Source organism: Primulina tabacum, chromosome 1, assembly GCF_025594145.1.
Source record: "Primulina tabacum isolate GXHZ01 chromosome 1, ASM2559414v2, whole genome shotgun sequence".
Taxonomy (NCBI): Eukaryota; Viridiplantae; Streptophyta; class Magnoliopsida; order Lamiales; family Gesneriaceae; genus Primulina; species Primulina tabacum.
The window spans coordinates 46,396,903-46,468,396 of NC_134550.1; the positions used below are offsets into that span (position 1 = coordinate 46,396,903).

The 71,494-nt window shown below is 35.7% G+C and overlaps 4 protein-coding genes across 5 annotated transcripts; 2 read left to right on the forward strand and 2 right to left on the reverse strand.

Annotated features, from left to right (window-relative positions):
• Positions 1 to 3,414: 3,414 nt before the first annotated feature.
• On the reverse strand, positions 3,415 to 6,791 carry LOC142510439 (uncharacterized). The gene is made up of 5 exons (XM_075619613.1): positions 6,734 to 6,791; positions 6,108 to 6,300; positions 4,959 to 5,253; positions 4,657 to 4,854; positions 3,415 to 4,164 (listed from the first exon to the last, which is right to left on the reverse strand). Exons 1-5 carry the CDS (start codon positions 6,789 to 6,791, stop codon positions 3,415 to 3,417), a joined length of 1,494 nt encoding a protein of 497 aa, XP_075475728.1.
• Positions 6,792 to 26,316: 19,525 nt separating this feature from the next.
• Positions 26,317 to 28,335, reverse strand: LOC142544889 (patellin-4-like). Its single transcript, XM_075651917.1, has 4 exons — positions 27,378 to 28,335; positions 27,150 to 27,274; positions 26,906 to 27,047; positions 26,317 to 26,705 (listed from the first exon to the last, which is right to left on the reverse strand). The coding sequence occupies exons 1-4, from the start codon at positions 28,110 to 28,112 to the stop codon at positions 26,442 to 26,444; spliced, it is 1,266 nt and encodes a 421-aa protein (XP_075508032.1). The 5' UTR covers positions 28,113 to 28,335; the 3' UTR covers positions 26,317 to 26,441.
• Positions 28,336 to 37,808: 9,473 nt separating this feature from the next.
• Positions 37,809 to 41,060, forward strand: LOC142544900 (mitochondrial ATP-independent inner membrane protease subunit 2-like). Its single transcript, XM_075651926.1, has 5 exons — positions 37,809 to 38,017; positions 39,370 to 39,542; positions 39,975 to 40,158; positions 40,516 to 40,622; positions 40,712 to 41,060. The coding sequence occupies exons 1-5, from the start codon at positions 37,946 to 37,948 to the stop codon at positions 40,791 to 40,793; spliced, it is 618 nt and encodes a 205-aa protein (XP_075508041.1). The 5' UTR covers positions 37,809 to 37,945; the 3' UTR covers positions 40,794 to 41,060.
• A 7,882-nt stretch (positions 41,061 to 48,942) lies between these two features.
• LOC142544911 (rho-N domain-containing protein 1, chloroplastic-like) lies at positions 48,943 to 51,683 on the forward strand. 2 transcript variants are annotated; one of them, XM_075651940.1, is made up of 2 exons: positions 48,943 to 49,102; positions 50,313 to 51,683. In XM_075651940.1, the coding sequence occupies exons 1-2, from the start codon at positions 49,060 to 49,062 to the stop codon at positions 51,407 to 51,409; spliced, it is 1,140 nt and encodes a 379-aa protein (XP_075508055.1). In that variant the 5' UTR covers positions 48,943 to 49,059; the 3' UTR covers positions 51,410 to 51,683. The 2 variants fall into 2 exon arrangements, with proteins under 2 accessions (XP_075508055.1, XP_075508051.1); XM_075651936.1 differs by having other exon boundaries at positions 48,946 to 49,102; positions 50,289 to 51,683.
• The last annotated feature ends 19,811 nt before the right edge of the window (positions 51,684 to 71,494 follow it).

The window sequence follows — 71,494 nt, forward strand, 5'->3', positions numbered from 1 at the left end:
AGATTCTTCCGGATCTTGTGGCTAGTCAGAAGAAAAATCAGTATGAGCTTTTTCCTCTCAAATTTCTAAATTATTCTCTTACCGGATGTTGTGGCTAGTTGAAGCAAAGTCGGTAGGAGTTTTTTCATCTCAAATTTCTAAATTATTCTCTTACATCAAGGTGGTTGATGCCAAAAATGAGGAAGAAAGAAATGATAGTTCAAGTGCTTCCGCAGAGATATTCATCCCACTCCAGAGCCTATGCACTATTTTTTTATATTTTTTAGTTCATTATGCACTTATATAGTTTCTACTTTATGCAATTGAATATACGAAGTAATTAAAATCAGAAGCACTAAAATTTAGCGCACATAGAAAATTCAATAGCCACTAAGTCCAGAAGACCACTTGTTATACGAAGACTATCTAAGATCTACTGAACTAAATGTACAATCCTTCACTAAATGATGACTTTAAAAAATTGTGTCAACGATCAAATATGAGCATAGACTTATTTCATTAACAGATGAATAATGAATTCAGAAAATCAAACATTCAAAGAATGTTCAGTACACTGTTTAAGGATGATATATTCTAACCGATTGTCTGTCCGACTCATATGCATTAAGTTTCGCCTACTACTTCTAGAACAAGACAAGTGACACATGGCATCTTGATGATTTCAATTATGGACATAGTACAATTGATTTATATCCATTAAATTTTGAATGTTTGATATCATCAATAAAAAGCCATCTCAGAATTAATCAAACTTACTTTACACAATTGCTTGATTATTTATCTGTTATTTACCAAAAGATTTGTTGAGTATATTCGAAGAATACACTTAAAGTTTGATCAGATATTTTCAGAGATCGTTCTTTGTTTATTCATACTCACGGCCACCTAAGTATTCATTTTATCATTTGAGTGAGTCATTGTAACTATCAGAAAATAGTCTCATTGTAACTATCAGAAAATAGTCTTTCTGTTCGGAAGACTAGCATAAAGTTTTTTATTAGTTGGTAATACGAGTTTCAACATGAAGTGTTTAAGTCATACTAAAAAAAAGTGTGCATTTACAAAAACTGTAAATATCAAAGTCTTTGGTAAATATCTTTTGGAAAACAGTAAAGGAGACGTATAAAGATTTTAGCATTCGAACTTCCAGAAACAACTCTCGTGCATTTGATCATCTGCTTCACTAATTTTCATTTTTTCATAAATTTTTGGTGGGCTTATTCTGCATTGATTATATCACTTGTTTGCTGAACTCTGAAGGTCACGAAACTATTTATGTTATTCAAAATCAGTAGAGGTCATTAACATTAATTTTAGAAAAAAAATTTGTGGGGTGTTTATTCACACCCATCTAAATTCCTCCATAGATCTTAACACGTAGTTAAGGTCGCGAGTCTTGTGGCAGTCTTAAGTGGTCGCTATTACATGCTAGAACTTAAATACATATTCTTCGAGGCTTAAATTTAGACCATGAGAAAACATGAAAGTGATATAGGCCATTTTTTTATATGTTCGAGCCTTTCAATCTTACCATGTAAATACAATTATCCCTAGTATCTCTTTTTAGCCTAATTGAAAAAATATGGTGTATGAATTACATACTTTTATTCCCTTGACATTCTTTGGCTAGCCATCAACCTCATGAGCTTAAGTATGATATTTTAATCTATACCTTTGAAGGTATCATGACGTGTTTCATTTTATCCATTTATGATGATAACAATTTATATATTTGAGCTTATTGTCAAAACATGAAATGCATGGAAGAAAATATGAAGAAATAAGCCTCGTGAAAATAAGACATCAATGTCAAGGTGTTAAAATATATGGAGAGACGCTATTTATTCTATATTGAAGGTTCTGAATCTCTCAAATAAGAGTACCATCACAAAGCATATTTATACTAGAGAAGTCAACAATAAAGAAAAGCGTGGGAAAGGGAGAAATACGTATTTCCAAAAACCAGCACTCAACACTCCCCCTCAAGCCTTGTGTAGATTTCAAACACTAAGATTGGAAATGAGATACACATGCTGGTCTCTGTTCAAACCTTTGGTAAAGACATCTGCCAACTGCTGGTTCATTGGAACATAGTTACTTGAAATAACTATGTTCTTGATCTTCTCACGAAGCAAGTGACAATCGATCTCTATGTGTTTGGTTCGTTCATGATACATGGGATTTGCATCTATATGCATCGCTGCCTTATTGTCACAGTGCAATACTACTGGGGTTGGTATGTTTGCTCCCATGTCTTTGTAAATACAAAGAATCTAAACAATCTCACAGGTAGTGTTTGTCATGGCTCTATACTCAGATTCTGCAAAGATCTTGAGATTGTGCTCTGTTTCTTTGTCCGCCATGATATCAAGGAGTTTCCGACTTTGATACAGTAACCAGTGAGTGATCGCCTAGTAATCGGACAACTAGCCCAAACTGAATCACAATATGCTGAGATCTTTAAATCATTTGCTGCTGGAAATATAATACCAAGACCCGGAGACCCCTTAAGATATCTCATCACTCGAATGGCAGCATCCATATTAGATTTCTTTGTAGCATGCATAAATTGACTCAGATTTTGCACCGCATAACATATATCTGGTCGTGTAATAGTTAGATATATCAATATTCCAACCAAACACTTATATGAGCTCGCGTCTTCCAACAAAGCATCCTTACATGTAGCAGATTTGTTCTTACATCTTGTTGCATCAAATTCATGGATGGTGAGTTTAAGGTTCTGCTATATCGGAGTCTCACAAGGATTAGCTCTTGCTATTTCAAAATCTGCTATGAGTTCCAATGCATATTTCCTTTGGCACAAGTAAATTCCCTCCATTGACGTAGCCACTTCAATCCCATGGAAGTACTTCAATAAACCAAGAACTTTCAACTGAATATTAGAATGTAAAAATGCCTTTAAAGAATTAATATCTTCATCATTTTTTCCCGTGATTACAATATCATCTACATACACAATCAACAAGGTAATAGAGGCTCTGTGGCGCCGAACAAACAACGAATGGTCATGCTCAGATTGAGTGTAACCAACAATAACCATTATACTAGCAAACTTGTTTTTCCATTGTCTAGAGTCTTGTTTAAGCCCATATAGAGACTTGCGGAGTTTACACACCTTACGCGCCGCCCGCCCCCTCGATGCAATATCCCTGGGGAAGGGATCTATATATTTCCTCATCCAAATCTCCTTGAAGAAAGGCATTGGTAACATCCATTTGGTACAATTGCCAATCATGAGCTACAGCCAAGCTTAACAAGCATCGAATGGTAACGACTTTGGCGGTGGGTGAAAAAGTATCATGGAAATCAATACCGGGTTGTTGCGTATATCTTTTAGCAACTAACCGGGATTTATATCTATCTACTGAGCCATCAGAATGATACTTCACCTTAAAAAAATCCATCGACAACCAATCGAGACAGCCCCTTTGGGGAGATCAACACATCCCAAGTATGGTTGGATTCAAGGGCTGCAATTTCCAAGGCCATTGCATCTTTCCATCTAGAATCATCTATTGCCTCATGATAGTGTTGTGGTTCCTTAACAGAAGAAATTGATGCAAGAAAACTTTGATAGGAAGGAGAACAATGGGAATAATTGAGAAAATCAGAAATTGGATACAAACGGTGATTAGACAAGGTGGGACAAGCATAATCCTTTATCCAAATAGGTGGGATGATGGAGCGAGAAGAGCGCTGAGGAATATGATCAGTTGCATTAGGAGCTAGTTGAGAATGAATGGAAGAGGTATCAAAAACTTCATCAACTAAAGATGAATGAGTAGGAAATTTTGGTGGGCTAGAACAAGTATTGGCAAAAAGAAAGGTATCTTCATTGAATACCACGTCTCTAGAAGCAAATAATTTTTTGGTATGGAGATTTAAAACCTTGTATCCTTTTTGTGTAGTGGAATATCCAAGCAATACACAAGGAGTGGCTCGGGAAGAGAATTTATGTCCCAGTGGCAACGAAGCAGCGTAGCACAAACAACCAAAAGCACGCAAATGAGTATATGACGGTATAGTACCCATGAGTAATTCATAAGGAGTTTTATTATGCAAAATAGAACTAGGAGATCTGTTAATAAAGGATGTGGCAGTCAACACACATTCTCCCCAATAATGTAGAGGAACAGAAGACTGAAAACGCAATGCACGAGCAATATCAAGAATATGCCTATGTTTGCGTTCCACAATCTCATTTTGTTGCGGGGTATAAGGACAAGAACTTTGATGAACAATGCCAAGGGAAGAAACAAATCTTGACACTTGATTTTGAAGAAATCTAAGGCATTATCTGGCCTAATAATCTAGACCTTGCTAGAAAATTGAGTTTGAACAAGAGCAAAGAAAGCCTGTAGAATGCGAAGCACATCTAATTTAGAGTGCATACGATACACCCATGTGCCACGAGTAAAATCATCTATAGTTGACATAAAATATATCTCCCCGTTCAAAGTTGGGGTATTGAATGGCCCCCAAATATCCATATGAAGTAAATGAAAAGCGTGTAAAGTTTTAGTGTCACTGTGCAAAGGAAACTTCAATCTCTCCTACTTAGACTGCAGACAGACTGCAGACAAACAGGGGAATGTAAGAGAGACAATTTATTGGGCAAAAAAGATAGCAAACACATTCTTGATTCAGACATATGGCCTGCTCGCTTGTGCCACAATGATGCATTTGTAACCGTAAAGTATTACACTGAGGAAAAAGTGAACATAAGCTATTTACTGGCTGGCACAGGGTCTTCATGGGCTGAGGAGCTTCAACGTAATAGAGTCCATTTTTTTCTTTACCAATCCTCACAATCTTCCCACTTTTGAGGTCCTAAAAGATGCAAAAATGAGGGTAGAATGTGACAAAGCAATTATGGGATTGGTGAATTTAGATATGGACAATAGATTGAATTGAAAATCTGGAATGTGGAGAACATTGTGAAAAGTGATTGAGGAAGATAATGTCACTGAACCTAGCTGACTAATGAGGGTAGTATTACCATTAGGCAACTTAACTGAACTATTGGAATCCAGCATGGACTTAGGATTTTCCAGCAAACTCAAATCTCCAACCTGTTCATTAGCACCAGTATCAAGTGGCTTGGAAACATGAAATGTATGCAAATTACATGCCATATTCACCACAGGTTCAACACTTGTTTGAAGGTTGCTATTGTCCAAAAGCTTCGGGATTTCTGTATACTGTGTAGAAGTAAACACAGGAGCGGTACTGTGCAGAAGTAAATACAGAAGTAAACACAAAACCTTCAGGATTTCTGCCATATATGTACCAACTAGTTGTTACAGATTCCGTATCTTGCTTTGGATTTTCAGACTTTCTATTTTGGTATACTGAAAACAATGACTTTTATCAATTTTGTGTTAATTAAACTTAAAGTTGCATTAATTTTTTTGTAAAATTTTGATTTATCATTTTTGTTCATTCGATTGATTTTTTTTAACGAATTGATTTTATCGGCTTGCAAACGAACGATGTAGAATTTGTTTGCATGTTGCGGATATGAATATTAATGGTGTACATTGCACGCTGCAGATTATATTACCTGCAACGTGCGTGTGCGCGCTATCGATAATAGTATCCGCGGCGTGCATGTACGCGCAGCATAACGCATGCCGCGGATAATAGTATTAACGGCGTGCGCATGTATGCCATGGATAACAGTATCCGCGGTGCGTATGCATACACCGCGGATAATGTTGAACTTTCAACAGCTTGCAGTTGTGCAGCATGCAATGTGCCCCGCAGAAAGGGAATTTGTGTGCTGCGAAAAGCCAATTTTATTGTAGTGAGATGTGTTGGGAATAGGACCAGAAGTATGCAAAGGTGGAGTTTTAACATTCTCAACCAAATGCACATCAGCAACATTCTTATGTCATCTACCATAACCTCGCCCGAGGCGTTTATTAACACCACCTCTATTTTGTCCTCGAAAGAGACGATGCCATGGCGGATAACCAACAACCTTATATCAATTCTCTTTTGAGTGTCCATTCCAATTACAATATTCACAATTCATGATATCCTTTTGTTGGTCATTTGCCCTATTCTGATTTGAATAGAACATCATTGGTAGATGCTCAGTAGCAGACAATGAACAATGAGATTTCTCTTGAGAAACAATTGATAACGCTTGCCCTACTGTAGGTAAAGGCGACATCATCAGAATCTGACTTCGTATAGCACTATAACTTTCGTTCAACCCCATCAAAATTTGGATCAATCGATGTTGTTGATCATGCTCGACATATCTTTTAGCTGCAGCACACTCACAGGAGGGCAAAATCACCAAGGAGACAAACTCATCCCAAAGTTGTTTAAGCTTGCAATAATATGCAGAAATAGTGCTTTGTCCTTGGGTATCTTCCTATATCCCGATGCAAGGCAAAAATGCGAGAACCATTGATCTTATCAAATTGTTCCTTCAGATCTGACCAGACAACTGAAGCTTCGGTTGCATAAACAATTCAGCCGAAAATTTCTCTAGAAACAATATTCAATTATATCCATGACAAGACAAGAGCATTGCATCTCTCCCATTGCAGTGTTGTTGCACTACCAGCTTCAGGTATCTTACAAGTACCGTCGGTAAATCCAATTTTATTCTTAGCTTGCAACGCTATCAACATAGCTCTGATCCAAATGCCATAATTTTCAGTTCCTACTAACTGATCACTAACGAGATTCATACCTGGAGTATCTGAAGGATGGATGAACATAGGATCATTAAAATTAGGTCCATTCGCCATCATTGAGCTTCAAATTTGCAGAGAATCTGGAATCGAAGTTGCTAGCTAAGAAATCCTCGAAGATAAAATTGATCGATCTAGTGTGATACAAAAAGAAATTTCACAATTCAGCAGATCGAGAACTTGGATCTAAATCTCCTTGCTCTGATACCATGTCAAAATATATAGAGAAAATCTATTTATTATATATTGAAGGTTCTGAATCTCTCAAATAAGAGTAAAGTCACAAAGCCTATTTATATTAGAGAAGTTAACAATAAAGAAAAGCATGGGAAAGGGAGAAAAACGTATTTCCAAAAACCAGCACTCAACACAAGGCTTGAAAAGAAAGTAAGAAGAAAAAAGATCATGAGAAAATAGAGAAAAACTTGTATTGTGCATATTATTATTTCTATTATTTGTTATATCATTTTCTTTTCTTTCATACATCAATACCTAATCCACATTACAAGCTATTGAAGTCCTGCTTGATTTTTGTTTGCAAGTGACTAAGATAGCGGAGAAGCGTGTGCAAGTGGGCTTATACGTGTATCGTTGTGAAACTTGAGTTATCATAGGGTTTTACATTGATTGGATCTGAGAAGATGTGAATGGCCATACTCATATCTTCTGTTAGCATTTTAACGTCCTTTCTTAATTTGTATATATTTAATTGTTGAGATACAGATGTCAATGTCAAAGTTAGTTTCATCACAAAAATATGAGCTCGAACTTATTTTACTTTTGTTGTCTTGCCCGAGGACGAGCATGGTTTTAAGTGCTGGGATTTTGATGTGTTCATATTTTCTTATATTCTTAATCATGGTTTTTGATTGCACAGAGTCAAAATGGCGGACAAAGAGAGAAATTCTGATGAGTTCGGCTTATCATCGTCACGCCGCGAAGGAAATGAGAAGAAACACAAGTCCATGATAGATTCAGTGACGAGGGGATCGTATGCTGCCCTTGCTTGGGTCGTGCATTACTGTATGGCAACCAAGGAACAAGATTTATTGTGGCACGGCTTCGTGTAATGCACGAACGAGAGGAAATTAAGAACAATGCACGACTGTCGTGTGTTTGTCTTGTTTAAATTCATTATTCTTTTTAGTTTTAATATTATCATTGAATTAATTTTTAATCTATTGCACGAGATTGTTTAATTGATAAGGGTTGAATTTAGAGATGTAATTGCTATTTAACTAATAATGAGGCATAATATGAAATAAATTTTCAATGGTGAATATTAAAATATAAATTTCTATTTATTATATCGATGATCGAGTTATAAATTCAAATGGTTGAGTCGACCGAAATCAAGTTAATTTTTGCATGATAATTAGTTTTTGGTAGAATTTAATTTTATTTGTTTGTCATGATTTAATTTGAAAAAAAACATATGTTTTTATTTTTTTTATTGTTTTTATTTTAGGACAATTAAAATTATATCTACTCGTGAGAATGATCCTACTGTCATTACTACATTTTAGTTAAAAATTTATTGATTCAAGAGGTGGGATACAGATCACTCGTTTGGAGGAGGATCTGGGCCTCGTGAACAATTCCTGATAGGGGGAATTAAAAATCAATTTATTAGTTATATTTTGATTGATTCAAGATCAAGACTAGATTAGAGACATGATTCAAATGTGGAGGTTAAAATTCATAAAAGGATTTACAATCAGTCTCTAAAATTGGAAACGGTTTTTTTTTTTTTTTTTTTTGTCTCAATATTAGAAACAAGATTTCTCGAACATATTGTGATACATGTGATTGAATTGCGACCGAAATTTCGATTTATCAAATAAAATATATTTATGAAAATATTTTACATATTAGAAAATTGAAACTTTTGATTTCATAGTTGGTCGAAATTTAAGATTTTTACAATATATTCAATAAAGTAAATTATTTTGCTAGTATAATTTTCAAATCAATGATTTTTATTTTATATTCACTGTGAAATTATTAGTATTTAAAAGTTGTAACTCATTTTAATAAAGTAGGTGTAAGAACTATAGAGCGCCTAAGCGAAACCAAAGTGATCTTCCATGTAGGAATTATATTCTGGATGGACTGAACAGTGCACTCTACAATGTGTACTTTCAAGTCAAAACTGCAAAGGAACTATGGGAGATACTTGAAAAGAGGTACAAGATGAAAGATAATGGCCTCAAGAAATTCATAATTGGAGAGTTTCTGGATTTCAAAATGATAAATTCATAATCTGTTGTGAGTCAAGTGCAAGAACTTCAAGTAATCTTACCATGCGAAACGAATGAGTCTCAACGAGCCTTTTCAGGTTGTCGCTCTGGTTGAGCAACTCTCTCCTCCGTAGAAGGAGTTCAAAAACTATTTTCAATAAAAGAGAAAGGAGATCAGACTCGAAGGCTTGATAGTGAGATTGAAGATCAAGGAAAACAACAGCAATACAGAAGCCAAGACAAGTAAGATGGTTGCGAAAGGTAATATTGTGGGATCTAGCAACCAAAGAAAGAAAAGAAAGCTTGATGGGAAACAAAACAATAAATTAAAGTGTCAAAAGAAATTCAAAGAAAATTGTTACAACTGCGAAAAACCAAACCACGTGGCTATGGAATGTGGGAAGCCAAAGAAAGGAAAAAGAAAACAGTAAAGAATAGTGTTCGACAGACATGAATAAATATAACAGTAGCAGTGTTAAATTATAAATTTGTATTTTATCAGAATTAAGTGTTGTGTCAAATGTTACAACATTTAAGACAACATGCAGTGGAATGTTAAAGATTGTAGCACAAATTTACTATAAATAAAGGGATGGACAAATTAAATTTGCACAAGTATAAATATTTGTGCAGTGCCTCAGGGAAAAATAAATCACTAGAAAACCAAAACGTTTACACAAAAACCATTCACTAGTAATTAAGACTAAAATCAATTTTCTCAACACATTGAGAAAATAAAAGCTTTTTAAAACCAAATAACAAGAATAAAACTTATTCAAGAAAGCAAAAAAACGTGATGTCCAAAATTTGGAGCAACAAAAAAGATCTTCAGCCAACTTCGTCACGGATGTTGTCTGCAGATGTCTTCAATATTCAAGGCAACACGTAGTATCTGCACTCTTCAAAACAGCACGTCCCTTGAAGAAATATTTCTCTGAAATTCCACAGCGTGCACAAGTGCGTGTATGTATATTCGAGAAGAGAGAATATGATTGATCTTTCGTTGGTCCTTCGTGACTATCCTCTCATTCTCTTATTTATCAAATTCCTCACTATCAAATCTATAAGATAAGGAAAGTTAAATTTGATTAGTAAATAAACTCCTCTTTTTAAACATTATACCATATCATGATAATACTATCATATTTATCTCATTATCTCGAAATGCAAAATCTTATTAAATATTCTACACAATCAAATCAACAAGGAAAGATAATATTAGGGAAATTATTTAAGATAAGAAATTATATCAATTAAATAAAGAAAATAATATTTCCCTACAATCTCTCCTTTTTGCATTTCTGGACAAAAAAGAGATCAAACTCAATTCTTTAATTTCCAGCTAACTCCCCCTGAGTTAGAGAATTTTTCTCCCCCCTGAATATGAACAAGTTAGCATGGGTGTTGTTAGGCGTGTTGACAACACTTGAGACAACACGTGCACCAGTTCATTATCATAACAATTTAAGCACATATATCAGAGATCAATGATAGCATAAACAGAGACAGCAAAAAAAAATCAAGTAAACCAAGAAAATTCTTAGATCCCATCCCCTTTATTTGTCTCCTCTTCCTCGTCGGTTTCTTTGCTTCCAGATGGACCAGCTTCTGTTTGTGTTTGATCATCACCATCTCCCTTTTTTTGTCCAGAATGGACTCCCACTGCCAGAAGTAACCGGTAGTTTGCAGCCAAATCTTCATAATATGCAATATCAGCCTTGGCTTGCTCAATCTTGGCCAGAGCATGATCAAGTTGTGCTTGCACTTCTGGGAACAGTGAGCAGGATGAAGTCAGTGGTCAGTGGAGTAGCAGAGGTGCTTGGGGGAATATCAGATACTGTAGGAGTATCACCAGATGCAGACCAAGGAACGTCGATCTTCCTATTTCCTTTAAAGAAAGCAGGGCAATTTAAATGTATCACTGTTGTTGGATAGTTGCTCATCAATGGCTCTAACAAATCCTTGAGAGACAAGCATTCCATAGATCAATGATGGGAATGGAAGCTTCGAAGCTTTGAGTCCTCCTTCAGCATATTGAAGGACAGGTCTCGAATACTAGCTTCCCAAAATTGAACACTCCATTTGTCCCAATGGAGTATAGCACGAAAGCTTGGTGTCTGGTCACAATGGTGGTATTTGTAGAGGGTGTCCAGTTTCCAATGGCCAGCTTGTGTAACACCGAGTAAAAAGAGGTCAGATTTGCAGCTGACAGTCGTTGTGGATGTGCTGGGAGATGAGTAATAAGAACCAGTGAGGGTGGAGGTGACCTCATTGATATCAGGAGGGAGTCCATCTTCGACATCAGTTGGTGTATTGTAATGCAGATTGAACACAGCAGGATTAAAATCAAAAATTCGGTTACGAACAAACACCTTCCCATATTTGTCTGACCTTTCATCACCGACTTCCCGGTGATAGATTTGCGTAGAATTCTAGAACTGGTTTCCGGCATAAAGGTGTGACAGTAGAGACTGTGGAGTAGAGACGGCAGTGCTTGAGAAATACGATCAGATTGTCTCTTGCAAAGGCATCAGCATCGACGTTCCTCTCTTCAATGAAGTCGCAATGCGTATAAAGATGCCACTGAGCAACTGCATGCTCAGTGTAGAATTTGGTAGAGAAAGCAGTGTCCAAGTCATAGTCACTGAGGTCCGTGTTGTCCCCAGTGTGGGTAACATCTTCAACAACATCATGTTCAACAAACTCATTTTCTTCATAAATGTCATCATCTTCAGCAAGCTTGTCAGTAGAACTGCCAGATTCTTGGGGAGCAACGGGACCAGATGGAACTTCAGCTTGTTGACTCTTTAAGTTGGCCATAAATTGGGCCAACGTGATTTCCTCTTCACGGGATGGTGAGGGCTTTGGCGGAGGAACAGGAGGTGCGTTCTTATCAGATTTAGTGGCCTCGCTAGAGGAGATACTATTGTCCTTAGGCAGAGAGTTAGTCTTCTTGTGGGCCACAAACTCATAGTCACCATCAGCTGAGTCGTCGCCAGAGGTGTTATCATGGTCAGCAAGGGATGGTCTACTTGGCCCTTTCTCCTTTATGTTGGAATCGCTTAGAAGTAGTTAAATCAGGGTTGTACCCTGCTTGTCTTTTCTATCGGCGAACAGGTGGCCGTGGTGGATTTGAAACCCGTATGATGGGTGGATTTTCAACATCGAATGCATTTCCTAGCTCCCCCGGTGCAATACCTCCAATGGTATGGGCTGATCAGCAACAGGAACTAGTTCCATAGAGGGCACTTCAGGAGATGTTGTTGAGGATGTTGTTGAGCTAGGGGCAACATCCTCTCAGTGTCCCATCTCGCTTCGAATGTCGTGAGGATTGAAACCCTTTCCTGCCATTGAAGTGAATATCGACTGAAGAAAGTTAATGGAAAAAATGAGGAATGCAAAAACAAACGATAGAGAAATTGCATGAGGAAGACACTGAAAATTCGAAAAACTATTATGTAGATAATGATGAATTAGGCATTGTAAATCATGGAGACAAACATGAAAGCACAGTGCAACGGTAACAAAAATTTGTAACTGACTTAGTCTAACAGGTAAAAAATTGAAACAAAAAATAGCCGTGATCGCCTTTCTGCACATACTGAGATAGTTCGTGCAATGATTGTTCAAGGTAATTTCCAGAAATAAAACACACATCGAATTTAACTCCACTAAACATCAAGAACACATTAATTCAATTTTTTGCAAAATCTGGATTTTCATCGAATTTTTCTTTGTTGAAATACTCATGTCCTTATGACACAACAATATTCACAGTGTTATGTTTATGCATGACCTATTTATGTCTAACAACAGGATGTACCATAAATAGAAGCATTAAAACTTAAAAAAATGAGAGATGTTTAAAAATGAAGTGTTATCACAAATGTTGGCAACATCTTCGGATAACACGCACAATTCCAAAAAAAAAAAAACAATTTGAAATTCTCTTCACACTCAATGACTTAACAACTTTCTAAACATAGAAGTGGTAGCTCCCACACTAGAAGAACAGTCTTCATTGGACTCTCCTAGGTAGCTTTTTCCATTTTCTTCTATTTCTGTGTTAATTGTAGAAGGGGTATTTCCCACATTGAAAGGACAGGCCTTCATTGGGCTCCTTTAGATAGCTTTTTTCATCTTTCCTTCTAACACAGACCTAAAAGTTTTTATTCTTATGTTTCAATGTTTCTTGATGACAAGTGATTAATTTCAAATCTTTTGTAACTGATTTCACAAGAATGGGTGTGAGGAATTAAACATGAAATTGTATGTGCATCAGAACATGAAGCAACACAGTTCACCACAACATGTCACAGTATGAATGTAATGCAGAATGCCTGTCCTAAAAATGCATATGCATGTTAGGTGTTGTCCGAGATGTTGTAACATCTGGGACAACATTGATGAATGTTTAAGCAGAACACATGCTGAGAGATTTCCTAAGGTTGGAGAATCTCTCAAAGTCTAATGCTTTTGTGAATATGTCAGCCAATTGGTTATTTGTACCAACAAATTCAATTCGAATTAATCATTTTTTTCTACTAAATCTCGAATGAAGTGATGTCTAATGTCAATATGTTTAGTTCGAGAGTGTTATACTGGATTTTTTGAAAAGTTGATTGCACTAGAATTATCACAGTACACAACTAAAGTTTTACTCTTAAGTCCATAATCTTCTATCATTTGGTTCTTCCATAAGAGTTGAGCGCAACAACTTCCAGCTGCCACATATTCAGATTTCAGCAGTTGAAAGTGAGACACAGTTTTGTTTCCTAATATGCCACGAGATCAAATTATTTCCAAGATAAAAACAACCTCCAGATGTACTTTTTCTATCATCTAAGTCACCAGCCCAATCAGCATCAGAAAAAAATCCTACCAAATTCGAATTGGTTTCATGTGTGTACCATAATCCTAAGTCAATGGTTCCGAATATGTATCGTAGGATACGTTTTATGGCTTTTAAATGAGTAATCTTAGGATTGGCTTGATATCTAGCACACAGGCATACACTAAACATTATGTCAAGGCGGCTAGCAGTCAAGTACAAGAGGCTTCCTATGATGCTGCGATATAAGGTGTTGTCAACATTTTCGGCAGCATCATCTTTGGATAATTTTTCACTCGATCCCATAGGTGTCTTCATGTACTTGGTGTTCTCATTAGCAAATTTCTTTACCAAATTTTTAGCATACTTACTTTGACACAAAAAGATGTCATCATGCATTTGATTGATTTGCAAGCCAAGAAAAAAACGTAGCTCACCAACCATGCTCATTTCAAACGCGGATGACATGCACTCAACAAAATTATCAGCATACTTTTGAGAATGAGGAACCAAATATTATATCATCAACATAGACTTGACAAATAAGGATCTCACCTTTGGATTTCTGAATAAAAAGAGTTTTGTCTACCTCACCTCATTTGAAGCCAATTTCAAGAAGATATTCTGTCAGCCTGTCATACCACGCACGTGGTGCTTGCTTCAAACCATAAAGTGTCTTCTTCAATTTTTAGACATCATCCAAATGGTTTGGATCCTCAAAACCCTTAGGCTATCTAACATACACTTCTTCACACAAGATTCCATTTAAGAATGCACTTTTTTAACATCCATTTGAAAAAGTTTGATTTTTATATAGCATGCAATGGCTAACAATAGTCTGACTGACTCAATGCGGGCAACAGGAGCAAAAGTCTCATCAAAATCAACCCCCTCAACATGTGTGTACCCTTGAGCAACCAATTTTGCTTTGTTTCGAATGATGTTTCCCGACTCATCAGTTTTATTTTTGAAAATCCATTTTGTACCAATATTATTACCATGGTCAGGAGGTGGAACCAAGAGCCACACATCATTTCGAACAAATTGCCTCAAGCTCTTCATGCTTGGCATTTACCCAAAATTCATCTTTTAACGCCTCATCAACATTCTTGGGTTTGAAATTGGATAGAAAACATGAAAATCTAACCTATGAGTATGCAGAGCTCATGCATATAAGTCCAGCCATCTTGCGATAATCTACTTTTTCTTTCTTTCAAGTTAAGATATCTTCGCGCATATTTTCAATTATTTGAGATGATGATGGTCTTTTTGAATTTTACTTGGAATATTCTGTCCTATCATCTATTGAGTCATCATAGTTGTTCATTTCGTCCTTAGAATTCAGTGACTTCAGTGTCACGTGTTGTGCTAGGTGTTGCAACATCTGGGGCAACACCTGCATTTTCCAGTACGATTGGAATTTCCAGTAGGTCTTCCACATCATCTTCAGCTGTTTTCTTTTTCAGGTCTGCACAGTCATCGAAAACAACATTAATGGATTCCATAATAGTTCTAGTTCGTAAACTAAACATGCGGTAAGCTCGACTATTAGTGGCATATCCCAAGAACAGACACTTATAACTCTTTGAATCAAATTTTGCAAGTTGATCCCTGTCATTCAAGGTGTAACAAACACAACCAAAAATATGAAAATATTTAAGATTAGGCTTATTTCTCATTATTATTTCATAAGAAGTCATGGTTGAACCACTTCTCAAATACACCCTATTTGAAATATGACAAGTCATATTTAGGGTCTCTGCATAAAAACGCTTTGAAATATTCTTTGAAGTCAGCATCACCCTTGCCATTTCTTGAAGAATTCTATTCTTGCGTTCGGACAATGCCATTCTGCTATGGAGTTTTTGGTGCCGAAAATTCATGTGAAATTCATTTCCTGTCACAAAGTGATGAGAATGAAGAATTTTCAAATTCCTTACCATGATCAGTCCTGATCCTTCTCACCTTCAAATTATGGAATTTGTGATCCTTTTGACCAATTTTTTAAACATATCAAAAGAGTCTGATTTCTCCTTAATGAAACTTACCCATGAAAATCGTGAGAAATCATCAACACACATAAAAGAATACTTCTTACCTCCATAGATTTCCACTTCCATAGGACCCATAAGATCCATGTGTAGTAAACCAGGCAGCGTGTTGTCCCAGATGTTGGCAACACTGGGTGTGACACGCGAGTCTGTTTTCTTTTTTGACAATCTCCGCATACATATGGTATACCAGATGAAATATTAGGCATACCTTGTACTGCATCGTACTTACACAAGTTCTTCAAGGTTTTGAAATTTACATGACCAAGTTTTTGATGCCAAAGGTCGAGTTCACTGATTTGAGCATGATTGCATGTTCTTCGCCTATTTGATAACAATTGTCTGAAGACCTTGTACCTGTCGTAATCCACATATTAGTTTCATCGAAAACTTCACAGGTATGTTTATTAAACTTGACATGCAAATTATTCTCACACAATTGACTTATGCTTATCAAATTCGAATTTAATCATTCAACATGGAGCACATTTTGGAGTTTTGGTAGTCCTTCAACATTCAATGTTCACTTTTCCACAATCTTTCCTTTAGCTCCCCCTCCATAGGTTACTCTCCCACCCTTTTGATCAACATAATCAGTTAGATATTCTCGTGGTCTTGTCATATGTCGAGAGCTTCCACTATCAAAGGACCAATGACCTGCAGTGTTAGTTTTTAAGGAAGTATAGACAGCATTACAGAGATTTTTTACCTTTGGTACCCAAACTTGTCTTACTGTAGGTCGATTGTTGGAGGTGTTGTGGGAAATGTTGGACAACATTCGGGGCAACATCTGCCTCGGTTTTTTATTCATGCGGTCATCCTTGAGTTTATAACAGTAGGGCCTGATATGTCCAGGTTTAAAACAGTAGTGACATACATACATGCGTCTTCTTTTCTTGGGAATGGGTGCAGCAGGTTGTCTTCTTGGTAGAGAACTTTTGATTGAGGGTATAGGATTGTGGCTTTGTGGATGCATCGGCCTTCTCTTTCACAAAGACTGTCGATTTTGAACATTCACCAATTTCAAACACACTATCTTTGAAGCCTAAGCCTTTCTTGTCATCTCTTCCAATCAAAAGTATGGAATCAAGCTTGGATGTACTCGAACTAAACTTGGACAGTGTCTTAGTTGCCTTTTGAAGCTCATCCTTGGTCTTGCCTAGTTCCAAATCTTTTTTGCTCAAAATTACTTCAAGTTTGGCAACCACGGCTTTTAGATCGATGTTCTCCTTCATAAGTTTTTGGTCCAATCCTCAAACAGCTCTTCATAGAGTTTATGTACGCTTTCAAGAGTAATTTCTTCATTTTCAGCTTCCACATCATCTTCACTGAAATTTCCAAAAGACGTAGATTTTAAGCATACTGGTTTTGATTATGTGTTGCGTCCAGGAGTGGCAACACCTAAAGGGTTCACCTGCAGCCAGCGATTTTATGTCAATAATGCAGTCAAGGAGGTATGATTATCTTCATCAGTAGACTTCTCCTCAACATCAGATTTTCATCGCTTAGAGAAACATTGTAGCTTGTATTCTTTCATAGTCTGTTAGCACATAGTGACCAAAGCCATTGCATTCTCAACACTGCACCGAATCATACTTCTTTGAATTAGATTGTCCTTTGCCTTCATTCCTTGGTTGAAACTGTTGCTTGGCAGGAAAATTTTGTGGCCTTTCAGGTGCTGGAATACTCGGAAACCTTGATGGTTGCTCTGACTTATTTTTGTCCCTGATTCTTTTCAAATAATCTCCAAATTTCTTTGTGATATAAGCGATGGAATCCTCACAAAAGTCTGATTCATTAACCTCTTGGGATATTTGAAAAAGATCATTATAAGAGTCATTTGAGACTTGGAATGCAATCGTCTTCTCCCTTATCCTTCTTCTGCATGTCCATGTTCATTTCGAAGGTATTAAGTGAACTGATAAGATCTTCCAGAGCCATCTAAGATGTGTCATTAGCCTCATCGATTGCACAGATTTTTACGTTGAATCTTTCGGGCAAAGAACGGAGAACCTTGCTAACTAATCATTCATTAGAGATAGGGTCTCCAAGACTGAACGCCTCATTAGCAATTTTCCATAGGCGAAGATCATAATCCAGTATGTTCTCATATTCTTCCATCCTCATCATCTCGAATTTGGAAGTAAGCATCCTTAGTCTAGTTCGTCGCACATTCTCAGAACCTTCACAGTGTCTTTGGAGGATCTCCCATGCATCCTTAGCCAAAATACAATTAGTAATTAAACCGAACATATTCATATCAACTCAGGAAAAAATAGCATTCAATGCCTTTGAGTTGTAATTTGAAATTTGTACTTCATCAGTAGTCCAGTCACTTCCCTGTTTTATCAGACTATCACCATCTTTGTCCAGTCCCCTTGGTGGAGTCCAACCGCCTATAACTCGTTGCCATGTCCTCTCATCTATGGATTTTATATAGAACCCGATTTTGACCTTCCATGGACTGTAATTGGTTCCATCTAGGACTGGTGGTCGAAGTGCTGTGTTTGCAAGTGATGAATCCATTTAAATAATTCTGTCAAACAAATCAAAAAAAAAAAGAATCAGCACTTAGTACATCAAGAGTAGGCTCTGATACCACTTGTAAGGAATAGTGCTCGACATATATGAATAAATATAACAATAGCAGTGTAAAATTATAAATTTGTGTTTTATCAGAATTAAGTGTTGTGTCAAATGTTACAACATTAAGATAATATGCAGCGGAATGTTAAAGATTGTAGCACAAATTTACTTTAAATAAACAGATGGACAAGATTAAATTTGCATATGTATAAATACTTGCGCGGTGCCTCAAGAAAAAAATAAATCACTAGAAAACCAAAACGTTTACACAAAAAACAATCACTAGTGATTAAGATTTAAATCAATTTCCTCAACACTTGAGAAAATAAAAGCCTTCTAAAACCAAATAATCAGAATAAAACTTATTCAAGAAAGCAAAAAAATGTGATGCCAAAACTTGGAGCAACAAAAAAGATCTTCAACCAACTTCGTCACGGATGTTGTCTGCAGATGTCTTCAACATTCAAGGCAACACGCAGTATCTGCACTCTTCAAAACAGCATGTCTCTTGAAGAAATATTTCTCTAAAATTCCACAACGTGCACAAGTTCGTGTATGTATATTCGAGAAGAGAGTATATGATTGATATTTCGTTGGTCCTTCGTGACTATCATCCCCTTCTCTTATTTATCAAATTCCTCACTATCAAATCTATAAGATAAGGAATGTTAAATTTGATTAGTAAATAAACTCCTCTTTTTAAACATTATATCATATCATGATAATACTATCATATTTATCTCATAATCTAGAAAGACAAAATCTCATTAAATATTCTAGACAATCAAATCAACAAGGAAATATTATATTAAGGAAATTATTTAAGATAAGAAATTATATAAATTAAATAAAAAATAATAATATTTCCCTTCAAAAACGAACGTGGTTCAAGAAAAATCGGTACCATTTGATTTTTTTTAATTTGACTTATCTGCAATTTTTTTAAACAAACTTGGTGGACAACCAAACTATTGTGTGTTATACGGGTGTTACCCTTTCACATATGCTCTGATAAAAAGATGTTCTCCACATACACTATTTTTTGGAAGAAAGCTCTACATGGGAAAGTCTGCTACATCAGAGATAGTGAGACTTGGAAATATTGTCTTGAAGATGATATCAGGGATAAAAGTGACTCTTGTTAATGTACTTCATGTTCCAGACATTAGAAAGAACCTTGTGTCGAGTTGTTGTTGGTCATATATGGTTTTGGGCTTGTATTTGAGTCTAATAAACTTGTATTGACCAAGAATGGTTATTTTGTAGGAAATAGGTATCTGGATGAGAACCTCTTCAAAATGAATGTAATAGCGGTTCGTTGCGAGATAGATGTTGGCAATAATATTAAAAGTTATTTATACTTGCTTGAGTGTTCTAATTTATAGAATGTTCGTTTAGGATACATAAATTTTAATACTCTGCGAAATTTAATGAATTTGAAATTGTTGCCTAAATGTAATATTGATCACACGCACAAATGTGAACTATGTGTTGAAACAAAAATGACCAAAGTGCATTTCCATCCGTTGAATATTGTAAAAATTCTCTAGAATTAATTCACTCAGATATTTGTAATTTAAAGTTTGTGCAAATTAGAGGATGAAAAATTATTTCATGACATTTACTGATGATTGTATGAGACACTATTATGTATATCTTTTAAGAAGTAAAGATGAAGCACTTGAGACATTCAAAGCTATATAACCAAAGTTGAGAATCAACTTGGAAAGTGAATTTAAAGTATTTGCAGCGATAGAGGAGCGGAATATGGAGCATCATTTGATGAGTTTTTTCCACCTTGGGCATTATAGATCAAAATACTGCACCATACCTACTTCAATCCAATGGAATCGTCGAAAGGAAAAACTGAACTTTAAAGGAAATGATGAATGTCATGCTGATAAGTTCGGGAGTCTTCCTACAAATACTTGAAAGTGTGAGGGCGCTTGACCAATGTTGAAATATCAAAGTCAAAACAACTCAGAATTGGACCAAAGACGGTTGATTATATATTCATAGGATATGCACACATATAGATTCATAGTACATAAATCTAAAAATTGTGCAATGAGTGAAGACATAACTTTTGAGTCTAAGAATGCTATATTCTTTGAAAATATATTTCCTTGAAAGGTAAGGCAAGAAGAAAATTCTAGCAAAAGAAAAAGAGAAATGATGAATGAAGGTTATGCAAATGTTAATGAACCTACACACAATAAGGATGCTAGAACAGACAATGGTCCTTCAAAAGAAGAGAAACCTTAACAAATTAAAAAAGTTAGAACTTTGAAGTCTCTATATTCATATTTCCACACTTTTATATTGGAAAATAAACCAAAAACCTTACAAGATGCATTATCTAGCCTTGAAGCTCCATACCTGAAAAAAAGCTATCAATACGAAATGGACTTCATTATGCACAAGCATAATTGGGAGCTAGTGGATCTTCTAGCAAGTACTGAGGCATTAAGATGGATCGTGAAAAGAAAGTATAAAACCGATGGTTTGGTAGAAAAATACAAGGCCATATTGGTGAACTTAAAGAATAAATGCATATGGAACAACTCAAAATCTATATAGTTCAAGGTCAAGAAAAGAAAGTTTACTGACTCATGAAGTGCCTACATAGACTTAAACAAACGCCTAAACAGTGGCATCAGAAATTTGACAAATTGATGTTGTCAGATATTTTTAAAATTAATGAGTATGACAAATGTGTTTACATTAAAGACACTTGAGAATATTATGTAATAGAGTGTTTGATATGTAGATCAAATGCATATAATAAGAAAAAATCAAGATATGATCAAGGCAATGAAAAAAATTTGACAAAATATTTTGATATGAAATATATGAGTTTTGCTGATGTTATTATAGGGATTAAAATATCTAAAACTCCAGAAGAAATAGAATTATCCCAATCTCATTATGTTTAAGTGTCTTGAGAAAGTGTAATTCTTATGACTCATCCCCAGTAAAAACGCCCATGGACGTAAAAGTCCATTTAGGTCTAACTGTACTCGACCGGATATCGCTTGTGTGATAAATAAGTTGATTCGATTCACGAGTAATTCTAGTGATGCTCATTGGAAGGCTTTGACAAGGGTGCTTAGATATAAGACACGCCTTGGAATATGGTTTGCATTATATAAAATATCATGCAGTGCTAGAAGGATATAGTGATACTAATTGGATTTCTGACACCAAATATTCGAAATTGACTAGTGTCTATGTATTTAGCATTGGTGGTGGCGTAGTTTCTTGGAAGTCATCCAAACAAACTTGCATCGCGAGATCGACAATGGAATCTGAATTCATAGCACTCGATAAAGCTGAGGAACAAGTAGAGTGGCTTCATAAATTTCTAGAGAATATTCCATGTTGGACGAAACCAGTGCCTGCAATAATGCTACATTGCGACAGTTAATCGGAAATTGAAAGGACGTGAATCAATATGTAAAATGATAAGTCTCGACATATTCGTTGAAGACATAACCAAGTGTGATAATTCATCTCAAATAGAGTTATCTCTATTGATTATGTTAAATCAAAAGATAACTAGACGGATCCACTTACAAAAGCATTAAATAGAGATCAAATGTATAACTTGTCTAGAGAAATGGTTTAAAACATACAAAATAAAGTTTTCATAGTGAAAATCCAACCTTGTTAATTGGAGATCTCAAGATCTTGGTTCAGTGGGAAAAATAAATTATGAAAATTTAAGCTAACACTCGGGAATTCTTCCCTTCTCATTCCTAGGACAACGAGTGTTGATGCCTACCAATGTAGTGAGGTTAAGTATTGGACTTTTAATGATTCCTTAGCTTGCAAATGAATAGTATGGTAGGATACTCTTAAAAGGAGATCACCTATGTAAGTATGAGGACAAGCCACCTCAACGAAACACTTATGAAACCAAGAAGTGTTTCATGACCAAAACAGACACAACCAATAAAGAACTAAATGAAAATGGTTGGAAATTTATCTTGTAGGTACTATGTATGATTTTACATAAACATGCAAGAAGATATCAAGTTGACTTTGTGACCCTGTAAATTCGATAGTATTATAAGGAAGGTTCAATACCAAAAACCACCTATCTTGATGAGATATTTTCTGTGTATTCTCTCTTTCGACATCACGTGCATTCATGCATTAATTTCATTCTTGTGGCATTATAGATCAAAATACTGCACCATACCTACTTCAATCCAATGGAATCGTCGAAAGGAAAAACTGAACTTTAAAGGAAATGATGAATGTCATGCTGATAAGTACGGGAGTCTTCCTACAAATACTTGAAAGTGTGAGGGCGCTTGATCAAAGTTGAAATATCAGAGTCAAAACAACTCAGAATTGGACCAAACACGGTTGATTATATATTCATATGATATGCACACATATAGATTCATAGTACACAAATCTAAAAATTGTGAAATGATTGAAGACACAACAATTGAGTCTTCCTTGCAAGGTAAGGCAAGAAGAAAATTCTAGCAAAAGCAAAAGAAAATGGTGAATGAAAGGTTATGCAAATATTAATGAACCTACACAATAAGGATGCTAGAACAAACAATGGTCCTTCAAAAGAAGAGAAACCTTGACGAAGTAAAAAAGCTAGAACTTTGAAATCTTTAGGTCCAGATTTCCACACTTTTATATTGGAAAATAAACCAAAAACCTTACAAGATGCATTGTCTAGCCTTGAAGCTCCATACTGGAAATAAGCTATCAATACGAAATGGACTTCATTATGCACAACTATACTTGGGAAATAGTAGGATCTTCCAGCAAGTACCGAGGCATTAAGATGGATCGTGAAAAGAAAGTATAAAACCGATGGTTTGGTAGAAAAGTACAAATCGATATTGGTGTACTTTAAGAAGAAATACATATAGAACAACTCGAAATCTATATAGTTCAAGGTCAAGAAAAGAAAGTTTGCTGACTCATGAAGTCCCTATATGAACTTAAACAAGCGCCAAAACTAGTGGCATGAGAAATTTGACAAATTGATATTGTCAAATATTTCTAAAATTAATGAGTGTGACAAATGTGTTTACATTAAAGACACTAGAGAATCTTATGTAATAGAGTGTTTGTATGTAGATCACATGCTTATAATAGGAAGAAATCAATATATGATGAAGGCAATGAAGAAAATTTGACAAAACATTTTGATATGAAATATATGTGTATTGCTAATGTTATTCTAGGGAATAAAATCTTTAGAACTCCTGAAAAAATAGACTTATCCCAATCTCGTTACGTTGAAGTGTCTTGAGAAGTTTAATTCTTATGACTCATCCCCGATGAAAATGCCCATGGACGTAAGAGTCCATTTAGGTCTAATTGTACTCGATCGGATATCACTTGTGTGATAAATAAGTTTAGTCGATTCACGAGCAATCCTAGTGACGCTCATTGAAAGGCTTTGACAAGGGTGCTTAGATATAAGACACGCCTTGGAATATGGTTTGCATTATATAAAATATTATGCGGTGCTAGAAGGATATTGTGATGCTAACTAGATTTCTGACTTGAAATCCACTAGTGTCTGTGTTTAGCATTGGTGGTGGCGTAGTTTCTTGGAGGTCATCCAAACAAACTTGCATCGCGAGATCAACAATGGAATTTGAATTCATAGCACTCGATAAAGCTGAGGAAGTAGCAGATTGGCTTCATAACTTTCTAGAGGATATTCCATGTTGGACGAAACCAGTGCCTGCAATAATGATACATTGTGACAGTTAATCGGAAATTGCAAGGACACGAAACAATATGTGAAATGATAAGTCTCGACATATTCGTTGAAGACATAACCAAGTACGATAATTCATCTCAAATGGAGTTATCTCTATTGATTATGTTAAATCAAAAGATAACTAGACGGATCTGCTTACAAAAGCATTAAATAGATATCAAATGTATAAATTGTCTAGAAAAATGGTTTAAAACATACAAAATAAAGTTTTTATAGTGAAAACTCAACCTTGTTGATTGGAGATCTCAAGATCTTGGTTCAATGGGAAAAATAAATTATGAAAATTTAAGCTAACACTCAGGAATTTTTTCATTCTCATTCCTAGGACAACGAGTGTTGATGTCTACCAATGTAGTGAGGTTAAGTATTGGACTTTTAATGATTCCTTAGCTTGCAAATGAAGAGTATGGTAGGATACTCTTAAAAGAAGATCACCTACGTAAGTGTGAGGACGAGCCACCTCAACGAAACACTTATGAAACCAAGAAGTGCTTCATGGCCAAAACAGACACAACCAATAAAGAAGTAAATGAAAATGGTTGGAAAGTTATCTTGTAGGTACTTATGTATGATTTTACATAAACAGGCAAGAAGTTCAAGATATCAAGTTGACTTCGTGACCTTGTAAATTCGATAGTATTACAAGGAAGGTTCAATGCCAAAAACCACCTATCTTGATGCGATAATTTTCTGTGTATACTCTTTTTTGACATCACGTGCATTCATGCATTAATTCATTAATCTGGGATATTGTTAAAATATTTTAAGACTTAATGAATCGAAATTAAGCAAAAAAAAAACTCAAAAGATTGTTTGGGCGCCAGGGAGGAGCTAAAGCGCATATGGGGCGCCTAAGTGCTGCTTGGAACAATCCAAGTCCCAGAAGAGGCGCCTAGGCTTCTCCCCAATGCCCTGAATTATTCTAGGGTCATGGAGACAAGCCTAGGAACCTCATGCCTCAGTGACCTAGAATTTCTAGGGCGATGAGGAAGGCGCCTAAGCGTCCAACGACGTTGATTGACTGAAAGTTGCGAATTTTAATAATATATTGCAACTAAATGGTGTCAATTTACTTTTTTCATCAAACTTTTCGATGAAGAGATACCTCTTAGCAAAACAAATGCCCCTAATGATTTAGATCTATACATACATTATCAAAGATAACAAAAAAACACTTTTGATCATCGGATTTTTCGCATACATTGCATTCATTTGGCCTTGTCATCTACTTCCTTGTTTTGAAGGAGATTACACTTTATTTTTCTAGTTGTTCTTCTTATAATTTGAAGTGTTGTTATTGTAGAAGAAATTGTTGTATCTTGAAAAGAATGGCTATAAACTGAAGCACTAAAAGGAGACAAAATTATTCTCAAGTTGAGAGTGTCCAACATTTCACCTTAACTCATCAATCTTGCTACAAGATTCATTTGTCATTATCGAAGATTTCAAGATATCACCAACAAACAACATGCATACACGAATTTTTGTAAATCCTATACCGAAGGATCGTGTCAAACTAATTTCATTCATATGAATAATTTCCATTTTCTTTCTCCTCTAATTCGGCTAATTACCACGATTTCTCACATTATTTATGCTAACACCTAGCACCACCCAAAAGATGACAACACAGGCCAAATGAAAAGAACCTCTCCCCTTCCTAGCTAGTGTGTACTCAAGCAATACGCAATTGTTTATGATAGATCAATTAAATCTTCTATTTGTGAGAATATTAAAGTTTGTTTTGCAATTGTTTACTCCTGAGGGATTTTATCATATTCGAGTATTAAAATAATTCTGGTGTAGAAAAAAAGAATCGATCCACAGCCATGTCTCTAAGGCTCCGTTTTGGAGAACTCCGGCTCGATTATATCGATGTATCTGCCTTTTTGAGCTTTGAATCGAGCTAACAATCCAGGCAAATCGATTTGAGTTTTAAGGTTTTGTTAACATTCAAAGTGTACTTGTGGGTATAGATAGATTCACATACATGATTGATTATGGTTGTAGCATGCTCGTATTTAAAACCTTAATTTCTTGGAACGAAATCACTAATAACTCCCTAATGTGAACTCATCTGCCCCAAAGATGACAGCAAAAATAAACATTATATCGAAAAGTTCCATTATTCATACACATGGAGAAATAAGAGCTGAGTAACAAGAGCATTACAGACAACAAATGGGGAAATGGGGCTAAAGTTCGAATGATATCATTAAAAGAAAGAAACTCTCATTTAAGGAACATATACATAGGCACACTAGGCTTGCTCTTGTACCTATAGAACACCTTCTTTTTTGTGAATGAACCATTAACTATAGTTATCACTATTTTCCCAGGCTCTCTAATGTGAAAGGAATTTCTCACAGTCGCCCCCATTTTCTTCTCCTTTTGAAGCAAGATCATGTATGAACAATCATCATCTGGTATGAATTCCTCTTTGTAGGTCACATCATATCCGACCACCGTTACGTCCCATGTCAACGTAACTTCGACCTTGTCGTAGCAGCAGAGTCAGAAGTTAGAAACACGGGAGGAAGCTCAACAGATCACAATACAGTTTTTCTTTTCAAAACAGAGAATGCTATCCTATGAATTCATAACATAAGAAAACTATGTGTCTGCAGCTGTGACATTCTAAATCAGATTTTGGTGTCTGATTTTATAACAATTCCTAGTGAAAATCAGGGGAATACCTCAGTGATTGGTATCTGAATTTGGTCCGTCGTATTTGCTCTGATATTTTGTTCAAGAACTTTATCATTTGTGGAGAATTCAGTGTCATTCTCTCTTTTCAGGCCACCATATTCAACTACTATGTTTTCTGGGGTGGCATATCTACATTTCAGACCAATTCAAATGCATCAAACTTTGTCATTAAAATCGATAATCAAGATTCATAAGCTAGAAATTAACATAGACATAAAACAAAATATTTACTTGAGAAGGGATTCTGTAACTTTTGATGGCTTCACAAAAACGAACTTGTTCTTGCTTCGTTGTGAGATGAGCCGTAAGTTTAGAGCATGTAGAGCCATAAACCAAGCTGGAACATTTATGATTAACTGCATCCATGGAATCTCAAGAACAATAAATTCATTTTTCAAACTAATAACACATATACTCAAATGAATTGATTTGTCAATCAGGTCCCTTTTTTTATCTTACATTTTTGTAGACCATTCCAGGATAATGATCATGAAGCAGGGCCATCATTTTCTTGCAAATCAGCATGACCTCCTTGACTGCAGTTCCAGGAGCATTCTTCAAATCAATAATCTGAATAATCGAATCCTCTCCACCAGGCCTAAAATGGAGATTCTGAATCCCTCTTTCAACGCACTGAACCCTCCACCTCAAGAAAGCTTTGAATCTCTCACCATTGCTCGAGAATTTCTTCTTTGATTTCTTGCCCAACACATTGTAACACAAAGGGCGGCCCTCTTTATCCATACCATTGCTGAACCACAAATAATCAGGCTCAGGCCTTAAATTCTCTTCGAGAATTTTATCTGCATTAAAATCTATACGCCATTTCAGGGTCCTGCGCAGTAAAGTGAATGCCTCGTGCACCTTGTAATTCTTTGCTTTCAAGAATTTCATCAGAATGATATTTATCCCCTCGTGATTTTCACTAGGCAATAAAGGGACACCCCATAGCTTAATGTCCTTCAAATCTCCTTTCTTGGCATCTTCTTGGGAGAAAAAAATCCCCCTTTTCAGGCCAAACAGATAGTTTCCACGAATTGCATCCTCCACCCTGCATCGAAATTCAAGCAAGGCCTCCTTTCGTGATCTTTTCATTTCAACAATGGAATAGGCTGGATCACATTCTTCTTTATCAGATGATTCCAGCTCGCTTTCTTCACTGCTAGGATCTTCATCGGATCTTTCCTCCGGCATATTATTCGCCGGCGGTATGAGTCCGGCCGGTAAAGACGCGCCTGCCAGTAACCCAACTCTGAGAAAGGATTACTAGTTCCAAAACGAAAGGTTCTCAAGTCTTTTTCCTCCTTTTGTGAGCAAAACGAGCTGTTGAAGGGTTATAAAGCTCCTCAGCCAACAGTTTTTTCAGGCGGCGGTACGGTGTTTAATGGGCCAATTCTATCACCCCATTAAATTTTTCTTACACGTGTTTTTTTAAATTTTTTTATTATTAATCATAATCACACAAACTAACCATTATAAATTATATATATCAAAATCACAGTAAAAATGTGATGGCGTAAATCGTAAATGAAATATCAAAGACATGATAGCTCTCTCTACAAATAATTGAAATTGCAAAATTATTTCATTCCGAATAAAAAAAAAAACATGTTCTAGCATTGTGGTCCAAACTCTCCAAACGATGTCCCCACAACATCAAGGTTTTCAAGTATCCTATAAGAAATGCATCCGATTTGCAACAAGTAATTACTAGTCCACGTAATAAAAGTATTCATATAATCTAATGTATACAACACAAACGTGGAAAAATTATTATTTGAATTTTGCTTTAGATTTTGACTGAATCCATTAAAATTGTTATGCAATCCATATTCCTTAATAATCATTTTGTGATAATAATATCAATGAATTTATTCACGTAGACCTACAATAAACTTTTTTGCTTTTTTTGCTTACCATATGTATTAGAGTGCTCATTAATGGAGTTGAATATGGTACTTGAAATGACCAAAGCATAGGAGCAAGAGACGTTTCTTGAGTTCTAATCTGATTGGCATGAAATAAATTATTACTTATTGCTCCAATCGAATACTTATTTCTTTCATGTTATTAGCTTTTTATCATACATGTACTTTTCACCCTCATTTCTACAAAATAAAAAAGTATATTTTTTTGAACAATATGGAGGTTAAAGTGCTATTTTTCAAAAATAATATAAAATCAAATAATCAACAACATAATTAAGATATAAAATTGAGATAAATTGTGACATTTTCTTTTCTTCCCCTCTGAACCCAGTGACTTTTCATAGAAAAGTTTTTAACTCTTTTGGATTTAACCAAAGAGAGATCACACACAACTATTCGATCCATGTCACGATCATCTTCACCGACAACAATCCCATCATTTAAGTCCAAGTTTTCAAGCATCTCATTTACCTCTATAGAAAAGCCTGATAACTTCTTCTTATCAATTTTTTCACATCAGCATGAACCAAATTTTGGTGAGAAGATCATAACAAAGCCTCATAATTTGATTCTTGTACACAACATCAAACTCTTGCTCACATTCCTATTAGATTGTTCACTATAATGTTTCCTATTTCATAGCACTTTTTTACGTATCATTTTTATGTAAGTTGCTGGTATCTCATGCACATTCATAAAGTTTAAAACAAACAATACTGTGTCTACACAAGACTCCTGCCATTTCAAAATGATGACAAGTGCATTCGATCTCATTATTTTCCACATCAAACGTAACATTTCGAATTCGTTCTGATTGTCCAAGAGATCTTATACCAAACTTCAACGGGTCATCAGATACTGAAGGCAAGGAATCAAACTCAATGTTCAAAGAATTCACCAACTCTTTTCAAATATTTTGTAAATTTCAAGTGTGTAAAAAATGCAACAATGCCTGATTTTTCACCACAATTGAAGGAATTTTATGTCGACATCTATGGTCCTCTTTATTTTCATTCGTCCGCCTCCGTTTCTGAATTGTTTCAAACTTTTTCACAAACTCAAATTTAAAAGTTTTCTTTCCCCCATACTTCGAAACAAAATTCTAGACTCACTTCTAGAAGTAGCTTTAAGCCCCGCACAAAAATTGTTGGTCAATTGAATGATGTTGATGATTTGTGCCTTAATTTGTGCATTCCCTTGAGTCATGGATGGTCTTGAAGACAAAAATCATTATTCATTTTTGTCCACATTATATTAAATTCTTCTTTGAAATCACAAAATTGCATACATTTTGTAAACATGTCTTTAAATGCAGGATTAACGTTCAGACTACCTAAATGTGAGGGAGCATTTTTTGAAATGTGTCATTGGCGAAGTTGATGTTGTGAACAGGTAAACACTGATTCAATAGCATTCACCATTGCTTGACGTTGATCGATAAAAATCGTTTATGGTTGTTTTCCTCCCATGGATTCAAGAATTAATGTTTTGAACAACCATTGAAACGAAATATCTATCTCATCAGATATAAAAACTAACCCAAACATCACATTATGTCTATGGTGATTTATGTCAACAAATGGAGCACAAATCAAATTATACTTATTAGTCTGATAAATCGTATCAAAAGAAATCATGTCACCGAAATACTCATAATCAACTCTCTCTTAACTACCTTTATAAAAAAATTACACAAACGACCATTTTCATCCATGTGAATATCCCAATAAAATAAATCTTCATCATTTTGACTTGGTTTTGAAATACTGCATCAAATCAAAAGAATTGCCATTTTCAACTCTTGAATGCCCCTTTGTGACACAGTTCAAATAATTATTAAGCAACTTTTCGAATAAAGCCTAAATTCTCAACTCTATGTGATTCTTTTTCCATATATGACAATACACTAAAAGGTTTTATCCCAGCCTCTGATATTGCTCTTAAGTTTCACCCAGAGCGTATGAAATTTTACGAGCTGATCTTAGCAATATTTTTGGCTTTCATCAACCTTACATTTGGTTCTTTTTTCTAATTTCATTTTTTTTCCCTTTGAAATCTTAATCTCGCCTTACATTTGGTTCTTTTTTCTAATTTTTTATACAACGATCTATTATTATTTGCACTCTGTTTTCCATCCTTTACTCCTTGAGATGAGCACTCAAACTCTTTCATATAAAGATCTTCAGAACCACTAAAATATGTTTATTTTCCTCTTTTATCGCTAAAACCTTATTGTGTGCATACTCACAATATAATAGATATGCATCATCAAATTTTTAATGGTTTGATCAACTGCTAACCTTTGTTCAAATTCTTCAATCAAGGATATATATTGTTTTTTTTATCAACATTCGACGTATCGCATTCTTCTCGACCGTGCACTATCGAATCTAAAACAAACAATTAAGAGAAAACTTACAAATGTTAGCATTTCAAATATACTAGAATCAAATAAATTAAAATAAAATATAAATTTTCCGGTACTCAAAGAATATAAGTTTTACATATGTATTGTGATGATTTACATAGTTGAAAATAATCTTTATATAATATCAGACGTATATGAAGGAAATAACATATAATACACAAATTGAATAATAAATTGAATATATAAAGTATCGTCACTTTTAGAAAACAAATGAAAGTCTCCTCTCGATTTTCATTTCAAAGCACCTATTTGATCAAGACAAAAAGTATAGATAGTGCTCACATGCAATTCTAAATTTCTTTTATCAAATTTTCTAAATCTAAAATTATGATTTTAAAAAAAAGAAGTAAAAATGATATGTTTTCAAATCGTATCTGGAGAAAAAAATTGCAGAAGAAGTTTTGGTGAAAGTGATAATGTAAAGAAAGATAATAAGAATATTAGTGAAAGTGTAAGTTTTTTTAACCTTTTAAATATATGTTAACTAGTGATATATTTTAAGGAAAAATGATTTGGTGGGAAACAAAATTACTACTGACGGGAGTAGCAAAGATGAGAATTAGCTATTCATAATTGTTTAGTCAAACTAAAATTGATAATAAAATATTTAACACATGTCAATTATTTAAAAATGGGGAGTAAATCTCTTGGATTAGGATAGAACTGAACGTGTTTAAGGGCTGAGATTTTACGGAAATTTTATCGAGTGAAATTGAAAGGAAATGGACCAATTTTTATTTTTATTTTTTTTTTTGTTTTGACCTAATTACTTAAATCTCATGAGGCAATTACTCGGGTATTGGATGAGAATATTTCACAATTTTTATTCATTAATTTATGTTTCCATTTTTATTTTGAGGAAATTGTAGTTTTCTTATCACATATTTTGGATATATTATAGTTTAATTCACTCTTTTATTCCATGATTTATATTTTTTTCTATTATATTTATTTTATTTCAGGATACATCAACAATATACGTTGACATATACTATTGTTTTTTATGATAAATCATCATTTTCAATTGTATGTCAATACTCGATGAAAAAACTAAAATTCAAAAAAAAAAATACTATGAAGATAATAAATTGACCAACAACAAAATGACTAAAAAAAACATATGAGTTATGTCAATATGTAATTTCGCTTTCATTTTCCAATTGTCCAATATTTTGAGGGCCAGGGCCAGCTTTCTACTTGTTATTATCAATACTCGTACAATTTTTTACTCAATTACATTTTATATTTAGTATTTGTTAGAATATTTTGGTTACCCTAAATTTTTGTGATTGACAAAATAACAAGATCGAGTTGTTACATGAAACCAGCCGTTATATCATGTAGGATCGAGTGCTTAGCGCTTTACCAAAAACGATAGCTAGTGGTAATGGTGCAACTCAAATCTTTTAAACTGTATAGCAACTCAAGCACTACGATTCGATCGCTCTACCAAGCAGGGACAATTATTGCACCCAACAATCTCTCTCTCAATAATTGCACTCCTTGCAATCAATGGGAATCGAACCCGTGACCTTGGCTCTGATACCAATTGTAGGACCGAGTGCTTACCGCTTTACCAAAAGCTATAGCTAGTGCTAATGGTGCAACTCAAATCTTTTAAATCGCAAAGCAACTCAAGCACCAAGATTTGATCGCTTTACCAAGCAGGGACAATTATTGCACTCAACATATCATTCTGTATTCAGGTTTCGACTGCTGATACAATATCTAGCCGCTCAAGTGACCGATTCAAGTTGAGTCTCTCCATTGCTTCATTCTTCACCAACTACATATCTTTCATTTTCTGACAACCATGCATTAAATAATGACCACTACTATCCAACCACCAGTCACAATATGTGCAAAGCAAAGTGGATACTTTACTTCAAACTGTTCTAAACACTGTTAGTTATAGCATATAGAACAATATCCATTCTGTAAATGAGAATTTAATGATATGTACTTTGCCTAACATAGACAAGTCCATTCTGTCGGGAACTAGTACAAGTGATCGTTGAAAATTTTTATCCGACCATTGAAAGCTTTCAAATATTTATAGATGCAGATTCAGCTTCAAGAAGTACCAAATATACAACTCTTGCGCATCTTTCAATCTGCATTATCAAGATTTATGAGCATTCCTACAAGAAACACTTAAAATTTGATCAACCTAGAACACGCTTATCAGAATCATATCAGATCATCAAGGATCAACTTGTGTCTCACCAACAACTCAAGCAGTCAAATCTGACCGTTGGGTTTTGTATTTGTTGTCTGGTTAACCATGAGTTCTTAAATATGCATAAGTCTAAAGTCATCACTAAGAGTTTCAATTAGGTAGTGATAAGTTCTAATTGAAGTGAGTTGTTAAAAGATAATGTAAATTCAAAGTCTTTCGGTGAAAATCTTACTAAGTGGAAGAAGAGGGTGACATAGAAGTTTTATCTCCAAACATCCACAAAAATACTTTTGTTATTACATTATGGACTTACATTCATGTAACTCTCATTTCAAGTTGTTTATTGTTAAACTGTCAAATATAGTACATCACTAATCAAGTTGGATCGTTTTCGCACTTATACTCTTTATTGGTCTAGCAAATCTAGTCGTTTAAAAATATTTCTTAACAGCCTGAAAACCGTCAAGAACAGTTCAAAAACAAAGAAAATTTAAAAGAGTTTACTCACCCCCTCTAAATTCTAACATGATCCCAACAAGTGGTATCAGAGCAGCTTTTTTCTTGAACTTTGATAACTATATTTTTTAAATGGCACCGTTTAACAAAATTCTGATTTTTTCTATAGAAGATTATGATAATTGAAAAATATGTATACAAACATATCTAGCTGCTCAGGATGATGACATGTGGTATGTCATCACTGATGGTCCAATGAAGATACTTCAAGTCAACAACACTTCCACTATCTGATGGTGCTCTACAAATGATCGAGAAACACCAGTCAGAGTGGATGACTGATGACAAGAAGAAAGAAAACCTTGACAAAGTGGCAAAGAACATCTTATACAAAACCCTAGACAAGAACATGTTCAGTAAGATCAAGACTTGTACAACAGTCAAAGCGATATGGGAAAAGTTGACCCCAGTCTTCGAGGTCAATTATCAAACCAAGAAAAACAAGTTGACATTTGCAATCCAAAAGTTCGACAACGCCAAGATGAAGCTCGACGAGACTCATAATGAGTTCGATGAACGGTTTAGTAATATCATTATTTAACTTACTTCTCTTAGTAAAGAATACTCTAATTGTGAGATTGCACTGAAGGTTATGAGAGCACTGTCCAGAAAATGAGACGTGAAGACGGTGACTATGAGAGAGTCCAAATATCTCAACAAACTTGAGTTGCAAGATCTATATGTTGAACTCAAAGCATATAAGTTTGAGCTAGGGATTTAGATAGAAGAGAAACCATCAACTTCACAACCAACCAAAGCTCTAACCGTCCCAACTCTCACCGCCAATGAAGAAGCCTCTAGTAGAAAATTTTTCGACCAGATAAGCAATGATTCCATGTCTTTGTTTGTTAAAAAATTTGGCAAATTCGTGAAAAAATATCAATCTAAATTTAATTATTATCGTAAAAAGGACCAAGTTGATCATAATCAAGCTTGTTTTAACTGCGAGAAAAAGATCATTTCGATTCAAATTGCAACATGCCAAAGAAAGATAGTAAGAAGCAGTCGGACAAATGGGACGACTCAGATCCAGACCTGTCCATTTCAGAGCCATCCTCTAGTGAGAGTGATGACGATAAGGTCCAATGTATCATGGCAGATGTTGAGCCGGAAATTTCAGATGTGAAGCTGGAAACTGCCAATGATATAGTATTTAACTTTGACTCATATTAATTTACACCAGAGGAACTCACGACACGAAATGACATAGTTGATGAGTTTAAAAGACACTCGCAATCATTTGATGAAGACAGAACAGAAAGTAAAAAGTTTTTGTCACATAAGTCAACCAATTTTAGTTATTTACAATGAACGGAAGTTGACGGTCTGAAAGTTAAAATCAGTCTGCTAGCAGATGAAAATGATGATTTTAATTCACCAATACATATTTTAATTTTCAACACCCAAATCACGCATTAGATCCAAAATTTGACTGAAAATATTGAATTATCCAACCAATTTTTTAAATTTCTAAGTTTCAGACAATGTGAGATAAATCCCAACTCCGATAATCGACATCATAACCATAATTCTCAAATAATCCCACAACTTAATTTAATGTTAATTTCTCGGGTCGAAAATTTATGCCTCACGCGTGTCCAACACTTGAACTTACAATATAAACATAATATATATGTCAATATAATGTACTTTAGTCGAAGAAAACAACTTAAATCAAGTCAGATAAAAACCCATAATCCGGCAGCTTACGTACTCGACCTAAAACTGGAAATCGGACCTAAAAACCACAAGATCGAAGTTTAAACTAGTCGCTAGAGGTCCCGAGGTGGTGTGATTTGCCGCATACATCGGAGCTCGTCGAAAATAAACCAAACGTGGCTGAAAAATGCTGTAAAACGAGCTGGAAAACAGGGGAAAAACCAACATATTAAGCTTCAAATCCTTATCAAAAGACCACGAAAAAAACAAAGATATGGAAGCAAATCACCTGAGGAAAAATGTGGACAATTTAGCATAAAATAATTCACGAACAGAGCTCCATACAGACAGAAACGAACATTATAGCAACAATCATGGCTCAAATCGAAGCTACGGATGTGGGGACAAAATCCTTCAAGAATATTTGAGTTTTGACATCAGACGAAGAAATATGGCAATTCTCGATGGCTACTACAGTGATGATAGGAAAAAAGAAGTTGGGATGGGTTTTCTTGTTCTTCAACTGGAATGAGAAATAGGTGTATGTATACGTGTATATTATACTTAGTTACTAATAATAGTAACATGTGCCAATTTATTTTGATTTTGCATTTATTTCGCTCTCAAGCATTATTTTAACTCAATATGTATTTTATATCGTTCAAATCTTTGATATCCAAAATACATATTTTTAAGACATTTTTTGAATTTATTTGACATAAATAATTATATTAATCAATTAACTCAATAATTATTCTAATCAAGTCAAATTACCTGATAATTAATTGCAGAACCTTACCATCCTCATCATGGTAGCAATCCATAAAGAAATTGTCACTTGTTTGTTCTCTCATACGATGTATATGGAGTTATTTGATTTGGATTACACCTTCCTCTTGCACTATACTCCCATCTACGCCCATCATCTGGCCATGGAATGGTTTGTTCAACTTCATGATTATTCACATATTGATCCCCAATTATTCACATATCATAATTTACAGATAAAATAACTTAAATTACAGCTTAAAATCGAATTCAAATTGGCCTTTTATTTTTTGTGTGTTTTGATAAAAATAATTATTTTTTGTATTATCTAATCAATTTACAACTCATTGTTATAATTATTAAAATGAATAATATATTAAATCAAAATACATTTTGGTTAAAGTATAATATAATTTTAAGGTTTTATATGCATATTTTTACTAATGAAATAAAAATAGTACTGTGAAAGTCCAAACAACTAAAATGCTATTAACCATTGTCATCATCTTCTCAAACAACATCATGCACCAAATATAGGGTATGTCTCGTCAGACGGTCTCACGAATATTTATCTATGAGACGGGTCAATCATACCGATATTCACAATAAAAAATAATATTCTTAGTATAAAAAGTAATATTTTTCATGGATGACCCAAATAACATATCCGTCTCACAAAATACGACTTTTAAGACCGTCTCACACAAGTTTTTGTCCCAAATATATATAGTATAATCACCAACATAAGATTTTTTTTTTGAAATGAATCACCAACATAAGATAACAATGGTAGATTAATATATTGAATTAATAGTAATGATAATTCTGAATTTAATTAAGGAAAAAATTATCAGATACAGAAATAGAAGAGAAAAATACTCCAACAAAATTTTTCAGATTAGTTTTATGGAAACATGATTTAGAAAAATATATAATAATTTTTTTAAAAAAATAAAATTTTAAAAATTGAACATAAAAACATTCATTTTATTTGCAAACTCTTTTTAACATATATTTTATGAAATAACTAAAATTGAAATGGTTTAAATTATCTTGTAAAATATATTTTTAAAAAATAGATATATGAATTAATAAAATTGAATTTGAAACTAAATAAATTATGTTGGAAATTTGGTTAGTCACTAAAATTTTGTTTAATTTTGACAATCATATTAAAAATTCATTATGATTATTACTTTAGTTATATTTTCTTATTTTAAACTCGTAATCCTCGTATAATACAATGTTTAACAGTATTAATATGATACTGATTAATTTTATATAATTAATCAATTTTTTATTATAAAATTTTATTTTATTTTTTCTATATTTAGTTTTCTCATAATTTAAATAAAATACCGAAGTAATTTACGACTCATTATTATTTATTATAATATTTATTTAAAAAGTCCGAGAGTTGGGGGATTGCATACGAAACACAAACTTGCCCACAGAAATTGGATTGAACCCCCAAATTAGAGGAGGGGGAAGATTTCGAGGGTTTAAGGGAAATTGCAGCGTTAAAAAAATTTATCCAGCTGAAATCGAGATGGTTGCGCCCTCTACTTGGTTCCGCTACATTGCCAGCAAACTGGACTACTCCGTCTCTCTCAGCCGAAAGGTGAGTCCTTCAGCTGATCGTGGAGTTTTCCTTTTTTGTATTCCTTTGTTTGTTTTGAAATGTGGTTTTGGATTCTGCTGTATTTATCCTGATATAAGTTTGTGGGAATGTTGGATTCTTACAAATTCTGTAAAGATTGAATCGTTTCTTGTTTTAAATGGTAGTATTTGTGAAAAATTTATGTTTTTGTTAGTGGATAAAACAATAGTGAAAAGGTTTCTTTACTGGGTTAGCTCGAAATTATGGAACCCATTCCGTGGGTCAGAAACTCGGGAAGAGGATAGATAAAAGAATGTTATTATTGCTGAGAACGCTAGCCTGTTAAAGTTTTAGATTTAGATATAAATCAACATATCCTTTGAAACTCCTTTTGATTTCTAGCATATGTTATATGAAGCTTTAAACTTTTAATAGTTGTAGCGAGATAAATTAATGGGAGCTGATTCCCCGGTTCTATTCATCAATCACTTTTTTGGGTGGAAAAAGGGATAAGTTTTACTGTTTTAAGTTTCAATATTCCTCAAAGGCATCAGTAATATTTTGTTTGAGGCCTTTGGCTTTAGCAACTTATTCTTACCTTCACTCTCCTTAGGGGCTCTGTTTTCATGGTTTTTCGTTTTTATTTTTATTTTTGCCAATATTATTGTTATAGATCCTTATATCTTACCATATAGCTTGTGTGGTGCTTTGTCATTGTCTCCTGAGTATTAAATCGTTCTCATAGAAGAGCCTGGTTCTGAGTTCTGATGACACTAATCTTTCGAGAGTTTATGTCGCACAACTTATGCATGGATGATGCACAAAACTAAAGGGAAAATATATGTCTGCCTCTGATTGGGAGCGTGACTGCACCATGGGGATTGCTTTTGGTAGTAAATGTGTTTATAACTTAAAAAGGAACATCATGGTCTGTGGACTTTATGTATTAGTTAATGCAGTTTTGTTAAGAGTGAAGGCAAAAATCTATGAGGCCTGAGGTTGGCAAAAGAGATGTATAAGAGTGTACAAGGTTGGCAGTGAGTGTGCAAGGTTGGCAGTTAGAGCCTAATGTTGAGGAGAGGCCATGTAGGCATTGTGTTCTATTTTATGTTACCTTGTTGGCAAAATATTGTATCATTCAATATTTTAGTATCGATTCTGCTCTAAACGGTTGTGAGAGCTGTTGCTTTTGCGTGAGCAACTTCTGTTATAAAATTTGTAAGAAGAAGGGCTTGTTATTATGTGTTTGCTCTATCTGTTCTGCACATTTTAGAGCATGTACCTTTAACTGTTCTGTATTATCACCCGAGAATTCTAAATTTGGTGTTTGAAGATGTTTCGTGTGACTTGCTTTGATACAATCTTCCGCACAGATCTATGTAGGAGGTCAAATTGCAGACACTGAAATATTTGATACCATATGGAAAAATCTATTCCAAGGAAAGTTGACATTCTTGCATTGGAACAAAGGAGAGGAGATGGCATCAACCATTGGGACTCAGGGGGGAACTCTTCTCGTTCGGAAAATTCCAGCTGCTGACCCAACGTAGGTTTTATACAAAAATATTCAGTGTTTTTACATTTATTTTATTTCTGTATATTGGATTTGGACATTGGTCTAATTTTCTCGTCCATTAGCATATCAGTCGTATTGTTACCTATTTTATTTTTGTTGGATATTGACCGATAATATTTTTCTACATATGCAGATTTAACTTGACCAAAGGGGTTGGTGTAAATTACCGTTGCATCTTAAAATATAATTGGGATTTAATTTTTCGCATTGACCGTTTTGTTATTATTATATGGATTGAGCTGGGACAAACATTACATAATTTCCTGATTTTCCCTCCTGCGACAGCATATTTTGATTCTTGCCTGTCTTGGTTTCATATATGTTTGAGCTCAGGGTATCAGACTTCGCATTTTTTACTATGACGTTTGAAGAAAGTGACTGCACGTGAATGTTTTTTGACAGGAGAGTCTATGTTGGAGATGTGGTAGTCCTAAAGGATCCGTTGAACGTAGACAAGTATCTTGTGAGGAGGCTGGCTGCTGTCGAGGGATTTGAGATGGCTTCTACTGATGAAAAGGATGAGCCTTTTGTCCTCGAGAAGGATCAGTGCTGGGTTTTAGGCGACAATGAAAGTTTAAAACCTAAGGTATGCATTCTATTAGAAATCAAAGAATGTATTAGGAATTAGATTTGATACTGTTAACATAGACGTATCTTTGGTATGATTTCATCTTAATTTAAACTTAGGAATGATTTCTAATCAGATTTACGCCAAGACACTTTCACCTTTTCATAGAGGAGGTGATTGTGATCCAAATTGAAAGTGATTAATTGAGTTTTAGCAATTTGGGTTGGATATAGGTCTTTATGACCAATTTATGTAAATCTTGTGTTGTGTTGTATTATTACGTCACAAGTATTAGATTTTTATCATTCGAATAAGAAAAGTTTAACATGGAAAATACGATCAAGGACGATAATCCTGTTTTCTGGGCTTGTGCAGGAATCCTATGATAGCCGAACATTTGGTCCGGTTACCATGACAAACATAGTTGGCCGAGTCATATATTGCCTGAGAAATGCTGTCGATCATGGACCTGTAAATAACAGGTTCACATTTCTTTTATATACTCTTCATTCTCAGCATTACCTATTGCTATAGAGCTTATGCTTTGCAGCAATGCAACTTTTTTTTCCAGCCATTTTAGTGAGAGGCAGGATTCACATGTTTTGGAAGTGGAACTTGATGTCGATGAAATGGCAAAAAATCATAAAGCGTAGGTTCGTGCCTCTGATCCATTTGGTGGCAGCTCTGCGCGTTGATTTTGTCGAATATCCTCGTCTGTCAAGTCTTCAGCATGAAATAAATGTAGCACATCTTCTTAATGTTAATTTTACTTGGAAAGGAGGATTATATCGAATATTGTGTTTATATGTACTTCGAGACTGTTGTGGTTCAAGATATTGAACTTGGAGGTTTTTTGTAACCTTGAGCATCTGATAAATTTTTGTTTTTCGAAGGGTATTTGCAAAAGAAACTTTTCTTTCTTTTTTATTTATTTTTTTAAAGAAATCGGCAATGCTTTACCACATCATCGAGTCGTGATTTACAGCCTTTCTGAGAAATAAAGGAATAGCATCCCAAAACAATACATCCCAGCAAGAAAGAAGGCTGCTGCGAGCTAGTTCGTGTTGTTGTGATCTAGTTTGCGGGCTACTTGGTTGGCGTTACCAAGGGTAGTGCAGAAGCGAAATTCCCTGTGAACTGGAACTGAGTAGACGAATAACCTCGGATAAATGGTCTTCCTCTGAGAAAGGAGCACGAGTGTGTATAGACTGAATTGCTTTTTAAAAGCGTCCCGACTCCACAAACCAAGTCGGCCATCCGGAATGTATGGCCTTAAATGTACCTTCGTGAATGGTGCTAGATGGGGGGGGGGGGGGGGGGGGGGGGGTGAGCCTACCTGTCAAAAGTTAGACCTTCAGCAAAGAGGAGATGCTCATTGTTGTCTCTGCCCACTATCCCAATACCGAAATGATCATCTGACTCAAAACTGCAGCATCCACATTCACTTTCAAAATACCTGTGCGGGGCGGTTGCCAAGTTATCACTCGGGGTCGCTCAACGCCCTTAGGGATGGGATTATGTTCTAAATATTTTCCCGGTGCCAAGTCACCAAAAGAGCCCAAATGGAAGGCTGCATTAACAAAAGATTTTTTTTTAAAAAAAGATAACTTGCATTACTACCGAATATCAATCGATACTACTTCTTGCCACTAGTTCTTGAAGCCAAGAAGGAAATCCATTGCCTAACCAAACAGGATTAGAACATGAATGAGCAAATTTAGCTAAACTATGCGCAGCTTGATTGATGTCTTCTCGTATGATGGATCCCGATAAAAACCATTCGTCGTGATAAGATGTTGAATTTGTAAAATTAAAGAACACTCTGGGACCAAAATAATCAGAAGAAGTAGACGCTGCTCGGATTGCCTCGGCTGAATCGGAGAACACCCAAATGGAAGTACTATCATACTGAATACAAAACTTAGTAAAATAGCATATTGCGAGCAGCTACAATTATATTCCCCTGTTAATCCCGAATTATTGCCCCTACCGAGAAACAACTCTTGTGCTTATCAAATTCAGCGTCTACATCAAATCAAAATTGGAGGTTTAATCCAATTTAATTGCAGCTCAAGACTCGGGATGCTGTTAATCAAAGGGACTGTTTGACTTGCATTTTGGAATTTAGATTGCAATGCCATTTCCCAGTTAACCATGATAGGCTGGCTGATCGCGCAAAGACCTCGTTGGTTTATATAAAATCAAATACCTAACGCTCTTCATTCAACCATTGTATTTTTCAAAAATTTCTTCATTCAACAAAAAACTAATGCTCTTCATAATTTGGATATTGAGTTTTAAAATTCTTTGATTAAATCCATTAGAGTTCATAGTTTGCCGTAAACTTCATAGCAATTCATCATTCATAGTTGTTAGGTAAAGTGGGACCACTATATTTAATGTTTAAATGTGTCAAATTTGATATGCTTGACTCAAGCATATCAAATTTGATTGGTTTGTGCCGACAGAAAAGGAAAACGATTTCCTTTGTTCACACAGGAGAATTCACCTATAAATACGTGCATAATTCGCATTGTAAGATCATCTCAATCAGAAGCTTTTAAGCTTTATAAAATAAAGAGAGAAAAGAAATAGAGAGTTTTTTTGTGGTTCTCTTGTGTGAGTTAGAGAAAATATTTTCTCGGTATACTCGGGATTGAGAGTGAGAAATATTGAGTGTATTGGTGTATACACTTGTTGTAATATTTCTTCTAGTTATAAAAGTTGCAGTACTCCGTGGACGTAGCCTATATTGGGTGAACCACGTAAATCTTTGTGTTCTTGTTGATTATTTTATTCCGTATTTTTGGGTACTATATTATCATCGCTTCGGTATAATTTCCCAACAACTGGTATCAGAGCTTTGTTGTGAAAATTCTTAAGAATTCTGAGTATGCTCTGTGGTTGCAGCTTTGTCTGATCTTCCACACCAGAAAAGATTTTTTAGATTTTTTGTTAAGGCTAGAGAAGTGATGGCCGGAGATGATGGATCGGGACCGGGAATCAACCTCTATCAGGAAAGAAACCGGAAAAGATGGAGGATGATGATTGGGAGCTCCTTGACCGACAGGTGTTGGTTGTGATACGATTGACCCTAACGAAGAATGTGGCACATAACGTGGCGGAGGCACAAACCACAGAATAGATGATGTCCATTTTATCGGACATGTACGAGAAGCCATCAGCAAACAACAAAGTGTATCTCATGAAAAAGTTATTCAACTTGAAAATGGGAGGAGGTGCTTCGGTGGCTAAACACATCAATGAATTCAACACGATTGTTTCTCAGCTAACATCAGTTGAAATTAATTTTGATGATGAGATTCATGCACTTATTCTTCGGCGTCTTTACCAAATGTCTGGGAACCAATGCGGGCAACGGTTAGCAACTCTGTTGGAAAAAGAAATCTACAATTCAATGATGTCAGAGATCAAATTATTGCTGAAGAAGTTCACGGGATAGATTCGGGTGAAGGAACATCATCGAGATCTGCTCTAAATCTCGAGAAAGGAGGAAGGGGTAAGAGTGGCGAAAAGAGTTCTAATCGATGGCGCGGTAGGTCCAAGTCAAAAAATGGAAAAGAAAAAAGCAACTTTGAAAAGAATTTGAAGTGCTTGAGCTGTAGTGAAGCTGGTCACTTGAAAAAGAACTGCAGATCAACGAAGAATAATTCCAATGCTGTCACTGAGGAAGTACATGATGCTCTGCTATTATCAATGGAAAGCCCTGATGATTCTTGGGAGCTTCGTTTCATACCACTGGTGATCGCGATGTATTTGATAATTACATCGCTGGCGATTAAGGAAAAGTTTTCCTGGCTAATGGAAAACCCTTGGAAATTGTTGGTATGGGTGATGTACAGATGAAGATGTCAAATGGATCTGTCTGGAAAATCAACAAAGTCAGGCATGTACCAAAATTGACACGCAATCTGATCTCGGTGGGACAGCTCGATGATGAAGGCCACAATGTGACTTTCGGTGATGGTTCCTGGAAAGTGAACAAAGGAGCTACGATTGTTGCTCGAGGAAAGAAAACTAGAACACTGTATGTGAGGCCCGTGGCCGAAGAGGGCGGGGGGTGATCGCCGGTGCCATCAGTTGCACGGACAATGAGCGGCTCCTGGCAGGTTTCTAGGTGGAGGGAACATGAATGAACCGACCCATACGGGAATGAGAGGGATTCCGAGACTGTTCAATGTAATGGACTGTACGGTTGAAGAGGGCTAAAAAGATTTGATTTGTACTACTCATATCACGAATGTGCATCTTCTTTTCGGTAGCTCATCACATAAGAACCCCAAAGTTAAGCGTGCTTGACTTGGGGCAATTTTGGGATGGGTGACCTCCTGGAAAGTTTCCCAGGGTGCGTGTGAGTGAGGACATAAGCACGCTGGAAAGACTCGTCTTGATACAGTGAGGACAGTCGTCGAATCTGGGGCGTTACAGTTGGTATCAGAGCCGACCTCTCTTAGTACGGTGTGGTTCGGGGACGAACCAAGCGAAAGCTGGTGGGCATGTGAGGCCCGGGGCCGAAGGGCGGGGGTGATCGTCGGTGCCATCAGTTGCACGGACAATGAGCGGGCTCCTGGCAGGTTTCTAGGTGGAGGGAACATGAATGAACCGACCCACACGGGAATGAGAGGGATTCCGAGACTGTTCAATGTAATTGACTGTACGGTTGAAGAGGGCTTAAAAGATTTGATTTGTATTACTCATATCACGAATGTGCATCTTCTTTTCGGTAGCTCATCACATAAGAACCCCAAAGTTAAGCGTGCTTGACTTGGGGCAATTTTGGGATGGGTGACCTAAGCACGCTGGAAAGACTCGTCTTGATACAGTGAGGACAGTCGTCGAATCTGGGGCGTTACACTGTATATGACTTCCAGTTGCAGAGACACATTAGCAGTTGTGGATGCTGGAACAAATTCAAGTCTATGGCATTATAGACTTGGACATATGAGTGAGAAGGGAATGAAGATGTTGGTGTCAAAAGGAAAGCTACCAGAATTAAAGACTGTTGAACACCAACTATGTAAAAGTTGTATATTTGGAAAGCAGAAGAAGGTGAGCTTTTGAAAAGACGGTAGAGAACCGAAAGCAGCAAAGTTGGAGCTGATTCATACTGATGTATGGGGAACATCTCACGTGACATCCCTTGGAGGCTCGAGATACTATGTTACATTCATTGACGATTCGAGCCGGAAAGTTTGGGTTTATTTTCTGAAAAATAAATCTGATGTTTATGAGACCTTTAAAAGGTGGAAAGCCATGGTTGAGAATGAGACCAACTTGAAGGTGAAGTGCTTACACGGTCTGATAACGGTGGTGAATATGAAGATGGTGAGTTCAAGAAATATTGTGCACAGAACGGGATCAAGATGGAGAAAACCATTCTTCGTACACCTCAACAGAATGGTGTAGCTGAAAGGATGAACATGAACTTGAATGAACGCGCAAGGAGCATGAGATTGCATTCTGAATTGCCAAAATCATTCTGGGCTGATGTTGTTAACACTGCAGCATATCTGATCAACAGAGGACCTTCGGTACCACTGGACTACAAAATATCCGAAGAGGTTTGGAGCGGCAAAGAAGTAAACATTTCTTTCTTGAAAGTGTTTGGATGTCTATCCTATGTTCATATTGATTCAGCAAGAAGAACAAAACTTGATCCAAAATCAAAGAAGTGCTTCTTTATTGGTTATGGAGATAATGAGTTTGGTTATCGTTTCTGGGATGACAAAAATCAGAAGATCATTCGGAGCAGGGATGTAATCTTTAATGAGCAACTTCTGTACAAGAACAAGTCAGACATTGGAGCTGGAGATGAATGTCCTGAAGTCAAGAAGACTGATAAGTGTCATTGACATATATTCCTGTGAATGAATCAAAAACCAGTAACCAGGAAGATAAAGAAGAAACTGCACAAGATGACGACCCACAAACTCCAGTGATTGAACTCAGGAGATCTTTCAGAACCATTAGACCACCTGAAAGATACTCCCCTGCACTTCACTATATTTTGCTGACAGACAAAGGTGAACCGGAGACCTATGAAGAGGCAATGCAAAATGATGATTCAACCAAGTGGGAGTTGGCCGTGGAAGATGAGATGGATTCACTGCCATCCAATCAGACGTAGGAGTTGACAGAACTTCCGCAAGGCAAAAATGCGTTACATAACAAGTGGGTGTACCGGTTAAAAGAAGAGCATGATGGTAGCAAGTGGTACAATGCAAGAATTGTTGTAAAAGGCTTCCAACAACGGAAAGGAATTGATTACACCGAGATTTTCTCTCCGGTGTTTAAATTAACCACTATCAGGATTGTACTTGGACTAGTGGCGAAGAAATACTTACATTTGGAGCAGTTGGATGTAAAGACTGTGTTTTTTCATGGTGATCTAGATGAAGAAATTTATATGAAGCAGCCATAGGGCTTTGAAGTACGGGAAAAAGTGAAAATGGTGTGCAAACTTCAGAAAAGCTTGTATGGTCTCAAACAAGCTCCAAGACAGTGGTACAAGAAGTTTGATGGATTCATGAGTAATAATGGTTTCCTAAGGTGTCAAGCTGATCACTGATGTTATGTGAAAAAGTTTGACGGTTCTTATATCATACTACTGCTATATGTAGATGATATACTAATAAATGGAGCTTGTTTGGAAGAAATTGATAAACTCAAGAAAGATTTATCAAATGAATTTTTCATGAAAGATTTGGGTGCTGTAAAGCAAATCCTTGGAATGAGGATCTTAAGAGACCGGGTGAATGAATTCTTGAAGTTATCTCAAGAAGAGTACGTGAAAAATGTGGTTAGCAGATTTAATATGGACGAAGCTAAATCTGTGAGTACTCCATTGACTAGTCAATTCAAACTAACCAAAACACAATCATCATCGACGGAGCAGGAGCAGACTTATATGAATAAGGTTCATTATGCTTCTGCTGTCAGAATCCTCATGTATGCAATGGTGTGTACAAGACCAGACATAGCACATGCAGTGGGAGTTGTGAGCAGGTTTATGACTAATCCAGGAAAACAGCACTGGGAAGCAGTTAAATGGATTCTGAGGTACTTGAAAGGAACTGCTAGTTTATATTTGTGCTTCAAAAGATCAAATTTGGGCTTACAAGGTTTTGTCGATGCCGATATGGATGGTGACCTAGATGGCAGAAAAAGTACTACTAGGTATGTGTTCACATGAGGTGGTACGGTCATAAGCTGGGTGTCTAAACTGCAAAAGTTAGTTGCCCTTTCAACTACTGAGGCCGAGTACGTTGCTGTAACAGAAGCTAGCAAGGAGATGATATGGTTGAAATCCTTTCTGGAAGAATTAGGTCAGAAGCTTGAAGGTAGCACATTACACTGTGACAGTCAGAGTGCTATTCATTTAGCAAAAAATCATGTTTATCATGCTAGGACAAAACATATACAGGTTAGGTACCATTTCATCAGATCAGTACTGGAAGATGGTGTCTTGATGCTTGAGAAGATTCCCGAAAGTAAAAATCCAGCCGATATGCTCACGAAGACGGTAACCATGGACATAGTGAAGTTGTGTTCAACTTCAGTTGGACTGCAAGTATAAATGGAAATATATGAGCTTCTGCAATGATGGTGTGAAGACATTATTGAAATCAAGTTTTCAAGTGGGAGAAATGTTAGGTAAAGTGGGGCCACTATATTTAATGTTTAAACGTTTCAAATTTGATATACTTGACGTATCAAATTTGATTGGTTTGTGCCGACAGAAAAGGAAAACGATTTCCTTTGTTCACACGGAAGAATTCACCTATAAATACGTGCATAATTCGTATTGTAAGATCATCCCAATCAGAAGCTTTTATGCTTAATAAAATAAAGAGAGAGAAAAAAATAGAGAGTTTTTTTTTGTTCTCTTGTGTGAGTTAGAGAAAATATTTTCTCGGTATACTCGGGATTGAGAGTGAGAAATATTGAGTGTATTGGTGTATACACTTGTTGTAATATTTCTTCCAGTTATAAAAGTTGCAGTGCTCCGTGGACGTAGCCTATATTGGGTGAACCACGTAAATCTTTGTGTTCTTGTTGATTATTTTATTCCGTATTTTTGGGTACTATATTATTATCGTGGTCGACATCGCTTCAATATAATTTCCCAACAATAGTGTCATACCATCTTTAGTCACAAGAGAATGTGGGTATTGAATATTAATATAAATTAGTTTGTTCTTAAAAATAATAAATTTCTTCTCAACTATGTTTGCTCGATAGATTCATTGAAGATAATTTGCTGCTAAAGTTTTTTTTTTAAAAAAAATTTTAATATTTGGTGAAAATGTTAAAAAGTTTAGTAACGAGCATAACAACCCTATTATTCCGATGGAGAGAAGAACATATGATTAGCTTTTCGGAAAATTTCCAAACGAAACATATTAGGAAGATAGACGATATCATTTTCGATCGATATACACAAATTTTTTTATTTGTTTGCAGATATCCAATACAGTTCAAGCTATAAAATCCATACAATTCCATAAAAAAATATATAAAATATCAGCAAAAATCTTGTAAAAAAATCTACAAGAATCTATGGAAAAACTCGGTGAGAACTAAGCAAAATACTATCATTTAAATACACATAAGAATACCATCTTTCTAGTATAATTATAAATGAATGGGCAAAAGCAAAAGCAAAAGCAAAAGCAAAAAAAAAAATAAATAAACTTGTTGCTATGGTGCCATAGGCCTAAAATGCTGACAAAATTAGTAGGTGGGCCTATATATTAAAGCCCATTTGTTATCCTTACTACTTGCCTCACACAGTAACATAAACACACCATTGAAATACCACTGCCAGAATTCGTCACGGGTCGACCCACGTAAAATCTACACCGCCGTTTGAAGAATTTCCTCGTGCAGCTTCTAGGCATGTCGCATCACTCGGTTTCGTTCGTTTCGAAGATTATTCCAGGTAAACGTTTTGTTTGGAAATGCACGATTGTGTTTGTGCAAAGCATTTTATGCATGTATTAAGCACTTGCTCTCAAAGTTTCGTGCTTTAGAAGAAATGCCTGCGTATCTGGTTTCTTATTCGTTAATGTTCCTTTTTGTTTGTAAATGAATTTATGTGAGGATTTTGTTTCTGCCTGGGATTGTGTTTTTGACTGATGCTCGTCATCTGTTTGATGAAATGTTTGTGTGAGTGCATTCCGTGATAGGCCTTAGCATGTTGTTTTCGGTTATTTGTGTGTATGAAGCTGTGCTGTGGTAGAGAAGATGATACACGGACTAAATCTAATGCTGATTTGAGCATTGGGATGTAAGGGTGTTTTTATTTCTATCGATATGATTTTATGGTGATAGGTCTGTTTCTAATCGGTGATTATGATTGTTTGTTGTGGAGGTAAGTGGAAAACCCTTTTTGCCTGAGAAGAAACTTGGAGTTCTTGGTCTCTTGCTTTGGCTCCACAGTCATGAACTCGGTTCCACTGGCAGTATAACTTGTGTAATCCTTGTTATGGCTATTTTTTAGCTTTCAGCATGCCGTTTAAACATAGCATGAGATGGTGCTTGTAGTTTATGACATTCAAGGTAAATACTGGAAAAATGTTTTGATAATCTTTCTGAATTCTACGTATCCTTAATCTGTGGGATTCCTTTATAGGATTTGTCAAAATTGTAAAGATGCTGAAATTATATTGTTAATCAGTCAATTTTCTAATTTTAATTTTCTAAAAAATGTTCTTTTGTTTTTTAAATTCTTGGTTGTTAAACTTCTTGCTCAGGAGTCTAACATTTGGCTTGTTCATTTTATTTTTTGTCTCTATATCCTCTTTCTAGGTATGAAGTTGTAGCACAACAATTTGTGTCTGCTCAATTATACATTTGATTTGGTGATGATATTTCAGTAGCCAATCTTGAGTTGAAAGATTCGATAAAGTTGTTTTTAACTGACTTCACCAGTACAACCTTACTGAAAATAATTTTTTTATTTGGTCGCAAATTTTTTTTTTCCAATTTTTACGGGATAAAAGAATGTTTTAAGTTCTTTTCGACAATAGTTTCACACAACTGATTATTGAAAGAGTAAGATTTGTTTCACGACCGACGGACCAACTTGTTTTTGTCAAGACTAACTAGAAATTAATGGTTTTCAGAACTATTTCTTAACCTCGATGCAGGATATGTGCCACATGATGGTAGGTGTCAGACCTACTCGGGAGTGTCTGGAAATACAGTGGGAATTTTATTCAACTCTTCTCGTGGTGACTACAAGCTCAATTCTGATGTAAGGTGTTTATCATTGAGACATGCTTCTAGGCACACATCTTCTGTATGTCATGCCAGTACAGGCAATTATCAGAGAAATTCAGATTCCTTTAACCGAAAAAGGTCGGGCTTTTCCCGGAATAGGAATAGGCACAATGAAGAGAGAGATGGGCATGAAGATATTGAAGCATCTGAAACGGTTCCATCAAAAAATGGACGACCCTTGCTTTCTGTCTCTGGAAACCAAAAGTTTCAGGGAACTGCAACTCCTGGTCCTAAAGAAAAAGAGATTGTTGAGTTATTTCGAAAGGTGCAAGCACAACTTCGTGAAAGAGCAGCAATGAAGGAAGAAAAGAAGGTTGAGGAATTACAAGGAAAAAACAAACAGAACGAAACTGTTGATTCTCTACTCAAGCTTCTTAGGAAACATTCAGTTCAGCAAGGCAAGAAAAGCACCAACGGCTCCAGAAGCAAGGAATTCATTCTTAATGAACCTGAACATGTCTCGTTAACTGAAGAGAGAAGCACAAACATCTCAGATTATGATCATATTGTGAAACACAAGACACAAGAAAGCCCAGGTCCACTTCGTAACAGGCCTAAATCAAATTTCCAAAAACGTTCACCGGTCCCTGAAATCAGGTTCCAGCCCAAGGATTCTGATGACTTAGTCACTCCAATCTCGCAGGGCAATCTAGATGGTAATACAAAAGGGCTGACATTGGAGGTCGAAGCTGAAAACGGTCTTGAACTCAATATTGAATCTGATTTTGATTCTGAATCTTATGTGGAGCCACTTTTTTCAGAAGGAAACGTGCTTGATGAGATGACGGAGGATGAAGCTTCTCATATTTATGGTGGTGAGTTTCTGGATGCAGCAGAAGCTAGTGATTTAAGTGCAATGAAGCTGACTGAACTGAAAGCTCTTGCCAAGTCTCGTGGCATGAAAGGATTCTCGAAGTTGAAAAAGTTTGAGCTTATCGAATTGCTGAGCGAGAGCTTGATCTGATGTTGTCTCCTCGTGGGGAATATCCACAAGTTTTCGATGCTGAGATTTTTCTCATGTTTCTCTTAATTAATTTTTCGTCAGTTTGTTCTCTTCTCCAACATCCCCTGTAACTTTTCACCCCCTTTTGATTCTGGAAACATTTGTCATATTACTTATTTTGGTGAAATTTGTTTCTAGTTAGTGAAACCCGTGAAACTTTGATCACAAAATAAGCATGTTGGTTTATTCGCTTGCTCTCCAATCCATTCTATGAAAGTTCCATTTGTGGTGTTCATGGATGGAGTGGGGACAGACGAAACATAGTGAAAATAACGTCGGCCCTGGTTTTCTGTCCGTGATCGGAGTCATGTTGGAGCTATGAGAGAAATGTGGTTTGATACTCAGATGTATGTCAAAGTTCTCAATAAAATATACAACTCATGTGACCAATTATAATACTAGATAAAAACATTGCAATTTAAGTTTATATTCAAATAGAATGTACTTGGATGGATGGATGATGGATGGATGGATTTCTCAAATATATTTATTACTTAAATCAATTACATTTGTTTCGACAATCATGAATCATTTTGATTTGATTTTGAGGGTCTCTATTAGCTGCCTATCCTATCTATGACTACTACAAAACAAGGATTACAGCCCCATTTTAAGTGACAAAAGAGCCTAAATTTGTTCGGTTGATTTTTATGTTGATGAGAGTGAGTGCACATTTGGTTTCTTCTCTTCTAAAGCCTTAACAAGCAAGGGGACAGCAGATTTGGGTTCATATGGACTAGTTTAATCATTTAAATTTTGTTCAAATTGCAATTTCTCATCGCATTTTGACCCACCCTTTTAAAAAATACTCGTAGTTAGTATAGTCTAACTTTAAATTGGATAATCCTTGTAGAAGTTTTAGTTTTTAACTTTAGTCCCACAATTATTGTATTCATATTTCTTTATATTTTTGTGAATTTTAGATGTACTTATGTGGATTACAAGATTTTGGAGTAGTAAAATATTTCTAGCATAAAGATTAATATTTTTTATGAATTGGGTCGGACTAGTTCCGAGTTTCGTGTCCAACTATTATTATTTTTAATATAAAACTACTTTTATTAATGAACATTTTTTTATTTAGTATTTTCAGGTGAACAATACTAACTAATCATAAAAATAAAATAATTGAAACATTGATTTTATAATGAACATCTAAACTGCAACACGATTTATTAAAACATATTTTGAATATTCCGGATCTTCGTCGGAACTTGAGCTTTGAAATGCATCGATTGCTCCAGCGATCATATTCTTTTTTCGGCTGCAACAATCTTGTAGGCATGTTAACATAGAAAGTGTTCTCTGGCTTCAAATTAGTTCTTTGTTCACCAATGATTCTTCCACATACTGAAAATTCTGATTCAGAAGCAACACTTGAACTTTAAACGGGTAGGACAGCTTTTGCAATTGCCGCTAACACTGGATAAAGTAAAATAAAAAAACTTTCCACCAATCAAGGAAATCGAAATTCTCCGTAGTCTCAATATATTGACTTAGATAAATTTGGATCTCATTGTAATTTGTTATTATCATAGATTTTTCTTTGAACTTTTTTCGTTTCAAATTTTGAAAGAAGTTGAGTGCTCCACTTTTGTTTTTATATGTCGGTCTCTCCTTCGGCTGTGCACTCAGTGTTAGAGTAGATGTCATGTAAGCCAACTGTTGGCTGGAGAATTTATTGACTCAAGTGTAATAAATAATCTTTATTTTAATATAATTTACTTTTTAATGGTTTCGTTTTACTTTATCTGTATACCCATGCAATCAGCATATATAAAGTCCTTGATTATGCTTTAATACAAATGAATCGTAATTCGATGTTTAAACTCATTTGTAAACACTGCATATTCTAAATTCGTTCTTAGTCGATTCGGCCGCCTAAAATAAGGATAAAGGCCTGATGCGACTTTGATTGTTGCACTCCAAAGAGCAGGTTGCCCACAAGTAGTATAATTCGGTGAGTCCGAATATCGTATCCACAGAGAATCTAAGGTAATTACAAGTCCACTACAATGTCTTTTTGTTTTTGTTTTTTTTTTCGTTTAATTGTTTGAATCTTTAATTGATAATTTTTAATTGTTCAAATTTTAATTTAAGTAGTTGAGATTAAAGGATCCACTCTTGGTATTTTAATAAAGCTAACATTAATGAACAATATTGAAATCCACCTAATAAAATGGTTCCAATATATTAAATAATCATATTTATATTATGTTATTTATTATTATCTTATAAGTATATATATCAAAACTCATAAATGTTGTCAAGTATTTATTGTGCTATATATAAATATTTGTAAACACTAAATCAAGGTTCCCACTTTAAATGGTCGGTAAAACCAAACTAACATTTAAATGGTACCAAGAAATGAATATTATGATATATTCATATATAATAAATCAAGGCATCCACTTTAAATGGTTGGTAAAACCAAACAAACATTTAAATGGTACCAAGAAATTAATATTATGATATATTCATATATAATAAATCAAGGCATCCACTTTAAATGGTTGGTAATACCAAACTAACATTTAAATGGTTCCAAGAATTTAGTGTAACATATAGCAACAATAAATCAAAACTCCCACTTATAAGTAGAGTATAATAATGGTTAAAGAAATAAATATAAAATAAACAATAAATAATGATTAAATAATATAAAATATAGATTCTTACCTTTTAATAACCTTATTATCATGCCAATAGTTTCACCTTTTGATCTCAACTTTGGGAAGTTAGCTACTCATTATTCAAAGTGTAAAACTTTGAATATGAAATTAACATGCTAATTATATTTAAATGAAGAAATAAAAGAAAAACAAAGAGAGAAATATTATGAACTCAAAGGTTTGTTCATAAAATGAGGGATATCTCAATACATTACAATGCACCCCTATTTATAGCCAAATTTGGGGAGACAACCACAAATAAAATATTTTTTTTACACAAAAGTCTTCATTGGTGTTCCAAGAAGTTATATTTTAATACACATCACTTTTGAAAATCTTCCCTATCCGAACTTTATTTTCCACATAAAACAAAACATGTAGATAATTGAGTTGTTTGAATTGTGGTATTTTTTTCACCATTTGACCAAGTAATTTGAGAGATATGGTCAAAATACTAGAGCATGGTAAAACTGTCACTCCTTTGGTAACTTTATTTGTTGCTTAATTTGATCCCAATTGTGAGAAGATTTTTATCTAATGCTTGTCACCAATATTGTAGATATTATCATCAACTTTCTACAGGTCCAAGAATCATCTTAATCTCATTTGCAACGCCAATGTTATTCTTGTTTTATCGAACCTGTAAAAATAGTAAAAACTTATAATTACACAACAACTTATATTTTATACAATTTATTATAAACATATAATATTTAAACATTTAATAAATCAAAACTATAAATTTATATTATAAAACATTTAATTAATATACAATTTTTTTATCTTTATCAAGGCCGTTTGAGCTCGAGACTAGCATATGTGATATTGTGTACTGCGTTTTTTGGTAAGGGCATAGAGATGTCCAAAATGCAGATGGGTAGTCATATGATGATTATACCGAACAACCCTCCCTCGGACTTTCCAAGTGGATATGATTAATCGAGAGGATAAGTCCGTGATTATGATTGTATGTCATTAGTCCTTACGACCCGGGACAACACTGAGGCTCTATATGCTAGAGCTGTGCTTTGACTCGTTTACTGGCTCCAGGAGAGTCATCAAGTGGCGAGGTTGGGTACAGTTGCGACACATGTAGGAGCCAGTGCATTGTAGTCAGGAATTCACCGCTCACCTACGGGTGTGAATATCCTATGTGATCTGATGAAATAATAGTGCGTGGAATCTATGGCCAGAGTATGAGATGCACATTGAAGAAGAAGTTCTCCAATGGTACATGCGATGACACTATTTATATGTATCACATAGTTATCGAATTATTATGCAACCCTCGATGAACCAATGGTTGCAGATTCGATCGGGATATATGAGATGAAGGGACAGTACTGTATGCTAATCATAATTGACTGGTTCTTGCAGGCACTATCAGTGATACCTAGGGAATCATGGGGCGATGCTGCTAGACGCTCTTATCATGATTCAGTGGGTTTAATCAGAAATATGATTTCTGACATTCTCATGATCAATTGTTGATATATAGAATGGGGCAAATAAGGGTAAGCCTGAATAAAGGATTATGTCATGAATCACAAAGAGTTGTGAACCCACGGCTAGCTGTATCTCTGAACCATTGAGGGTCACACAAGCACTGGATCGTTTGTTCCCGTTGAGAGAATAAATTCAATGAGTTGAATTTATATTATGATATAGTAAATTCTTTAATAATTGTGGATAGTTAGTGATAAAATTATTAGATATATGATTTATCAATTAATTAAATTTGTTTAATTAAATTGATGTTAATATTTGATATTAAATGCATGAAGGATGATCGAGAGCCTTGACCAATATGTTAGGTGTATGTTATGATATTTTACTGTTTTATTCATTTGGTTAATATTTGATATTATTAAAGTGGGCCTGGTTTGTGGCTCATTCCAACCCCATGAGATGTATCCATTATGTACCATGACTATTTAAATGTAATTATTAGAAATCATGGGAGATCAAGACTGGAAGATGGTGGACCCGATGCACAAGATGAAGACATGTAAAATATTGGAAGCTCTTGTAATAGTTGCATTTGCATCCCTGCATTTACCTAGGTTTTGGACCTGGATCCATGTTTGGCTCACATGGATCTAATAGTGTTGGCGATCCGATCATCCTTATTTATTGTTGAATGTCATATTATGATATATGCGATATATAATAATATGCATGTATGTATATTATAAAATAATATAATTGCATGAATCCGGCAAACATAAAAAACATGGCACGCGATTTTTAAATTAAAATGATGAGACAATTTTAAAATTAAAATCCCTCATTTTGAATATGATTCAAAATTTATATCAAACGAAAAAGTAAAAATTAAAAGAGTTTAATTTTTCCTTGCCTTTCATCAGCTGTGGTTGCATGTTGATCGCTACCCAAGGACAGTGTCTGGCTCATATTATTGGGGAGGCCTTGACGCCGGAAAGCTGTGACTTCCACCGGACATATGATGTAATTGAGTGAAACTTCCATGACTTCGGCTCATATTATTGGGGGAACTCATGGCGACCGTCTACTACAATTCAATATTGATGGGTCGGTTTGACACGCGAAAATAAACGGCGTCATATTATTGGGTCCTTATTAAACGTGAGGCAAAACACGCGGAGGTTGCATATGAATGCAATTGGATTCTACCTTTTAGAAATTATAATTGGCTGATATTATTCGATATTATAATTGGCTAATTGGACTCTACGTGCCCACTAAGGAAATACGATTTCTCTTTTTCATCATAGAGTGGTGAAAATGTCAAAATAGTGGGAGAGAATTTATAAAATAAAAAAATACATATTTTATATCTTAAAATTATTTTAAAATTATCAGCAACCATTATTCTGTTTCCGTATCAGTATATATTCGATTTCGTCACGTAATCCATTTTTATTATTAAAAAGCTAATCGAATCTAATTTTCAAGACTGGTTGGGAAAATTGTTTTGAATTCGGAGAATTTGACATACACACTATTGTCAGTCCTGCTGAACTGACAAAGCATGCAAGATGGTAGGACCATAGTATGCAAGCTAAAGAGTAACATGATCGCTTCTGTCAAATGAACTGTAGGGACAGTTTGAGGAAATGTTGAATGCTACTGACATTCGAATGCACGTGCAAGAGTTGCATGGTGTATGAAACTCATACAATGATGCACATTACTTTCAAGGAGCTCATGACTACACGTATACAAGATGGGCCTTTAGCCCATGAGCGTGGTGTACGTATGACTGGGCTTATTGAGAATGTGATGGGCCTGGAATATGTGATTCCGAACAAGTTACTAGATAACATCAATTTGTTGTCTTTCTCTTTCTCATTTGACGGGGTGATGGTGAACTTCAATTTGAATAAGACAGATGATAGCCTTGAAGAGCTAGTCAATACGCTATAACTTATGAGATCACCATAAAACAGGAAATTGTTGTTTTTCTAATGGGCCTCTCATCAGACGAAAAATGGCCCACAAGATAAGGGAAAGAAATGTTCTGCCCCTCACAAGAAAAACAAACCCAATAAGAGGCAAACTCTGAAGGACACTTAAAAGGCCTACAAATTCAGATAAGTCAGAACATATTTATTTCACTGCAAGAAGTCCGGACATAAGAAATTATATGTGCCAGAAATGTTCTGGAAATGATAAGTGAATGTCCAAGTAAACATGATTTCAACAACAAACAAAAGAAAGTTAGATGATCCGAATCCCACACAAATATGGCACGCTAGACTATGTCACATTTACCAAAGAAAGATGCGCAAACTAGTGGGAGAAGGCATGTTTGACTTGTCAGACATAAATTCTCTACTTACATGTAAATTCTGTCTAAGAGGAAAAATGACAAAGACTCCATTCAATGGAAACGTGGAACGTGCGCATGATCTACTGGATATGATCCACACAGACGTTTGTGACCCGCTAAGTGTTAGCACAAAATTTGGGCATTCCTACTTCATTACCTTTACTAACGACCATTCGAGGTATGGGTACGTTTATTTGATGAAACACAAATCTGAAGCATTTGAAAAGTTCAAAGAGTTCAGATCTGAAGTAGAAAACCAGCTTGAAAGAAGTATTAAGGCACTTCGATCTGATCGAGGTTGAGAATATTTAATTGCTGAATTTTTGGGTTATTTAAAAGAGAATGCTATTCTCTCACAGTGAACTCCACCAGCAACACCACAATTGAATGGTGTTTCTGAATGTCGAAATCGAACCTTGATGGACATGGTTCGATCCATGATGAAATTCACTTAATTGCCTATATCATTTTGGGGCTTTGCGCTTGAAACTGCGGCATGTTGTTGAATAATGTCCATACTAAAGCAGTTGATAAAACACCATATGAGATATGGATGAGAAAAACTCCCAAATATTCTTACATGAGAATATGAGGATGTCATGCTTACGTAAAGCAGACAGTGGGAGACAAATTGGATAGTAGATCCACTTTGTGCTACTTTGTAGGTGAAAGGGGATCGATTAAGGTGCTTTCTTGCGCAACTGGAAGTTTCAAAATTATTTTTCTAGCAAGAAAATCGAGCACCCTAAACTATAGCGTGTAGCAAATACAATAAAACACAAAATGTCATACATAGGGTGTTTTTAGAATTTTACCTATCAATTTTAAAAGATTGATGATGGCTCCAACTTAAGTTGTCAAACAACTAAGCTCTTCAATGGCAAGACTATTCTACAAGCTTCCAATGAGCACTCATTGCTCAAAATTAAGCCCACCACCAACAAGGAAGATCCACCTTACACTTGCACTAGAAAAATGTAAAGCATTTTCTTTGAGAAGAGTATGCTTTCAACAACAATTGATGAAGAAAAATTGAAGGGAAAAATACTCTAAAATTTCGGCCAAAGCCTTCTTAGGAGAGAGAGAGAGGAGTGTTTTTCTTGGTGTATGAAAAAGTAAAAGTGAGCATGTGCATGCCATGCTTTGAATATTGAAAAATTAGCCTCCAACCCTTCACATCCCATGCATGCTATTCTATTTGGGCTTGTAACAATTACAAGGCCCATGGACTTTTATTTAAATGTCTCAAACACATTTGAGACCATTTAAACTTTACCTGATTTTACTCAAGCCCACTAGTTGAATAATTATTTTCTACTGGACTCAACAAGGCCCAATGTTATTTAATTAATTCAACACTTGAATTAATTTAATTATTTGGACTCTACTAAGTCCACTAGTGTTTAATTAATTCAATACTTGAATTAATTTAATTTAGTCCATAATAATGTTTATGAAAATCACAATTTTCAAATGCATTATTTGTTTGGCCAACTTTTAATTTAGGAACACTTCCTCGAATTAAAAGTCACATTTCCCTTATAGAATTCATACTTCTAATTTTTCTTGTGCTTATAAACTCCTTTATAAGCCGTTCAACACATTGAACTAATTTCCTTCTCAACGGGATCTAGAAATTTAGCACTTGTGTGGCCCTCAATGGTTCATTGATACAACTAGCCGTGGGTTCACATCTTAATATGATTCGGGTCTAAACATGTCCTTATATGAGCATACTTCAATTGCTCCATTCTTAATTATCAACTCCTTGATAATAAGAACGTCAGAACTCAAGTCTGATAGTACCCAACCAATCATGTCTAGCAGCATCGCTTACATGATTCCCTAGATATCAAATGATAGTGCCTGCAATAACCATTCCATTATGGTTAGCGTACAGTACGGTCCCTTCATCTCATATATCCCGATCGATTCGACAACTATTGGTATATCGAGAGCTGTCAAAGAATCGATACTATGTGTAATGTCGTAGTTGCATCGATGGTGTAATCTAAGAAACCCCTTTCTTAATTACCACCATACTCTGATCAGAGATTTCAAACTACATACACATAGGATATCCATACCCGAAGGTAAGCGGTGAATCCCCGACTACAATGCATCGACTCCTATATGTTTCGAAAAAAACACCCAACCTTGCCACCTGATGACTCCATATGAGTCGGTAAACAAGTCAAAGTGCAATGCTAGTATATAAAGTCTCAATGTTGTCCCGAGTCATAAGGACATGATGTACAACCATAAACTAGGACGTTTCCACTCGATAAGTGAGAACCACTTGGAAAGTCCTATATGGAGGGTTGTTCAGTGCACTCTACCAGGAGCACCTATCTGCATGCTCGGACATCACAATATCCACTACCAATGAAACATGGTACTCACATCGCAGATACTAGTCTCAAACTTGAGCGGCCTATATCCTTCTTTGCGGCGGCTGAATTGACTAGGAACTGTTTAGAACATATAGTATTCCAAATATGAGTTTCATGATACTCATCATATGAGCATCTCATATTCTTTCTACTATTTGTATATTCAAGGACTTTATCTATGCAACTAGCACGGGTATACAGATAAAGATGTGCCAAAAGAATAATTTCAAATATTATTAAAATAAACATTGTCTATACAAAGAGTTTCATTGTGAACACTCGGCCAACACTCGGCTCGACGTGCACCCACTCTAACAGTAGGATATCCAAAGATTTCTGTTGGATATTATTTCTATCATCCCAATGAAGGAAAAATGTTTGTTTCAAGAAATGCCACTTTTTTGAAAAGAAATTTCTATTAGATAAAAAAGGCAAGATGATAGAACTTGAAGAAATTCAAGATACTCCCTCGACTATAGAAGTTGAACGAATTTCCCAACAACCAGTAGTTCAAGTACAAGCTCCTAGAAGGTCTGATATGATTATTAGATCACCTGCATGATATACGCTTCTTCATGAACAAAACCGTGATGAGCATTTTGTTGGATGTGATCCAATGAATTTCAAAGAAGCAATATCTGATACTGATTCAACCAAATGACTTGAAGCCATTGACCGACGATTTCGGTTGGAAATAAATCTAGCAAGCGGACTAGGTCAAGTTATAGTATTTGGAGATGAGTCCAGGTATCGTACCCACAGAGATCGATGTTTAATTACTAGAATATGAATTATTTTTCCTAATTTAGGCTAATAAAGTTCAAATGATGGGAGATAGATTAATCAAAACTAAATTAAACAATTTAAATAAATTAACCAAAGCAAAAAAATCCAAATTATTAAATTAGACGAAAATTCAAATTATTTAAAAACGACTAAGGTGCACAACGGTACCGAGACAACTTATAATCTACGTGTCAAATTCATATTCAATAAATTAATTATTTAATTCACGACGTAATTCTTAAAATTATTTATTAAACGATTCCTCGAATTAATAAACCTAATTAAATCTAATAGTCCAATTATTCCTAGCTGAATTTAATTAGATTCAACCGCATTAGATCGCTGAGAAATTCCAGTTTTTCAACCTTAAGTCGCACACTGAAATCGAATACTATTTCTAGTCGGTTTAACCATGTGTTGATTGATGTATGAAGCAAATATTAATCTATCGCCTTTCGGTTTTAGATCAACAAATAAATATTCTATTTAATTGGTCAGATTAAAAGAACACGTGATAAATGACATCAATCAATGAATAAAATAAATAATCTAATTGAATTAAACTCAAAACATCAAAAAATAATATGTCTTGGCCCTATCGTGGCCTTATTCTATAAAAAATCTACTCCATAACTTCAAAATAAACGTGCAAATCCGTGTTTAAGTTCAATGAAGAAAACATAGTTAAGAAAGAGTGAAAAGAATTCTCAGTGATTTGACGTGTGTTGAGGAATTCCTCCAGCTTTTGTCTTCTGTCTTCCTCCCTTCTTTTCCTTCTTCCACGCTGGTGCTACTTCACAGTAGCTTTCTGTTCCGCCCTTCCTCTCCTGTGTTTCTCTTCTTTTTCTGCTGTTACGGCTGCTTCCTTCTTATGTACGCTTCTGCACACTTTTATTATTTTTAATGGCCCTATTTCTTGTATTCTTTTTAAGCCCATCTCCACTTAAACCTTATAGATAAGGAGATTGTAGATTTTATTTTCAAAGATTAGGCTTTATCTTGATCAAGATCTCCATAGATTTTTCAAAACTTCAATAATATCAAGATATAAAATATAAAAATATTTTATTTCCTTTCTTGTAGTATTTTTTTCTTTGAAGTCTTGTAAATTCATCTTTTATTCCAAATTTAATTATTTTCCTCTTTTATTCAAATCTACAATTATTAATTCAATTAAGCACATAAATTGGGATAAAAAGTCTAGATAACCACAAATAAAATCCCTAAAAATCTCTATAAGATTTGAGCTTATCAGCCATGCAGTCTGAAATGGACTCTATGTATTCAAACCAAGTCTGGACATTGGTGGATCCACATGAGGGAATTGTTCCAATATGAAGCAAATGGATCTACAAAAGAAAGCTTGGGGCGGATGAAAAGGTAGTGACCTTCAAAGCAAGACTGGTTGCAAAAGGTTATACTCAAAGGCAAGGAATTGACTATGAGGAAACTTTTTCACCGGTTGCTATGTTTAAGTCCATTAGAATAATATTAGTCATAGCAGCATGGTATGACTATGAGATATGACAAATGGATGTAAAGACTGCATTCCTCAATGGAGACATCAAAGAAGAAATTTATATGTCTCAACCTGAGGGATACACGTCGGTAGGAAGTGAGCATAAGGTATTCAAACTTCAGAGATCAATATATGGTCTCAAGCAGGCGTCAAGGAGTTGGAACCTCAGATTTGATAACACTATCAAAGAGTTTGGTTTTGCTAAGAATCATGAGGAACCATGTGTGTACAAGAAAGTTAGTGGGAGTGCAGTGACATTCCTTATACTTTATGTTGATGACATCCTTTTCATTGGGAATGATGTAGGACTAATGCAATCAACTAAAGTATGGTTAGCAAGTAAATTCTCCATGAAAGACATGGGTGATGCATCCTATGTATTGGGAATACAAATCTATAGAGATAGATCAAAGATGATACTAGGACTCACCCAAGCCACTTATATCGATACCATTTTGAAATGATTCTCTATGGAAGAGTCCAAGAGAGGATACTTACCAATGTGTCATGGTATTACTCTATCTAAAGCTATGCGTGCCAAAACTGATGAAGAGATAGAGATGATGACACATATTCCATATGCGTCAGCTATTGGTAGTATCATGTATGGTATGATATCGACACGTCCTGATGTTGCCCACGCTCTGAGAGTTACAAGAAGATATCAGGCGAACCCTTGTCCAATGCATTGGAAGGCTGTGAAAGATATTCTTAAGTACTTGAGAAGGACTAAGAACTTGTTCATAGTCTATGGGGGTGGAAAATTGAAATTGGAAGGCTGCACTGATTCTAGCTTCCAATGTGACATAGATGATTCGAAATTGACATCTGGTTTTGTAATCATGCTAAATGGTGCGACTGTCTCTTGGAAAAGTTCCGAGCAATACACCGTTGCGGATTCCACCACTGAAGCTGAATACATTGATGCATCTGTTGCAGCCAAAGAGGCCGTTTGGATGAGAAATTTTGTCCAAGATTTGGGCGTTATTCCAAATGAAGTTGATCTAGTCCCGGTGTACTGCGAAAACATTGGTGTCGTTGCGCAAGCAAGGGAACCAAGGTCTCATCAGCGATCCAAACATGTACTGAGGAAGTTCTACATCATCCGGGAGATTGTGGGAAGAGGAGATATATCAGTCGAAGAGTCCCCTCTGCAGATAATGTTGTTGATCCACTTACAAAGCCCTTGCCAGGACCATTGTTTGAAAAAGCATCGCGAAGCAATGTGATTAAAGCTTATGGGTAGTTGGTTCTAGGGCAAGTGGGAGATTTTTAGAGTAGATGCCCTGTAAGCCAACTGTTGGCTGGAGAATTTATTGACTCAAGTGTAATAAACAATATTTATTTTAATATAATATACTTTTTAATGGTTTCGTTTTACTTTATCTATATACACATGTAATCAGCATAGATAAAGTCCTTGATTATGCTTTAATACAAATGAATCGTAATTCGATATTGAAATTCATTTGTAAACACTGCATATTCTAAATTTGTTCCTAGTCGATTCGGCCGCCTAAAATAAGGATAAAGGTCGCTTGAGCTCGAGACTAGCATCTGTGATGTTGTGTACTGCGTTTCTTGGGCATAGAGATGTCCAAACATGCAGATGGGTAGTCATATGATGATTATACCGAACAACCCTCCCTCGGACTTTCCAAATGATTATCATTCATCGAGAGGATAAGTCCGTGATTATGATTGTACATCATTAGTCCTTACGACCCGGGACAACACTGAGGCTCTATATGCTAGAGCTGTGCTTTGACTCGTTTACTGGCTCCAGGAGAGTCATCAGGTGGCGAGATTGGGTACAGTTGCGACACATGTAGGAGCCAGTGCATTGTATTCGGAAATTCACCGCTCACCTACGGGTGTGGATCTCCTATGTGATCTGATAAAATAATAGTGCGTGGAATCTTTGGCCAGAGTATGAGATGTACATTGAAGAAGGAGTTCTCCAATGGTACATGCGATGCCACTATTTATATGTATCACATAGTTATCGAATTATTGTGCAACCCTCGATGAACCAATGGTTGCAGAGTCGATCGGGATATATGAGATGAAGGGACTGTACTGTACGCTAATCATAATCGATTGGTTCTTGCAGGCACTATCAGTGATACCTAGGGAATCATGGGGCGATGCTACTAGACACTCTTACCATAATTCGATGGGTTTAATCAGAAATATGATTTCTAACATTCTCATGATCAATTGTTGATATATAGAATGGGGCAAATAAGGGTAAGCCCGAATAAAAGATTTTGTCCTGAATCACAAAGAGTAGTGAACTCACGGCTAGCTGTATCCCTGAACCATTGAGGGTCACACAAGCACTAGATCGTTTGTTCCCGTTGAGAGAATAAATTCAATGAGTTGAATTTATATTATGATATAGTAAATTCAAGGAGTTGAATTTATGATAATTAAATTTTGAGAGAATAAATTCAAGATGTTCAATATATATTATGATATAGTAAATTCAAGTAGTTGAATTTATGATAATAAAATTTTGGGAGAATAAATTAAAGGAGTTGAATTTATAAAATCTGAGAATTTAATTTATTAAACTCAAAAGTTGAGTTTATTAAATATTAAATTTTGGAGGTAAATAAATTCAAGGAATTGAATTTATAATTTAAACAATAAATTCAAATGTTGAATTTATAATCGATTTAATTTATTAAGCTCAAAAGTTGAGTTTATTAAATATTAAATTAAAATTGGTGGGAAGTATGTTTAATGGGCTTGTAGGAGTACAAGTACAAGTCGAACGAATAACATCAACGATACATCGCACCCCAACTCCGGCGGACAGCAATATCGTTGAACGAACAACATCAACGTGACAACATCAACGAGACGTCTCCCAACAACGATAGTCAACAATATCAACAATAATAAACAACAAAAAATATAATATCAAATCACCCAATTCCGGTGATTTATCATCGTTCAACGCAATAGTATTCATCAATACTAAACAATAACAACATATGCTCGTACGTCAACACGTACGTGATAATCGAGTATATATATCAAATCTGGCTACTTCTTTGATCATGAGGCTTGTGATGTATCTAAATAATTCAACAATAATTATCAGATCATTGTCATCGTATCAACACAGTTATAACAGCCTCAATATATAACATCAAATAGCCCAACAAAAATTAATTCAACAAAATATAAAACTCGATTATAAACTCTTATTGTTCAACAACGTAATATTTTGGTGTATTTAATTCACAATACTACCATCAAATACACCCTAATTAATTAACTTCAAATAATAGGCTATTTTACAACATCCGTCAAATTACGAAAACTTTATATCAACGTGTAGCCTATACTTCGTAGACTCCGAATATATAATCAGAATTAATAACAACTGACAAACAACTCTTCAATCTCAATCTAACGATTAAAAATCCCTAATTAAAACAAATTAGGAATAATTCAAAATAACACCACTATAATTTTCTCTACTTCGTTAAAATCATACACTACTCAACAATCTTCAATTTCAGTATGATTTAACAATTTATCAGATTTATTCCAGAAATCAACGAATTTCAAACATCACCAAAACTATAAAATTTATACCTCAGATCGAAGACCTCGTGTCAACAATCTCAGAACTGAAGTCGGTTCGTCGATTGGATAAACCGATAAGTCGCACGATCGAAAAGAAAATCTGAAAACTCTTTTCTCTCACCTCTCCGTTTCCTCTCTGTTCATTTTTCTGGCCAAAGTGAATGAAACTCACGTGAATGTGAGTTTCAAATTTATCCTCATTTCTTTTTTTTTAATATTATATTATATTAATAAAATAAATATAATATAATATAATACATAATATTTAACATTTTAACACCGATATATCCTTTTGGATCAGTCAAACGATCAAATTTTTCAAAACTCAAAATATGAAACTTCTATATCTTTGAGTTTTCTACTTTATATCCAAATTTCAACTCATTTGGACTTCATATGACCAACATAAGTCATATTTCTCTCTTAAAAAAATCATTAATTATTTAGTAATCTCACATTACTAAATCAACAACTTGTGATATTACTTCAGGCATTACATCTCTACCCACCTTAAATGAATTTCGACCCCGAAATTAATCAACAACAGTAATAACATGCATAAATAAAAGATACGTCATACCATCAGAATAAGTAGGGGTAGAGCTCCCTCATATGCCGCTCTGTCTCCCAAGTGGCCTCTTCGACACCTCTATGTTCCCACTGAACTTTCACCATCGGTATGAGCTTACTACGAAGCTTCCGTTCAGATCGATCCAAAATACAAACTGGTCTCTCAACATAAGACACGTCAGGATCTAACTGAACCTCAGAAATATCCAACACATGTGAAGGGTCAGGCTCATACTTCCGCAACATCGACACATGAAATACATCATGAATACCAGATAAAGATGGAGGTAGAGCCAATCGATAAGCCAAAGTGCCTATCCGCTGCAATATCTCATACGGGCCAACATATCTCGGTGCCAACTTTCCCTTCATACCAAATCGCACTGTTCCACGAAAAGGAGAAACTTTCAAAAATACTCGATCACCCTGCTGAAACTCTAAGAGTCTTCGTCTTTTATTGGCATAGGCGGCCTGTCTATCTTGAGCTGCTTTCAATCGCTACTTTCTGTTCCATCTCATTAATCATCTCAGGACCGGTAACTGCAGCTCGATCAACATCATCCCAATATAACAAAGATCTACAACGTCTCCCATACAATGTCTCAAATGGAGCCATCTGAATACTACTCTGATAACTATTGTTATACGCAAACTCCACCAATGGAATAGATGACTGCCAAGCAGATTTAAAATCCATAACATAAGCACGCAACATATCCTCCAGCGTCTGAATAGTACGCTCAGTCTGACCATCTGTCTGAGGATGATAAGCTGTACTCAATCTCAACTCTGTCCCCATTGCAGTCTGCAATCCTTCCCAAAAATGAGAAGTAAACCGAGAATCTCTATCAGAAATAATAAACACTGGAATCCCATGCAACCGTATGATCTCTCGTATATACAACTGTGCCATCGTCAAGTACGTGCTACTCATGCTATAGGGTATAAAATGTGCAACTTTCGTCAATCGATCAACAATCACCCAAATAGCATCAATAGTTCCAGTGCTTCTTGGCAAATGAGTCACAAAATCCATCGATATGTGCTCCCATTTCCAAGTCGGTACTTCTAAACTCCTCAATTCACCTCCCGGCCTTCTCCTCTCAGCTTTGATCTGTTGACAATTAAGACATCGACGTACAAAATCAATCACATCACGTTTCATTCCCTTCCACCAAAACTGAGAGCGTAGATCCTTATACATCTTCTTGCCACCAGGGTGGATAGAATATCGACTACAATGTGCACGCCGCAACAGGCCCTGGCACAACTCAAATATACCAGGAACTACCCATCTATCATTCATCCTCAAACTGCCATCATCAGCCACTCTAAAACGATTATCTTGTTTCTGAGAAACTAACTCCCTCCATCGCTGAACTCTCTCGTCTGTCATCTGTGCATCACGAATACAACCATATATATCAGGTTCAGCTAATAAGGTAGATACCTGGATAGGAGTCGTCGAGATATCAAAATCATATCCCAAGGAACAACAAGACATCATCATAGCTGATAAGCGACCCACATCCTCTGCCATACAACTCACTTTACGACTCAGTGCATCAGCTGTAAGATTGGCTCGACCAAGATGATATTCAATCTCACAATCATAATCCTTTAGCAAATCTAGCCATCGTGTAATGACCCATTACAGGCCCAGTGGACCGCCCATACGGCCCACTGCAGATCCTATGAGTAACCCGTACGACGCCTATGGAAAGCCCGTGAGGGAAAAGGCCCCTTTGAGGGAGCCCAAGATCGGGATAGCCTTGGGTCGATCGGGGCAGTGGGCCGTATGGGCGGTCCACTGAGCCTGTAATGGGTCGCTACACATCGTCTCTGTCTCATATTCAACTCTATCTTTGTAAACAGAAATCTCAAGCTCTTATGAGCAGTATAAATCGTAAACGAGGTACCATATAAATAGTGTCGCCATATCTTCAAGGCAAAGATAATGGCTGCCAACTCCAAATCATGCACAGGGTACCTTGTTTCATGTGGTTTCAGCTGTCTCAAGGCATATGCCACACCATGTCGATCCTGCATCAAAACACATCCCAAACCATGTAATGATGCATCAATATAAACAACAAACCTCTCGTTTTTTGTAGGAATTGATAACACCGGTGCAGTCGTCAGTCGATGCTTCAACTCCTGAAAACTCCTCTCACATGCTTCAGACTACTGAAATCGCACACCTTTCTGGGTCAACTATGTCAAAGGTCTAGCAATCTTTGAAAATCCCTCGATAAATCGACGATAATAACCTGCTAAACCCAAGAAACTACGGATCTCTGGTACAGATGTAGGTACAGACCACTGTAACACAGCTTCGACCTTCGTTGGATCAACAGAAATCCCATTTCTCGATATAACATGACCCAAGAAGACCACTCGATCCAACCAAAACTCACACTTACTGAGTTTGGCATATATTTGTCTATCTCGCAACACCTGTAACACTGAACGCAAGTGCCCTGCATGCTCAGCCTCACTCCTGGAATATATCAATATATCATCAATGAACACAATAACAAACCAATCGAGATAAGGCTGAAATACCCTATTCATCAAACTCATGAACACAGCTGGAGCATTCGTCAATCCAAACGGCATAACTAAAAAATCATAATGCCCATATCTGGTCCTGAATGTTGCCTTCTGAATATCCTCCTCTCTAACTCGTATCTGATGATATCCTGACCTCAAATCAATCTTCGAATATACCGAGGTTCCCTGCAACTGATTAAACAAATCATCAATACGAGGGAGGGGATATTTATTCTTAATCGTTACCTTATTCAGCTGTCGATAGTCAGTACAAAGCCGCATCATTCCGTCTTTCTTTCTTACAAATAAGACTGGTGCACCCCAAGGCGATACACTAGGGCGAATGTATCCCTTGTCCAACAAGTCCTGCAACTGGGCTTTCAACTCTCTCAACTCTGCTGGTGCCATTCTGTAAGGAGTACGAGAAATAGGATAAGTACCTGGCATCAACTCAATCCCAAACTCCACCTCACGAACTGGTGGGAAGCCTGGAATCTCATCAGGAAATACAGCGACTAACTCAGCAACTACATGTATATCCTCTATTCCCACCTCCTTCTTCTTCTCTGTCACATCTACAGCATAAATACACGTATTTGGTGGAATGCCACTAAGGTAGGTGTTGATGTTCCGGCATTAAAGTGGCAAGATTTCACGGATCTTTTCTACGACAAGTATTTCCCGGATGCACTTCGAGCTCGGAAGGTGACTGAGTTTTTAGAGCTTCGGCAAGGAGGTATGAATGTTGATGAGTACATCTTGAAGATCGAGGAGGGCTGTCTGTTTGCCCCATACATTGCCTCAAATGACAAAGACAAGGGTGCTCATTTTATTAGAGGACTTCGAGCAGAGATCAGGAGGGACATCAATATGTCTAAGGCGGTGACATTTAAAGAGATTGTGGCTAAAGCATTGTTAGCCGAGCAAGATGAGAAGGATATTGCTAGAGAGAGACAGGCGAGGCACCAGGCTATTGCTCAAAGAGGTCAAGGTTCGAGCCAAAGAGGACAAGGCAGTTAGAAGGGAAAAGGCAAGATAGAGCCGAGTTCTAAAGCACCGACAGTTACATTTGATCCTGAGAAGTCATTGTGTCCCAAGTGCAGTAGGCCTCATAGGGGTGAATGCAGGTTTGGTACTCACACATGCTACCGATGTGGTACTGCAGGCCATATCGCCAAGGACTGTCCGAGAGGATCGAGTAAAGAGAAGGTGCAGGGTCGCATCTTTACCATGACGAAGGAAGGTATAAATCCTGATTCTTCTGTGATCTCTAGCACTATTCTAATAGCTACGACATTGATTGATACAGGTGCTACTCATTCTTTTATGTCTGAACTATTTTTGAGATCTTTGGGTTTAGTTCCTTCTGTTCTTCCCCTCCAGTTTAATGTTGTATTGCCTTTTGGGGATGTGTTCTGCTCGACGTCTATTATGTATGCATGTACTGTTCAAATTGATGAGCGAGTGGTTTATGCCGATTTGATTGTTATTCCGATGGTTGCGTTTGATATTATACTTGGCATGGATTGGCTATCAACTTACCGTGCAGTGATTGATTGCGTTGCCAAGAAGGTGAAATTTGTAGATGATGAAAATAAGGAAGGTATGCTCGCCAGTGCAGGTACTTCGCTGGTCCTTCCTTTTCTTTCATGTCTTGAGGCTAAGAAGTTGTTGTTTAGAGGTTGTGATGGGTTTTTGGCTTCGATTGTTGATATGGATAGAATTGTGAAGTTGAATATTGATGATATTGATGTTGTAAGAGAGTTCCCTGATGTATTTGAGGATGATGTTCCGGGTTTACCGCCGGACAGAGATGTAGAGTTTGTGATTGATTTAGTCCCCGGGACGGTTCCTATTTCCAAAGCTCCGTACAGAATGGCCCCCACAGAGATGAAAGAATTGAAGACGCAGTTGCAGGATCTATTAGATAAAGGTTTTATATGGCCAAGTTCTTCGCCTTGGGGAGCTCCGGTTCTTTTCGTTAAAAAGAAAGACGGGTCTTTATGGCTGTGCATTGATTACAGAGAAATCAACAAAGTGACGATTAAGAATAAATATTCGTTGCCATGGATAGACGACCTTTTTGACCAACTGCAAGGGGCTACAGTGTTTTCAAAGATTGATTTGCGATCT

Coding starts and splice junctions, on each gene's coding strand:
- LOC142510439 (XM_075619613.1), bottom strand. CDS start 6,791: ATGGCGAATGGACCTAATTTTAATGATCCTATGTTCATCCATCCTTCA. Junction 4,855..4,958: donor CCTCAATCACTTTTCACAAT/GTTCTCCACATT, acceptor TGCATCTTTTAG/GACCTCAAAAGTGGGAAGAT. Junction 4,165..4,656: donor TATGTCTGAATCAAGAATGT/GTTTGCTATCTT, acceptor TTGCGTTTTCAG/TCTTCTGTTCCTCTACATTA.
- LOC142544889 (XM_075651917.1), bottom strand. CDS start 28,112: ATGCCGGAGGAAAGATCCGATGAAGATCCTAGCAGTGAAGAAAGCGAG. Junction 27,275..27,377: donor CTGGAATGGTCTACAAAAAT/GTAAGATAAAAA, acceptor CCATGGATGCAG/TTAATCATAAATGTTCCAGC. Junction 27,048..27,149: donor GTTACAGAATCCCTTCTCAA/GTAAATATTTTG, acceptor TCTGAAATGTAG/ATATGCCACCCCAGAAAACA.
- LOC142544900 (XM_075651926.1), top strand. CDS start 37,946: ATGGTTGCGCCCTCTACTTGGTTCCGCTACATTGCCAGCAAACTGGAC. Junction 38,018..39,369: donor CCGTCTCTCTCAGCCGAAAG/GTGAGTCCTTCA, acceptor TCTTCCGCACAG/ATCTATGTAGGAGGTCAAAT. Junction 39,543..39,974: donor ATTCCAGCTGCTGACCCAAC/GTAGGTTTTATA, acceptor GTTTTTTGACAG/GAGAGTCTATGTTGGAGATG.
- LOC142544911 (XM_075651936.1), top strand. CDS start 49,060: ATGTCGCATCACTCGGTTTCGTTCGTTTCGAAGATTATTCCAG. Junction 49,103..50,288: donor CGTTTCGAAGATTATTCCAG/GTAAACGTTTTG, acceptor AATGGTTTTCAG/AACTATTTCTTAACCTCGAT.